Source organism: Urocitellus parryii, chromosome 15 (genome assembly GCF_045843805.1).
Source record: "Urocitellus parryii isolate mUroPar1 chromosome 15, mUroPar1.hap1, whole genome shotgun sequence".
NCBI lineage: Eukaryota > Metazoa > Chordata > Mammalia > Rodentia > Sciuridae > Urocitellus > Urocitellus parryii.
In genome coordinates, this window is record NC_135545.1 from 34,239,270 (window position 1) to 34,311,358 (window position 72,089).

General features: G+C 44.1%; 2 protein-coding genes across 2 annotated transcripts; one reads left to right on the forward strand and one right to left on the reverse strand.

The window, feature by feature from the left end:
- Positions 1 to 22,984: 22,984 nt before the first annotated feature.
- Cfap263 (cilia and flagella associated protein 263) lies at positions 22,985 to 45,116 on the forward strand. The gene is made up of 9 exons (XM_026395733.2): positions 22,985 to 23,085; positions 24,661 to 24,787; positions 25,520 to 25,678; positions 27,633 to 27,788; positions 28,786 to 28,866; positions 32,339 to 32,494; positions 37,238 to 37,345; positions 43,634 to 43,789; positions 45,030 to 45,116. The coding sequence occupies exons 1-9, from the start codon at positions 22,985 to 22,987 to the stop codon at positions 45,114 to 45,116; spliced, it is 1,131 nt and encodes a 376-aa protein (XP_026251518.1).
- A 433-nt stretch (positions 45,117 to 45,549) lies between these two features.
- Prss54 (serine protease 54) lies at positions 45,550 to 55,993 on the reverse strand. The gene is given in 6 exon segments (XM_026395731.2): positions 45,550 to 46,113; positions 47,611 to 47,742; positions 48,287 to 48,545; positions 52,027 to 52,198; positions 55,905 to 55,953; positions 55,955 to 55,993. Coding segments are annotated over 6 exon segments (1,212 nt in total). The 5' UTR covers positions 55,991 to 55,993.
- Between the last annotated feature and the right edge of the window lie 16,096 nt (positions 55,994 to 72,089).

The following is a 72,089-nucleotide window of genomic DNA, read 5'->3' on the forward strand; positions in this document are numbered from 1 at the left end:
AGATGGTGTCTGCGTCCCTTTTCCTTGAACTGAGGTAGGTTCAACTCAAATGATTCACTTGTAGCTAGAGAATGTGGTGGAAGGGATGCCCCATAATGTCCAAGGCTGTTCAACACCATGCTGTGAGGAAGTTCAAAAGAGCCTACACAAAGAAATCACATGAAGAAGCCGAGAGAGAGAGAGAGAGAGAGAGAGAGAGAGAGAGAGAGAGAGAGAGAGAGAGAGAGATTGATTCCTGCTAGTTACTGTCCAGTTGCAAGAGTCCTTCTTCAATTCTTCCACAACAGAAGTCATGAGAGAAACTTGGTTTTTGTTGTTTTTTGAAAAGGAGGGGAGGAAAAAAAGGTTTATTGCTGTGTTAGTAAAAAATCCTGTCCCAAAAGATGTGATTCTGCCCATCAGGAGGAACAGGGGGCTTTTCCAAAGGTGATTCAAGGCCACCTTCTGTGTGTTCTCTGTTGGAGTTGCGATTCACTTGTTAATGTGGGGGATGGTCATTTCTGAGATCCTCTGGTACCATCCCCAAAGTCTGGATTACTTTGTTCCTATAAACCTACCTAAAATGGGGAAGAAAGGTAATCCTATTTCCCCTGAGATTAGGAAGGGGGAGAGATTAGGGAGGAACCGAGAGAGGAAGAGAAAGAAACGTGTCCATTTAAAAAAATGAGTTGTAGTTGTAGAGCAGCAAGGGCTATATTCAAAGCATAAAGTAGACCACGCTATATTTCCCCACTCTCAATTTCTATGTTCCATTTCTATGGAAAATGGGCAACAACATCTCCAAGCTGCTTCCTGCTTAAAAAGGGACAAATTTGGAAAAGTAACCAAAGTCCTTGTTCTCTTTCTGGTGGGATGTGGACAGCTCAGGGCGTTCAGTATCAGAGCAGTCCAGAGGTCCACAGGGGCAGAAGGCAGGTGACTGGACAAGGCCTACATAGGGCAGGGATCATGCTAAGACACCAATAAACAAGACATCGAAGCATTACTTTTTTTTTGTAAACAATTAGCTCAAAAGCAATTAGTATTTCAGCCAGTCTCTGAAAATGATGAAGACAGTAACTCATAATCATACCAGTGAAAAACAGATCAAATATACTGATAGAGAAAATTAGGGAGATTTGTACGTCAATGAGGTCGGGCTCAAATTAACTCAGGACAAACCAGTAATTATAGAGTCCTTTGTGATCATTATTATTAGGCACTCCCACACAAGAACTCTTCCTTGATCACCTCCAGATTTACTTACTTTTGGTAGGGTTGGCCAAAGTGTATTTTAAGTTACATCAAAAAAAAAAAAATCATTGCTTTTCCTTTTAAGAGTCCATGTAGAACTGTGTTTAGGCTATACTCTCCTGCGGGTGCTTAAGACCAAGTTGGTCACAACTGATTTGTTCCTATCTACTCTTTTTTTTTTTTTTTTAAAAAGATACACATTTTTATACCTTTATTTTATCTATTTGTTGTTGTTTTTTTTTTTAATGTGGTGCTGAGGATCAAACCCAGGGCCTCAAATGTGCTAGGTGAGTGCTCTACTGCTGAGCCCTACCCCAGTCCCCTATCTACTCTTAAGAGTCAGCTGAGATGCCTCAGAGATCACTCTTGGGGACATGTGTGAAGCCTCTTGGATCCTTTAACTTTCCTCTATCAGTGGTGCATCTGTCAAGATGGGTCATAGTGGCTTCTCTTGGAAGGATCAAGGACATTTCCGTCTCCAGTGATCCTCCTCTTTGCAGAATGTGCCCATTCCCTAGGGTCTTCTTTATCTCCCTAATTGGTAGATTGGGTGACTCATCAGAGTTGCGGGGGTCCCTTAGAGGGCAAAGGCCAAAATGTTGGCTGCTTTTTCCTTGGCTCTTTTACTTGTTTGACTTTGGTCTCCAAGTTTTTGGTTTTAAACACCCAGCAGGCCAGTTTCACCAGTCTTAAAGTGGGTGTAACAGGTTATAACTTCGATAGCTCTAATTTTAAATATCTCAATGTTACTGATATCTGAATGTTACTTAAATATTTCTAATTTTTACAGTTACCCGTTTCATTTAATTGGGGTTAGTATTAGTACTGGAAGTCAGCATTATATACTGTCTCTCCTACAGGTGACGGCTTATTTTGTCAAATTAACTCAAGTTGTTTTATTAGAAGCAGTATCTCTGCAAAACACTAACAGGCAACAGTTATAAACTTTACAGAGAAAATATAAAATGAAATTAACAGAGTTAAAAAAAATCAATTTGTATAATAGCTATGAACCAAGAAAAATGATTTTTATAATCTTAAACATTTACTTAGTTAAATATTATATCCCTTATTTTTTGAGATCACAGTAATCTTTACAACAAAAATCAATCTTTTGAACACAACTTTAAATGAGCTCAGGTCTAGCCTATTTTGGAGCCATTCTAACATGGAGTAAGGTGAGAGGCAGGGCCTTATCTCAGGTAAGTGAGGGCTCTTGACAAATAACACAATACAACATTACACCCAAAACATGCATCAAACAAAGGTAAGAGAGCTTTTAACTTTATTTTTGTGGAAAAAGTGGCAAAATGCAAAGCCACCTTTAAATAGATCAGGCTCTCCTTATTACCTTCTAAAAAAGCATTTAAATTTCTATCCCAGTGTGAAGAGTAATACAAAATTGTATATGTAACTTATTGACACAGGTTACTTTATCCAGATCTAAAACCTCAAATGACATGAATAAATACCAATCAACTTTGTTACTTCTATACAAATTACCTATTGCTACCTGTCATTTGAGTTTGGAGAACACCAACTTGGTAAAGGGCTCACCTAAGCTTTACATTTAACTAAGTTTAACTCTCAAAGTACAATTTAGACTCCAGAGTGTATAATAACAATAATCATAGGTCTACATGGGTTAACAAAAAATCAAAGAATAGCCTTAAATCTCTTATACTTTTAGGAAACAGTGATCAGAAATTGACTTAGTCAAAGCAAACAGACATAAGACAGGGCTTCAAATGACAGTGTGGCTCTTCTATGTAAGACACAATGTATAAAGGCACTTATTGGTTACCTTGCCAGTAATCCTATCAACTTTCATTTTATAAACTTCTACATAACAATTAGACAAGACTCAGATAGATATAGTTCTCAGATGTATACTTATATCTAGTCACATATATTTAGAGTATCAACTCTTGTTATAACCTAAAGTAATAGTTGTTTGTCTAAGAAGGCAATCATTTAAAAGAGTTTAAAACAGATACAAACCCTAATTCCCTTAAGATGTTGTTTTGCTAAGTAATAAAACCTAACAGATAAAAGAAAATTATCTAGACAGATAAAAGCAGATCAATGTTTAAGAATACTTCATATCAGTACATTAAAGTCCAAATAACTTTGTGCTAATTATAGCCAATTTAATCACAAACACAACTTTTTGAGATTTATCTTCTGCAAATCTTCTGTGACTTACTTAGACATTCACAACTTGTTTACATCCTTAATTTTGTCCTCTTTTATCTTGGACTTTAGCACAAGAATATTATTTGATAATATTACTTTCTCATCCAATATTACTTTGATAATATACTTTCTCGTCCAAAAAATGTTTTTTGCCTTCTAATTTTCTATACTAATATATATTTCCATACCTATAACTTTCTTTTATCTTTTTTAGTTTGGAACCCTTTCTTAAGTTCATATTTTTGAAACACTCCTTATCGATATTATCTGTGCATTTAATTTACACAACAAATTTCATCCCAGGAGAGGGGTAGACAATTTAGCCTATAAAAAAAACTGTGGCTCAATCTTTCTTTTCCCAAGTTGCATTCAAGGGGTTGGAGCACAGGATATTTTTGAGCCTGATCTGTCTCCCTTATCATTATCACAATGCCATCAACTTTACGTGGGTTCTCCGCTGTCAATTGTACCCAGAGACTCCTTTTGGACCTTTTTCTTGTACGATGCACATTGATGCACAATGGGGAGGCCCTTACATCCTTTTCTTTAGGCTTCCTTGAAGATCCCTTTGCAGAGGCTGCCTACAAAGCAAAGGTTGGCTCCAGTTTCTGTCTTTTTTCCGGGGTGCAGTTGTTTATTCTGCCAGTCTCCCCATGCATTTAGTTTGATGGGATTCTGTCATAGCAAGAATTGCTTTGCCCCAGTGGTGGGTATCCCCTGGCCAAGTGGGGTGTTCTGTCAGATCTTAAAATGGAGGACTATTCCTGTCCCCAGGTCATACACTAACAGTGCTGGAACCTACTGTCACATCCTTGTGGTCAGTAACACACACACACACACACACACACACACACACATACACACACACACACACCTCGTGGGCAAAAGGGGCTGGGAGGCAGGAGAGGGAAGAGGTGCTCTGTGGCCATTTTTCTAAAGCCCAGGCAGCTTTGGGGGATTTCCCCTGCCATTTGGAGCTAATGTCCTGCTATCCTTATGCACCCAAGGCAGTGCCTTTTGGCACCTTCAACTTAGTTCCTAACTGTTCAGGTCCCTTATGATGCAACTGTGGAAATGCCTGTACATTCAGAAATCTCTTTCATATACTTTACTCCCGACAGACCAACATCAACATCAAGATTGTATAATAATCCAGAAAAACCACTCCAAGTCTAGATTCTGTAACAGTAAACTGTCTTTCTCTTAGACAGGCTTATACCAATAGGTGGCCCATTCAGCCAAGCTATCTCTGCTCTAGAGACTACCAGGAAGATCAGGGCAGCATGGCCTATGTTTTAAAGGGTCAGTAACATACAAAAAAAAACACAGACAGAGAGGATCACCAAAACCAGGGCGAACAGATGGGAACTTTACAACATACCTGTGTGTACAAATTTCTCCCATTTACTTTACCTTTGCTAGACCAACTACAACTGTAAGATTGTACAATAATCCAGAGAGCTATTCTAAAGACAGATCATTACAGTAAAACAGTATCTTCGACAGGCTTACACCTGTAGGTGGCTCTTACTTCAACTTACTTTACCATTGACAGACTAACTCCAACTGCAAGATTGTACAAACAAGAAACAGAGAGAGACATAACCAGAGAGGAGCCCCAAAACCATGACCAACAGATCGGCCAGCCAAGATCTTTCTCAAGAGACTACCTATAGGATCAATGCAGTATTGGCTATGTCTTAAAATGGGCAGTAACAGAAACCATCAAAACAAACACACAGACAACCGGAGGGAATTCCCAAACCCAACAAGCAGACGACAACCTAGAACGGACCAGAAGAGAGTAAATATCCCTAGGTTCTCCAGTCTCGCTTAATCATGACTCCTACACCAGTGGCACCAAAGATGTCCCCACAAAGAGGGACCAGATGTTCCCACAAAGAGAAACTGAATGTGTAGATTCAAGGGTCTCTGCGTGCACTCTGGGGACTTAACAGATGACCAAGGGTGTTGCGACTTTCCTGAGTTCAGTTTCCTTTTTCTCAAAGTGGACCATGACAGAGTAACCTGTGTGGTCCAGGGAGGAAAAGTGGGAGCTCCCCAGAGCAAAAGGAGCTTTGGCAGCAGTTGGATGGTCCCTCCATCCCCTCCCTTTACTCACAGGAAGAGCTCCTCTGGTTAGACCCAAGTCGAACTCACCTAACTGCTAATTCTCCTGCAGTTGGCTCGCAGCAACTTCACCAGCACCTTGAATCTTCAGCATGGACATAGGGTTTCTTGGAGAGCTAGGCCTGCCCAAGAAAGCTGGAGTGGGGTCCCACCTGGGGTACCAAAAATTTTTTTGTGTGGGGGCAGGTACTGGGGATTGAACTCAGGAGTGCTCAACCACTGAGCCCCATCCCCAGCCCTATTTTGTATTTTTTTTAGAGACAGGGTCTCACTGAGCTGTTAGTCCCTCGCTTTTGCTGAGGCTGGCTTTGAACTCGTGGTCCTCCTGCCTCAGCTTCCCAAACCACTGGGATTACAGCCATGTGCCACCACGCCTGGCTGGGGTACCAACTTTTTACTGAAAGTTCGTCTTTGTTCCCAATGCCAATCCAATACTGAGGACAAGGTTTTGAGAAAAAGGTAAAAGAAGGCTTATTGCTTTACTAGCAAAGGAGAAACAGAGGGGACTCTTGACACAGAAGCCATGATTCTCTAGTGTTGCTCTTTTCATTAATTCAGGGTGTTTTTTGTTTTTTTTTTTTTTGTATAGCAATTATAACTGAAGTAACCACCTGGGGCCCCTATCAAATTGCAGGCCACTAACTACTGCTTCTGGACTGCAGCAAAGGTTTGTTCTATAGAAAAATGGAACCAAGGAGAGTCCAGATCTAAAGACACCAGATATGGCAAAGGGCAGGGAGAAATGCTATACTAAAAGCAAGAGATAACATGCAATAGTCCATATAAACCCTGACACCCTCCTGACACTTGGTTCCAAAGATTCTGCTAGTCAGGCACATATCTAGTCACAGTTGCAGAATCCTTACTGGGAAAAAAAAAAACCCAGAAAACTAACCTGTAGTTATTATGGGCCACACTAAGTCTCCATGTAGCTGCAAGAATGAGCTTTAAAAAAACCCTGTTAGCCCTGGGGGAATAGCTCAGTGGTAGAGTGCTTGCCTAGCCTGCGCAGGACCCTGGGAAACTGCAATCAATCAATCAATCAATAAACAAATGTATAAATATTAGATTTCACTTTAATCAATATCTTGGAAAAAGAGATGCTGCATCCATAAGACAAGAATAAGTTTCTATTTTTGAAAGGTGAAGGAAGGTATCTTGGTTTGGGTTTCCTCAGAAGTGAAATCTGAGATGACGATTCCACCACTAGTAATTTTTGGCACATAGTCCAGGAAAACACTGGTTGAGGCTTGGGGATGTGAGATAAGGAAGGGAAGGAAACCAATAAAAGGTGTATTATTGAGCCATTTATCACTGTGAACAACTGGAGCTTGATCTTGCTGGAGGACTCTGGGAGATGGTGGGAAGAACATGCCTTGGAGGTATCAATGGTGGGCAAGGATCCACTAACTGCTTCCAAGGGAATTGGCCATTGTTTCTTGCAACTTATCCTGCACTCAGGCCAAGGATGCCTCCTGGAGGAAAACAGTCCTTGGGCATAGTCATAGATATTTACAGCAAACAGCCTTGGGCAGCACACAGGGTGAAGGCCAAGGTGTGTAGATAGGATGCCAACAGTATCTGCTACAAGAAGCAATTAGGAAACAAGAAGGAGCTCTTGTCAATGAAAAGTGAGAGCAGAAATAAAACATTCAATTGGAAGTAGAAGGGGAAAATTTTAAAGAAATCCTTTGAGTGGGGCTCGGTGGTACAGACCTATAATTTCAGTGGATTGGGAGGCTAGGGCAGGAGGATTGCAAGTTCAAACCCAGCCTGAGCAAAAATGAGGCACTAAGCAACTCAGTGAGACCCTGTCTCTAAATAAAATAAAAAACAGGGCTGGGGATGTGGCTCAATGGGTGAGTGCCCCTGAATTCAATCCCTGATGCCCCCTCCCCCAAAAAGAAAGAAATTCTTTGAAAAATTAGAATGAAAGTCAAGAGAGTTGGAGAGAGAAAAACAGGGAAGAAGAAAAATCTTAGAGGTCCAACATACAACTAGTAGGAATTTAAGAAAAAGAAAATGGAGTACATGAATCTGTTCGAAGAATAATTTACATAAAAATAAAAAAAATTAGAACATGACTTTTCAGATTCAAAGGGGCCATTAAATGCAAAATGAGCCAGGAATGGTGGCACATGCCTATAATCCCAGTGGCTTGGGAGGCTGAGACAGGAAGTTCTGAAGCCAGCCTCAGCAACTTAGTGAGGCCCTAAGCAAATTAATGAGAACCTGTCTCAAAATAAAAAATAAAAAGGGCTAAGGATGTGGCTCAGTTGTAATACCATGTTGTACTCCGGGGTTCAATCCTCTGTACAAAAAACAAACAAACAAACAAACAAACAAAAAAAAAAACAAAAAGATTTGTGACACCAGAGCACATTGTCACAAAATTTCAAGCCACAGGAGTCTAAAAGTCTAAAAACTACATAAAAACAAGATGGAACTTACACAAAAGACCAGGAATAAGAATGGCATTGGACTTCTCCAGTCATACTAGGAACCAGAACATAATGGCTTCAAAAATGCTGTGGAAAAGTCTAGAATTCTAAATTCCATCAAGCTTGAAGGTAGGATAAATACATTTTGGGGCATCTGAGGTCTCAGAATATATACTCCTATCTTCCCTGAGGATGTGCATCACTAGAACAAAGGGAAGACTTGGAGGGAGAGACAGGGGTCCAGGAAACAGGGAACACAGCTCCAAAGATGCCTAAGAGCTGCGTGGTGGGCTACGCAGGGAGAGCAAACTTTCTGTAGTGGAGTGGGGTGCTGGGGCACTCAGGGAGGTCCTGGCTGGGGACAGAACCTATACCTGTTGTGGTTGGCAATGCAGACATTCAGAGGGGTTTTACATTTCTATTGGGAAGAATTCGTGACAGAGAAAGCAGATGGGGGAAAAAAGACTAAAAATTTCCAAGGGAGAAACACTAAACAAGGAAAATAATGTACTCATACTTGGCTTAGCAACAGTGGCTCTTACTTGTGGCTAAACACTGGAATCAGTTGAGAAGTGTCAAAAAAGTCCTGTTGTCTGGGTCCCACACCCAGATAGCCTGACTTAAGGAATGTGGGATGCTGCCAAGGCTCGGGGATTATTAAAAGCTCTCTGTGCAAAGTTGAGAATCACTGGTTGGCAGGAAGAAAGACGTCTGTGGTCCCAATAATGGAAACAGGGAATATTGAGTTAGCCAGAAAATTGTTGTGTGACTCTATGGGAAGGGCAGAAAGAGGTGAGGCAGAGGGTGGGATGGTGAGTGGGAAGCATTAGATTACTTCTGTCACAATAGAAAAGCTGTCAATCATGTCTGGGGTTGATCAATCAATTGGAGTTGATACATCAAGAAATTGCACATTATTCAGAAATATACTAGAAAATACTAGAAGAAACAGCTGAAAGAGTAGCAAATCATTTTCTTAGAGGAACAGTCTGTAGTAATGGAAAGTATGTGTGTATGGATGGGGGTCCTGGGGGACATCACTGATTTTGTCTATAAACCTTGTAATATTACTTGACTTACTACTGTGAACATGCATGGATTGGATCAGAGTTGAAAAAGTATTTAACAAAAGACAAAAGAAAAAATTGGAAACAACCTAGATTTCCATTAATAGGAGAAGGATAAGTAAGTTGTGACATGTTCATTTAATAGAATACCATGTTGGGCCTACAGAGAGATCTTTGGGTTATCCAACATGGGGGGATTGTCAAGATTCAGGATGACTAGGACTAGCAAAAATGGATGCAATGTCAGTGTTTGTTGGTGGTGCATGCCTTAATCCCAGTGTCTTGGGAAGCTGAGGCAGGAAGATTGTGAGTTCAAGTCCAGCCATAGCAACTTAGCAAGATCCTGTCTCAAAAAATAAAAAGAACTGGGGTTATAGCTTAGGGGTAAAGTGTCCCTGAATTCAATCCCTAGTGCCAAAACCAAACCTAACAAATTAAAAACACCCAACCAACCAACCACCAACCAACCAAACAACAACAACAAAAAAGCACACAAAAATAGAGCTGTGTATTTCCTGTGGATATAGATGTAAATACAAACAAAAATAGAGAAAGGTGGGAAGAGATACAGTCACAGCCAACAGGCCATGATGAGAGTGGATTCTGATGGAGGTAAAGTTCAAGGCAGGTTTTACTCTGTTTCAGGTTTTTTTTTTTTTTCCTTTTCTCAAAGAAGATAAATTTCTCTATATTTTTTGAGGTATTGCTGGGGATCAAACTCAGGGCTTCATTCATGCTAGGCAAGTGCTCTACACTGAGCTACACCCAACCCCTCTCTATTACTTGTAAAATTAAATTTTAACTTTAGGGGCTGGGATTGTGGCTCAGCGGTAGAGTGCTCGCCTAGCACAGGCGGGACCCGGGTTCGATCCTCAGCACCACATAAAAATAAAGGCGGGCTGGGGATGTGGCTCAAGTGGTAGCGCGCTTGCCTGGCATGCGTGCGGCCAAGGTTCGATCCTCAGCACCACATACCAACAAAGATGTTGTGTCCACCGAAAACTAAAATAAATATTAAAAAAAAAAATAAAGGCATTGTGTTGTGTCCATTTACACCTAAAAAATAAATATTAAAAAAATTTTAATTTTAAAAAATACCAAACATACATTAGACCAAATCTGGAATCTTCCACACCAACCTCTTAGGGGTGGTTTCCTCTGGGTTTGGGATGGGAGACAGGGTGGAAAAGTGTTCTCTTTCTCCTCTAGTTATCCAGTGATGGTTGCAGTTGTTTCAGTGTCTCTGACAGACCTTTGACTAGAGCCTGGTTTGGGAGCCCTGGTTCTGTGGCCTGGTGTTCGACTCCTGTTTTTGACTTGGGAAGAGGGTGGAGGGCCAGAGTTCTGGCTTGGCAAGGACAAGGGCAGGCCCCAGCTCCAGGGGGATCTGGTAGAACCAGCTGTGACATCAGAAGGGCATGTTGACAGAGTGACTCACGGTGCAGGCGGGGTGGAGTTGGCTCCCTCCTCTGCTACCCCATCAGCCACCCACCACGGAGCCCTGGATGATAGACAGCCTTGTTCTGACAACCCTAAGGAAGAAATCCTTTCCAAATCCATCTCAACCCAGGGCCTTGCACAGAGTTCCCGTGGAGCCAACTGGGGAAGTAGCACAAAGTTCATTGATTGAAGCCAAGCATGAGAGAAAGAGGGAAAGGGAGCTGGGACAGAGTCTTGAGATTGGACACCCCAGGGCCTTTGTATGTGAAAGGTTTTAGTCATCCCTTGAGTTTCTTTAGCCCCTTTAATTTTCCAAGAGCTCCCCATTCCAGCAATTTTCCATTTGACCCTGAGGACTTTTTGTGAAGTAGATAGAATTGGAGTAAATATCTTCAGCTTTCAGATGAAGAGACAGAAACTCACAGAGTCATTCTTGTGCATTTATCTGAGAGGTATGTTAGTCGTCTTCCCAGATCAATTTCTCTTTGGTTTTCTACCAGCCCTGGGACAATTCCTTGAGAGAGAAATATATGCCCAGGGATAAGTTAGCATGTGTTCTTGGTCAGGCAGTGAGCAGAGTTTTTCCATGCCGGATCCCTTTTCAGTCTCCCAAGAAGCCCCTAGTCTAGATGATCTTATTATTCCTATGGCTAGGCCGGCCACCCAGGAAATTTCTTTCTTTTTGTTTCTCAACAACAATGACATGGGCCTTTCTTGATTCCCATCTGGCGCTGCTCATTCAGCATCATCCCCTAAGCACCTGGTCTGTGCTCCTCTCCGGAGCACAGGGATGCAGCCGAGGACAAGGCAGATGGCATCTCTGCCCCCAGGGAGCTCGCAGTCTCCTGAGGGTTGGGCTGGGACAGAGAGGTCAGAAACGTAGGTCATTATTCTTGATCTGCATAACATGCTGGCAGTGGGGAGGGGGTACAAGTGATTCACTCTATGTCTGCAGAAAGAGGCTGCCAGAGAATGAGGATCTTCCATAGCCAAAGGGAAACAAATGTAACCACAGCAAGAAGGAAAGATCACCTGAGGCTGTCCCCCAGTCCTGAGATTATATATAACACAGTGAATAGAGAACTGGGGGTCACCGCCATCCTCTCATCCTGTTAGTGATGCTGGGGGAGGCAGGCAATAAGAGAGACTCAGAGAAGCCCAGTGACTTGTTCATGTCACACAGCTAGCAGGTGATAGAAGAGAAGGAGATTTGGTTGGCTTTGGACTCCAGATCCAGTTCCCTTCCTTTCTCCATCACTCAGAGCACCGCAGAGGAAGGAGGAGGAGCCAGGAGAGTTGGTGCACGCCTGTAATCCCAGCAGCTCAGGAGGCTGAGGCAGGAGGATCACGAGTTCAAAGCCAGCCTCAGCAAAAATGAGGCACTGTCTCTAAATAAAATACAAAATAGCTCAGTGGTCGAGTGCCCTTGAGTTCAATCCCTGGTACAGGAAAAAAAAAAAAAAAAAAAAAAAAAGAGGAAGGAGGAGGAAATCAACACCACTACCAGGGCCTCTGGCAACGCAGTCTGACAACATGGTCTGGTGCTTCGACATTCACAGATGACTTTGACATTCACAGCCTTGTTGCATGCTTTGTTCCTCCTTTTGTGATCAGTTGGAGTGAACCTTACCTGTGGCCCAGAAGTAAGCATGTGGGTTAGCACGTGGCACATTCAACTGGGTCACCAAGGCTAGTGTTATAAAGGGTCTCCTTACAAAGGGTTTAGGGAGACCAACCCAAATTGGCTCAGTATCCTGGGCCTGTAAGAGCAGGCAGCCATCATCCCCCAGCCTGGAGGGAAATGGAGGGCAAGTATTGACTGGGCCCCAGGAAGAATGGTGTCGAAGGAGAAGGCACCTCGCAGGAGCTGTGAACTCCGGAGGCCATGCAGCGCCTCTGCAGAGGCTTGAGAGGGAAGAAGCTGGAAAACACACACCTTGACTTCACGTCTCCTTACTCTCTAGTCACCTGCCTGCGTGCCTCCGATTATGAACCCAACCTAAACCCAGAAGGCAAGGGAGCCTACTTTTGTCACCTAGCTGGGTCTGCCTCTCAGGGCACAATGCAGGATGGAAAAGGAGAGCAGCTGCGGAGCCGCAAAGGGAAGAGACCCAGCATAGCACGTGGCCTGGGCTTGGCTCAGAAAGTGCACGTGATCCAAGCAGACCAATAGGCGTCAACCTCAGGACCTTGGTGGAACTATGGAGAAAGACCCTCAGCCTCTCTTTGCTCTGGTTGCTTAGATCAGGGGATAGGAGCCTATGGCTACTGACCATTTTGGTGCCACATAAGAAAAGCCTGCCTCAGGGCAGGACCAAGGTAGAGGAAAGCTGAGTCCAGATGAGATGCAGGGAGTTAGAATCCCGGTGGCATCATTAACTGTGTCCCTGGATTCATCCGTGCTTTTGAAGGTGGAGAAAGCACCATGGAACCAGTGGATCCTCATTCTCTTTAACCTGGTAGGACTCTGTCACTTGCACCAGAAAGGGCCTTGACTGATTATTCAGGTGCCTGAAGCACAGTTATAAGCAGGTGTTCAGAACTGAAGTCAGGCCAGAGTGGAGGACTTCTAGTTCTGGGAGCACCAATCCTTGCAGGTTAGGCATCCAAGGGCGAGCTTAAGTGATGATCTAAGAACGGGAAGATTCTTCAAAGGAAGTGGCCTCCAGGTGAAGTCATGATAACTACCTACATCATACATAAAACTCTTGTTTGCCAGGGACTGCTCCTTGTGCCCGACCTACATCATAATGCCACCCTCTCCAAAACATGATGGGGACATCACATCCCCATTTGACAGTTACCTATCGGAGCTAGGATTTGAACTCAGGTAGTCTGAGCTCTTCTGAGTCACCTTCCCCACCACACTCACCTGAAACTTCCCCAAATAAAGCTGAGTGAGGTCTCAGTCTAAAACAGATTTTTAAAAGCTGCTCTGGAATCAAGAATCAAGGCCAGGGATCAGAGAACCCCAGAGCTCAGCTCCCCGAGCTGTATTATGACCCTGGACTTGCCTCTACCTCCCCATCTGAGCATGGCCACAGATTAAGTATTCTTTATCTGAAATGCTTGGGACCAGATGTATTTTGGACTTGGAATTTTTTCCCAGATTTTAGAATATTTGTGTATATATATATATATATATATATATATATATCAAGATAACTTGGAGATATGGCCCAAATCTGCATACAAAATTCATGTATGTTCCATTATACACCAACCTAATCACATAGCCTGAAAGTAATTCATACAATGTTTTAGATACACCTGTGTTTATCTTTTTTTATCTTTTTTATCTTGTTTGTGACCTGTTATGGGAAGTCAGGTGTGGAATTTTCCACTTGTGGCATTATGTCAGCATTCAAAAAGTTTTGTATTTTAAAGCATGTTTGGATTTCATATTCTCAGAATGGGTATGTTCAACTTATGGCATAGGGTCCATTGTGGAGTGTAGAGGTCATTCAGACCCACATTCTAGAAGAAGTTCAAATGTAGATTTACAGGAAAGACAGTATTTGAATGGCGTAGACACAATTGGCTCATTAAATGTAAACATTTAGAACATATTGCAGTATTTGCATTTTTAAAAATTTCTCCTGCTCCCCTCTCCCCTTCCTGTTCCTCTATTTTTAAAGTTGAGATGTAAATTCTCCACTGAAAAGAATTAGGACTGTTTGGAGAAATTGCTGACTCTAGATGTGGATAAGGAAAACATAGTGAACATCTAGTTCTCCAGAAAGAAAGCAAGTACACAAAAAATGATGGGGACATGTCAAAAGGACACAGGTTCCAGTTCCAAGGGGGCATGCATTGGCCAAAACTGGGATAATTGGAGCATCAGATAAAATAACAATAGCAAGGGATCACACAGCTCATTGTCCATGTGGATATTAACAACCAAAGCAGAATCCTGAGAGATGTCAAGGGAATGATGGAATCAGGAGAATCATCATTTGGCAGCTGTCATAGTAACAATTTATTTGGGCAAGAATTACCAATGAAGGCTAAAACTGCTGGGTGGAAGCAGGCAAGATATTTACATAGACTCAAAGTATCTTCCCACAAGATACTTAGAAATTATAGAGAAAAGAAGTAACTTTACTGCAGAACAACCTGGCAGGAATCATTTTAACCAAGGGATCAGAGTTAAAATCACCACAGATATGCCACAATGCTATATTGAGAATGACACTTCCCTTGCCCGAAATGTCTGCTCAAATGCAAAACCTGAATGGAATCATGCAGAAACAACGGACAAGCCCCAATTGAGGAGCACTGTCAAATAATCAGCCTTTGCTTTTTAAAAATGTTAATGTGAGACAGGTGCAGTGGCACACACCTATAATCCCAGTGGTTTATGCCTGTAATCCCAGTGGCTTGGGAGGCTTAGGCAGGAGGATTGCAAGTTCAAAGCCAGACTCCGAAATTTAGCGAGGCCATAAGAAACTTAGTGAGATCCTGTATAAAAAATGAGGGGGGGTGCCTGTGGATTGGCTCAGTGGTTAAGCACCCCTGGGTTCAATTCCTGATACCAAAACAAACAAACAAACAAAAAGGATGCCTCAAATATTGAAATTATTAATGTGATCCCCAAAAGAGCAACTTAATGACCTGAAGAAAGTTATCTAGAATAACAGACAAATTTATAATATGTATCATTTTATCAGATAAAACAAGGTAATTGTTTGTTCATTAAATCTGAAGGTTGTGGGCAGGGGTTGTGGCTCGGTGGTAGAGTGCTTGTCTAGCATGTGTGAGGCACTGGGCTCTATTCTCAGCACCACATATAAAAATAAATAAATGAAATAAAGAGTCCAACAATGACTTAAAAAAAAATCTGAAGGTTGTGACTTATTTTCAGTCTATTAATTGTCATAAATAAATAAGTACATAATTTAAAAATCAAAGTATAACATACTTGAGATAAAGTATAATTTTATATTATATATAGATACAACTTGTATATATGAATATAAAACAGTAAAATTGTGTTTCATTGCATGTATCTACACAAACACACACACACGGGCTCTGGCACTTCACTAATGCTCGTTTGTTATCTAATTTCCTCCAGAAGTTGCTCAGGTGAGCATCATCATTTTCACTTCATAATAAAGAAAACTGAGGGAAGTCACATGTTTACTAGAGGCAGAATCCCCCAATCCCAACTCATATCACTATCTTTTTTTTTTTTTTTTATACTGGGGATTGAACTCAGGGGCACTCGACCACTGAGCCCCACCCCCAGCCCTGTTTTGTATTTTATTTAGAGACAGGGTCTCCCTGCTTTGCTTGGTGTCTCGCCGTTGCTGAGGCTGGCTTTGAACCTGTGATGCTCCTGTCTCACACACCATTGTCTTTTGAGTTCCAGAGCCAGTGTTTTAAGCACTCTGCTACACTCTGGATGCTACAGTCATCAACAAACATTGTTTGGGGACCAGTTACTCTACCTCCCTGTGCTTTAGTTCCCTCTTTGGTGGAATGGGATCATAATGACACATTCGGAGTGAATTAAAATTCATCAAGTGGACTAGGGATACAGCTCAGCTGGTAGAGTGCTTGCCTCACATGTGCAAAGCTCTGGGTTCAATCCCCAGCACCAGAAAAACAAAACAAAGCAAAAAAAAACCTCATTGAGTGCTCAGGACAGTGTCTGCACGTAGTAAATGCTCATGTCTGAGTTATTACTGCTTATTGGGCATGAGGCCCAGGGAGTACCATGAGGTCTAAGATGCCACTGTCAACTCCTGGGACTGCTCCCAGGCCAGGGAGACATATCTCATTCACACAAAGGTATATAGCCACTGCAGGCACAGCAGGCTGAGGACTGGCCTGTGGCTCTCTGACATAGAACCAGAGGGATGCCTTGGAGAGAGCAGCCTTGGACAGTAGGACATTGAGGTGGGCACATCAATGGTGCACAGATGGAGGAACTTCTGTCCCTATTTCATAGCAGTCCTCCTGGTGGCCCCTCAGGAAACCCAAAGAATACAACCCCTCCTGCAGCAAGTCTCCTCTGCCACCATCAGTGTGATGATCTTGATGAACGAGATTTGTCCTTTGGCCTGGACATCTCCCCACTGGCCCTGGAGGTCCCAGCCAGGATCAGCAAAGGGCCAAGTCCAATGGCAAAAGAGAGCCCATTTGAAAGCATCTGAAGATGGCGTGTGGTGGGGAATTGGGTGCACCCATGACGGAAGAGTGGGGAAGACGCAGCCCCCCTGGCGGGAGGAGCAGGGGAGCAGTGATGGCCCTGGAACCTAGGAAGGAAATCTGCCCCAGCAAGAGGCGCTAGAGGCAGAGAGGGGGAGTTCCCAAGTTTCTTCCCTCTGCTTGTTGGACTCAGCTTCTAGTTGACCCAGGGGCCTGGGAAATACAGTCTAAAGAGCTCAATGCCATCCCACCCATCCCTGCTCCACTCTCCTCGCCCCCTCCACACACACACAGGTCAGGAACAGCTCAGATCTCATGGCCTCTCCACATTGACATCCCAATGGCTCGTCTGTACCTGGCACAGGTATGGGCTTCATAAGTGTGTGTGAACAAATGATTGGTTGTTTAGGGAGGAAGGTACAGTGTCCCATGCCACTGGTAATTTTAAAAAGTGAACATTGGTATAACCACTTGAGAAACTATTGGTCAGATCTACTCAAGTTGAACGTGCTATGACCTAGCCTAAGGCATTGAACTCTCTGCCTCAGATTCTAATTTTTAAAATGGGAACTCCCTTGCCAGGGAACAAGCCTCAGCTCAAAGGCTCTGTGGGGACTTTATGACTCTTGTTTCCTCTTGGCTGGCACAAAGAAACTCCTGAACACCAAAGATGCCGGATGCCCTCATCTGCTTTTGAATGAGGCGGGTCTACTTCTAAGTGTAGACCTAATAAAAATGTGCACATACGTTTACCAAAACATACACCAGAATATTCATAGCAGTGCTTATTACAATAGCTCCAAACTGGGAACTCCCCAGACGCTCATCAGCAGTGGGATGACGATCACAATGGAATACTGTATGGGAACAAGAATGGCTGGCCCGTAATTACCCATGGCAGGGTGGATGACTTTTATCCGTATGACACTGAGTGAAAGAAGCCATACACATAGGGCCATAGTCTGAATGGTTCCATCTGTGATCCATAGAAAACAGGCAATACCAATGTCAGGCATCTAAAGTCGGGGAAGAGGTTACCATGGTGTGGTGATGACAGGTAAGGCCTTCTTTGCAGATTCTAGGAGCTGCTTATGTTCTGTCTTCAACCATGTGTTGGTTACACAAATGTGATAATTTGTGATGATGTGTCAAGGTGTACACTTGTCATCTGTGCACATTTTCTTGTATATAATTCTTTAATAAAAAGTAAATACCCTCATGGAAGGACTCTTTTCTTTTCCCTCTTTCCATTTCCCCCATTTCAGTCCAAGGAGCTTCCCCAGAAATTGGATGAAGGAGGAGGCTGGGCTTGGATTCATGCATGACAAAGAAATGTGGTCCAAAGGACTGGGCCCTTTTGGGGGCCCAAGTCCTGTGCTGAGCTCTTACAGGAACGATCTGGTGACCCCTCCAATGCACCCATGGACACACACCCCTGGAGGGCAGCACTGTGACGACAAGCAGTGAGCCTCAGAGTGGTGATGTGTCACACAACTAGTCAATGGCGGGGACAGAATTTGAACCCAGATCACATTTGTTTTCGAGCGCAGGCTGGTAAGCCCTTTATTCCTCTCTGATCCAGAGGGAATAGGAAGCACAGGTAATGCTGGCCATGGCTCCCAGCCCTTTATTATGTGCCTCTGATTCAAATTTTTTAAATGGGAGCTCCTTTGTCAGGGAACAAGCCTCCACTCTAAACTCTGTGGGGACTTTATGCCTCTGCTTCACTCTTGACTGGGACAAAGCAACTTCTGCACACCAAAGATGCCTGGCCACTCCGGATGCTGCCATCTGCATCCGAATGAGGTCAAAAGGCTTGGTCCTGAAGGTCCATCCTAGACACCCCCTCCTGGAACTCTGAGGAGAAGGCAAGCAAGTTCAACATGGCATCCCACAGCTTCCGCTAGACAAGGAGGCCATCAGGAGCCACCCGAGCACAGGAGGAAACCAGAAAGCAGATGTTAGTCATGACGTTCTCTGCTTTGCTCTCTTCTAAAGAGGTGGAGCCTAGACTGACCTTCCCTCAGTTCTCTTTGTTCTCTGGAACTTTCCACAGGTCCTTCCCTTCCCCGATGCCACTCTTGCCTTTGCTTGAGGACTCAGCTTATGGTTGAGTTTGGACCAAGAATGCAGTCTTGCTCCAGGAGACCACTTTCCTGATGCTTTGAAATCTGGGGTACCTGATACTTTCACTCTGGGTACCACCACCCAGGACCATGGTTGTTGACACTAGATTGGAAGCTCCAAGTGAGCAGGGACACCCTTGGCCCTGCTGCTCACTACTGCAGGCCCAGGGCCAAGCACACAGTAGGCGCTCAATAAACATTTGTTGAAAGAATGAAGGAAAAGGCTCTGGTAGCCATCGATGAACATCTACCTCACATGGCTGGCATTGTTTCTATAATTTGCAAACAGTCACTTGTTTATGAGCCTGAGTTCCTTTATTTGATTTTCAAGCATCTTACCTTCCCCTTTGGGGAGGAAGAAGAGGATAAGCACTTCTGAATTATGGCTGACATTTAATACTTGGGTGGATCTGACCCTATCGTTCAAAACAAAATCCTGCAAAGGAGCAGGCAGGGGGCAGAAGCCACATGGAGATACTGGAGGCTAAATCAGTGGAAGTGGTGGGGGAGGTCAACAGGAGGGGATGGCCTCTGGATTTGAAGCCACTCACTCTGAGACCCTTGCTGTTTGTGGCAATCTTGATGAGCAGAGACACCTCCTTGCTTCTCAGGGAAGAGGTGTATCTCCAGAGCAGAGTTCCTTGATGTATTGGTATTTGGAGGCAGGTAAGTCTTTGTTGTGGAGACTACATTTCAGGGTGTTCACCAGTGTAGTGGGTTCAAAAGTCCCCGTGCCAAATTCATGTCTACCTGAAACCCCCAAATGTGATCTTATTTGGAATAAGGGTCTTTGCCATTGTAATTAGTTCCATATATTGAGATGAAATCATTCTGGATTTAGAATTGACTCTAACTCTAATGATCTATAATTAATTATCTTTCAGTTGAAAATAAAATTAAAAGAAGAAAAACAAATCTGATGACGTAGAAATAGAGCCGAGAACACACAAAGACACAGGGAAGGAGGCCATGTGAAGAGAGATCAGGAGAAGCCAGGTAGGCACAAGCCACAGGATGCCAGGAATTGCCAGGAGTCTCAGGGAGCTAGGAGGAGTCCGGGAAGAGTTCCTCCCCAGAGCCTCCAGCAGGAGAGTGGCCTGATTCCAGTGGCCTCCAGCACTGGGAGAGAACAAATTGCTTTGGCTTTTGCTGTCCTTTGTTATGGCAACTGTGGAAACTAAGGCAAGCTGCAACTCACTGGCTCCCTGAAGCACCCTCCTCAGTTAGGACAAACAAAAACATCTCAGAGTTGCCCAGAGTCCTCTGGGGGGCGCATGGTGGGAGTCTTTACTTATCTTCTGGGGACCCCTGCTCCACCAGGATGGATAGGGTGGGAACACTGAGCAGAGCTAGGTGAACCTGGATTTCAGCCCCACCCAGAAGAGCTACGTGACCTTGGGCAAGTTGTATAACTTTTCTGAACCTCTGTCTCTCATCATGTGTAAAATAGGGTCATGAAGGTCTCTGTATCTCAGAGAATCTTCATGATGAAGAAACAAGATAATCATAGAACGTGCTCCACGCCGCGTGGAACAGAGAGCCAGCACGCAATAAATAGTAACTGAAACAGTAATTGGTATGTGTTTTATTAAGCAATTAGAACATTGCCTAATGGGTAATAAATATATAAGAAATAGCAATGACAATTATCACTATTATTATTTAAAGCCTGAAAGCTGAGTCAGTTTGTCACATAATAATCTACTAGGAACTGCTGCCAATCTGGGACAATGGCTCCTCCCTGGTGGAGGAGGTGCTGGGTGCCCATCTTGGCTTCATACATTTAAACTACTACCTTTTCTTGCTCCACACCACTTAAGCCTGATAGTAACCTTGTAAGATGCATAGGGTAATCACTTATAAAGTATTGTCCCCGTTCTCCAGAGATGGAAGTTGAGGGACCAAAAGCATTGGGAGGCACACGTTTTAAGCAGCCAGTGGCCAAGCCAAGGCTGGAATCCTGGGTCATGAAACAATCTGCTTCTGACTCCCCCACCTCCAAGCCATTCCCTTCCCCACTTCTTCTAGACACTGGCCACCACCTTCAAGAGCCAAACTCCAAGAACAGAAGTCAATGACTTACGGTTTAGAGTGACTTGTATGTGCCAGTCCCCTCTTCTGGGGTATCTGTAGAGTAAATCTCTCTGTCCAGTGGGCAAACAGTTTTTGGAGCTGAGGTGCAATCCTCAGGCAGTGGAGCCTAGATGTATTTATTAGTCAGGATCCTTTAGGAAATAGAATTCCACACAGTGCCACCTAAGAGACCTTAGCAAAGGGGTTGTTGGTACTCACCCAGGCAGAGCTGGAACCATCAAGCAAGGCAAGGCACCTGGGGACCTGCAGCATGGCCAGTTTGGTGTGCTTGTACAGGTGCTGTGCCCGACCTGAACTGTAGAGCCTTTACCACATGGATCTTTGGGGACATTGCAGTTGCATACTATTGCACAGTGTCTAGGGTGGCAGGAAGGGCAGGGGGAAGGGGTCCAGGGAGGGGGGGACTATCAATAACACAATCATGGGTAGGGCGACAACTTGAAGGGGCAAAGTGAGGGCTGGCAGCCCTGTCCCCAGGAGTGGTGGGGGATAGATAGGCTGTGTTGGGGTGAACTCTTCTGCCCTGACAGGAAGCCTGAAAACACAGACTCCGCCCCTTGGATTCCGGGTGCTTGTTTCAGAATCAACCTACTTTGCTGGCTAAGTTTCCAGGGCTGAGAAGCAGGCAGAATGGAGGGGACGTCCTTGAAAGAGAATCAGATCTGAAGGAAGTGAAGGGAGCAGTCGTGTGGTTCATCTGAGGGGAGGGTGTCCAGGCAGAGGGAATTGCCAGGGAAAGGCCCAGAGGCAGGGGCATGTCTGGCATGCTTGAGCAACAGCCAGGAGACCAGTGGGACTGGAAAGGAGGAGGAGAAGGGGTTGGGGCAGGAACTGAGGTCTGAGAGGAAACTGGCAGGTGCGCGGTGGAGAGGGTATACCGCCATAAGGGATTTAGGATCTTACTCTAAGTGACATGGGAAGTCATGGAGGGTTCTGTGCCAAGGAGGCATGGTCTAATTTTTATATGGGAGTTGGTAGAATTTCCTTCCTTCTTTCCTTCCTTCCTTCCTGGCTCTCCCCTCCTCCTCTTTTCTTCTTACCCTCACTCTGTAAGAGTCCCACCCCCACCCTCGTTCCAGTTTTATTGGTGTGTAACAATACACAGTGGAGAGGTAACTGTGGGAATTCAGGCAAGAGATGATGGTGACTTGGACCAGGATGGTCATAGCTATGAGAAGAGGTCAAGTTCAGGATTTATTTATTTATTTAGGGTATGAGGGATTGAACATCCTGAAGTTCACATTTGGTTTCACTGCTTTACTTTTTGTTTTAATTGTGGTTTAAAATAACAAAATATGAAATTACCATTTAACCACTTCTAAGCGGACAATTGTGTTAAGTATGTTGCTACTGGGATCAACCAAGTCAAACAGGCTGCATTGGCTTGTTTAGGGGCCATTTTCCTCAATTAACTAGAAACCCTTCGAGGGCCAGAATGTCTTTTCCGCATATTCCCCCTGGGTACTCAGGACTCAGCAGAGATTAGTGTCTATTTAGTCATGTTTCTTGAATTTATACGAAAGTGTTGATATCTGAGAGAAACTGCAGTTAGCATGCATGAAACAGCAGGTGGTGAGCAGGGTATGGGCCTCGTGGGGAAAGACAGACAAAACGTTTTAACTGTCTGGACCTCAGGAACCTGTTTTGAAGAATAGGCAGAATAATATTATTACAGGGTTGATGCAAGCATTTTCATAAACTGTGCTTTCACACAGTGCCAAAGACATAGGAAGTGCTGAGCAAACGGTAGCTGCTAGTATGACTGTCAATTTAAAAGCTATTGTTAAAAAAGAAAAATAAAAAGAAAGAAAGAAAGAAAGAAAGAAAGAAAGAAAGAAAGAAAGAAAGAAAGAAAGAAAGAAAGAAAGAAAGAAAGCTAAATGCGCTTAGGTGGTGGCTGAGAAGGCCCAGAACTTGGCTCAGGTCAGCGCGGTGACAGGCCGAGGAGCACTGGGCGGGGCCTTCCGCAGCCCCGCCCCTCTGCCGGCGTCCGGTCGCCCAGGCAACGCTCCACTGAGTAGCAGCCTGAGTGACGCGTGGCGGCTAGCGTCCGGCGCTCCTGGGCACACTCGGCCTTGGCAAGGGCCGCTTGGGTACAGCGATGACTGACGAGGACTCTGAGAGCGTCCACACCGATTCCCAGACGGGAGAGGACAGCGAGCTTCCTGTTATCCAGCTGTGCGGGCTGGTGGAGGAGCTCAGGTACCCCCCCCCCCCCCGTCGGCTGTTGCTGGCCGCTTCTCGGTACGGTGGATCCCCTGCCGAGTGGCCTCGGACCTTGGCTCCAGCCTGGAGACCATCCAAGTCCACACTGAACGCTGGGAAGTCCAAGACCCCCCAAGTGGGTGTCCTGAGTCTCCGTTGCCACTGAGCTGACAAGCTGTTGCTAGGACCTGGCGAAGGCGCGAAAGGGCGGGGCAGGGGGGGGTGCCAGAGGGTCATTGGTGACTTTGGAGTTTCGCCTGGTGTCTGCGTAGTGCCAGATTGTGTGCCTAACTGTTCCCCTGTTCTGCACCAGAAAAGGCTTTCCAATGCTAAGATTCTATGGTACAATTAATATGGAAGCAGGATAGAAGGAAGCTGTCGAAATGATTTTGCTGTGAGGCAACCTGGGCTTGAGCCAGAGAGTAAGTATGGAGGTAGACTAAAAAGAACCACAGGCCCAGTAGGTTTTTAGCAGTCTGTTTTATATCTGAGTAAGTAAATAGGATATCATGATTCTATGACGTAGTTAAGGTACATGGCACAACTTAACTGATTTTGCACAGAATATCCTGACTCTGGAAGTTGAACAGATGTTATTTCTAGGCATCTATAAATAGTTTAGGCCAGAATTGAATTGAGGCCTTATTACCAAGAGCAACACTTTTTGAGTGTTATTATGTGCCATGTATTTTGCATATATGATCATATATAATGATACAGCAATCCTAGGAGGCACACAAAGGTTAAGGCACTTTCCTAAGTTCACACAGCTTGAGAGTACTCATGCTGGGATTCAGATTCAGGGACAATTCCACAGGCTATACTGGGAATGTGATATATGCTGAGAAAGCTAGACATTTTGGTATTTTGTGTTTTCTAGTCAACCTTCTCCACTACTCTTAAAATTCAGTCCAACAGGAATTATCTCAGTAACATATGAAAACATCAAAGCCATTCTCACTCATGTATATGTAAAATATATATGCATTATGCACATAGATGTAAAACATGTAAGTTATATATACGAGAAGTTAAGAAGCTAAACTAAATTTGTCATCTCTAGTTGTTTAAAAAGATATTGTTCAAAGTTTTTCACAATTTATGATAAACTTCCAGCAGATTCTTTCATCTATTGGGTGCTAGAAATAAAAGAGTGGAGAAATATAAACCAAAGGAAACACCTGGAGTTGGTGGATATGTGTAGTTTCAAAAAAAATAGAGATTCTGAAGGAATTTCACAAATGAGTTAGATGACACTTGAAGATAAAATCAGTACAACAATTTTCAATATAATACCAGTGTTGCAACTTTGGGGGCTCATTAAACATAATAATAAAGATATCTGAGCCTTAAACAGCACTTGAATGTGGCCAGCAACTGTCTTAAAATCTTTGCATTCCTTGTTGCGACACTAACAGGGAGATGCAATTCTTATTTCCTTTTTATAGGTGAGAGAAATAAGATACCAAGAGGCTGCATGTCTTGCACACGTGGCCAATAAATGTTAAGGACTGGTTATTTGGGGTTTAAACTCCTATTAGAACTTAACTTCAGTAACCCACTGTCTTGCAGCTATGGAAACTCTGCTCTCAAAACGGAGACAGAGATGTTTGAGAAATACTGCTGTAAACTGGAGTCTAGGGAATACCGACCTCTGCGAATTTCAGATGTTAAAATAACAGCAGCAGAATTTGCACAGGTACCTAATAGAGATCTGAACTGTACTTTATCCTATCTGTCCCCTTATATGCAGGTGGTATTTGTGTTTCTACCTGTGGTGTGCTAGAGTTTCTATTTCAAATCAGTGTGAAGGGAGTCAGGTTCAATTCGTGGTGAATTAACTCTCCCAGAATATCTTATTTAATTTGAAAGAAATCTCTTAAATTGGAGGATTCAGCCGTAGAAGACCTGCTGGTAGGTAGCCCTTGTCTCAGAGGGCCTATCTGTGTAGGTTTAATCCTTTGAAGATCAAATAAAGTTACTTTGAGGCCCAAGATTATCTGGATCACTTACTTGTGACCTTTGCCTTAAATGTCTAGGAAATCCAAGACTTTAATTTATTTGTCTGTTTTGCTGAACACTGTGCCCCTGGATGCAGTTTCTCTTTGTGTTCAGTTTAGGAAGTGCTGAGTTCCAGCCTTCTCCTGATCTTGATTTAAATTCTAGTCTACAGTGATTCACAGTCTTTCCACCTGCAAGAAGTTTTCAGTTACTAATTTTTAGTTCATTGTCAAACATGGGTCTTCAAGGGAACTAGCATAGGATCTTAGGCTGACTTGTGAAATAAATGCCACCTTGGGCCAAATATCCAGAATCCTTTTACCATGAGTTTGTTTCCCCTGGCTCTCCTTTGGGATAAGTTCTAGCAGTTCTGAAGAATCATGTTGATGCCCACCTCTTTGACAGTGGCTTTGATTTTGTTGGGTTGCAGTTACGGAGCAGGCGTAAATCCAAACCCCGGGCAGGTGACCGTATGATAAGCCTCAGTGTCGAACAAAAACTCGAGCTTGTGCAAAAGGAGCTGGAAGACATGAAGGACGAGTTGAGGCACATGAGGGCAAATGCTGAGCGGGACCTGCAGTACCACGAGGTGACCCTTCTCTCAGTCTCATTAACCTATTTGGACTCCCATTTCCACCTGGTCAAGAAGTTCCTGTGGTGTGTCTGTGTTGTTATTGATGCTTTGGAAGAAACAGAAGTAGGATAAGACAGATTGAGAGCAGGTCTTTAAAGAACTTACCACTTGCTTGAGGCAACAACAAAATCTAAACCATTTTAAATGGAAAATTTCAAATATACTCAAATGTAGAGAATTAACACCACGAATCCCTATGGACTCAACACTCAGATGCAGCAAATGCCAACATATGGCCACTCTTGGGTCATCGATGTCCCAACCTGTTTCCCCCTCACCCCACTGGGCTGTTATGCAGAGAATCCTAGACATACCATTTATCTCTAAGTATTTTAGATATGTCACTAAGATATGGATTTTTTAAAAATGTAACCACAGTAACCATACATGCCCTTAAAAATTTGCAATAGTGCCATGGGGAGAGTCCTGAACTGGAATGATTTGCAGTGAGACCATAGATACCTTCTCATTTTATGCTTTAAAATTATATGTGTGGAGGCCCAGGGTTGTAGCCAGTGGTGGTAGAGTGTATGGGGCACTGGGTTCGATTCTCAGCACCACGTATAAATAAATAAAATAAAGGTCTATCAACAACTAAAAATAATAATTTTAAAAATTATGTGTGTTTATTCGAAGGCAATCCATATTTGTTATACAGCATTTTTTAAATTGAAAACATTCACAATGGTACCTCCAACCAGAAGCCATTATGGTTGACCACTGAATTTATCTACTTTTAGAGTTTAGATCATTTCCTATGCATATATGAATTTCTTTTTTAAAAGGTATCATTGTTTTGTGAATTGTATCTTTTTTTTAAACAATATCTTTCCACGTCAATAAACCATAGTTCCCCTTTATCTTTAGAGGATGTGTTCCAAGACATCCAGTGAATTTCTGCAGCCTTGGATAGTATCAAGCCCTATATGTACCATGTTTTTTCCTCTGTATACATCTTATGATATAGTTTAATTTATAAATTAGGCACAGTAAGAGATTAACAGTTACTAATAATAAAATAGAACAATTATAACAATACACAGTAATAAAATTGTCCCAGCATCATTACTCTTGCACTTCGGGGCCCTAATTAAGTAAAATAAGGATCACTTGAATGCAAGCCCTGCAGTGCACCACAGCTGATCTGAGGTGGCTCCTGAGTGACTGATGGCCAAGTAGCATATTATAGAAAGGTACATTGGACAAAGGGATGATGAATGTCCCAGTCAGGACAGAGAGGGGCAGCATGAGATTTCATCATGCTATTCAGAATGGTGCACAATTTGCAACTTGTGAATTACTTATTTCAGAAATTTTCCATTTAATGCTTTCAGATGGTTAAGTTGTAGAAAATGAAAATGTAGATAAGGGGGGCTCTCTATATGCTTATCTATATATAGATATAGATTCATTGATAACATCTTTTAAAACTTTTTTATTCTTTTTAGGTACACATGATAGTAGAGCATATTCTGACATATTATATGTATATGGTATATTACTTCTCATCACTGGTAACATCTTTTTTTTCAAGTTACATAAGTGTATAATAGGAATGTTTTATTATTTCACTACTTCATTTGTTTAGATTTAACTGGGTTCCAGTTTTGCTGTGTATCCTCCCAGGTATTTTCCACATGACATAATTTTTAATGGGTGCATAATATTTCAGATATGGAAATACATACTTATATCTGAGACCTCATTTTTGATTGCTCACTTTTTATGGATACTATCACTTTTCTGAAGCATGCTTTTTAATATTAATATTTATATAGTCAGGTTTATACCTTAAGGAGAGCTCTAAAACTAAGAGGCATGTGGCCTGGGAACAAAGACTTGGGTATCCTCAGCGGATTTATCCTTGAGAAGCTTTGGAAACTCTCCTCTCTTGTGCTGCCTTGCCCAGGCTATCATTGAGGAAGCTGATATTCGGTGGACTGAAGTCCAGAGAGCAGTGCATGACTTTGAAAAAGATATTCTAAGAACCATAACCAAGAAGAAAGGGAGTATTTTGGCCACTGAGAAAGTGCTGAAGTACATCGAGGACATGAACCACCGGCGGGTGAGTGGCTGGGGGTTAGAGCTTCCAAAGGGAGAATGGATTCATAGAATGATACAAATTATGCGTGTGGGGCTGCCTAACTTTGTATATGTTGCCCACATATGCATGGTTTTCACATCCCCTGAAGAGTGTGTGTGTGTGTGTGTGTGTGGTGTGTGGTGTTTTAGAATGCATTTTTATCTAGGCTAAAACCAGTCAAGCAGGATGAATATTGACAGAATATCAGACTGACTTTTGTTTTCCTTTTTTATACCAGACATTGAACCCACTGAGCCACATCCCCAGCCCTTTTTATGTTTTATTTTGAGACAGAGTCTTGCTAAGTTGCTGAGGCTGGCCTCAAATTTGTGATTCTCCAGCTTTGGCCTCTCAAACCCCTGAGATTACAGGTGTGCATCACCATACCCAGCCAGCTTCCTCTTTTCTGGTGTTCCTATTTGTTTCAAGATCTAATGTGTTTTCTTGAAGAGGTGTGGGGCTGGGCTAGTCAGGTGACTACATGGAATGGGACAGGTCAATCTCAAGCTCTTTGGATGTCCTTACTATTAGGAAATGGACCCCAGGCTGGCATGGGAACCGAAAGAGAATGTGGGGGCATATAATGAGTTCATTTCTGGAGATTTTGTAGCATGGCAAGATTTGGACCCTGGGGACAGTTAGATTGGCTTGGTAACTCTAACATGCTATGAGTAATAGCTATCAGAAGAATATACGACCAACATGAATCATGAGATCATTTTGTCAGGAAAGTCCCCTATACCACATCCAAATAATCTTGAATTTAAAAGCATTGTAAAATTCACATGGAGCGGACCCAGTTTTCTCTGCATCTTGATGGTAAGTGAAATGCCATCACATGGCTTTCTTAGGCAGAAATAGAGGGATCTGAAAATAAACGACTAAACGTTAGGGTTCAGGTTTGGTTTGCACCCCTAAGTCTACTTGTCAAAACAACAGAAAAGAAATTCATTAACTTCTGCTTTTGTTTGTTTGTTAGGATAATTTGAGGGATAAATTACGTTTGAAAAATATTTCTCTCAAAGTTCAGAGGAAAAAACTTCTTTTACAATTGAGGCAGGTATGTAGCTTGTTCTTCCTTTATTTATTAATCTACTTACCTATTTATTTGTTTATTTCGTTGACTGAATGATACCGCCCACACCAAGATGTCCCTGTCTTCACCCCTGGAATCTAATAATGCGTTGCCTTCCATGGTATGAGTAATTTAAGGATCTTGACATGGGAGAGGATCCTGGATTACTGATTGGGCCCTAATATAATCTCCCTCCTTATCAGAGGGAGGCAAGAGGATGAGAGATGATGGTGAAGGCAGCAGAGATCAGAGTGACTCGATTCATGAGAGGGGAAGGGGCCCTGAGCCAGGGAATGTGGACCGCCTCCAGAAGCTAGAAATGCCAAGAAAAGGTTCTCTCCCGGAGCCTCCAGGAGGAAAGCAGCCCTGCTAACATCCTGATTTAAGTCCCAAACCCATTTCAGACTTCCGACCTCCAGAACTGCAAAATGATAACTTCGCCTAATTTTAAGCCACTGGTTTGTGGCAAGTCATTTTAGCAGCCTTAGGAAACCAGCAGTTACTACACAGGCACATGGGGGTAGATGGACTTGGACTGGATTTAAAAGACCCTGGTGACATATTCATTGGCCCCTTTGGGGGACATGGCTGGGGCAGCACAACGGTACTGTGCTTTGGTGAATCTTGGTGCAGCTGACCCTAAGGGTTCCTGCTTAAAGGCCGTAAGACAGACATGGCTCAGGGCCTCGGGGCATGACGTGTGGCACCCTCCTCCTTGACTTTTATCACTAAGTCAAATATGAGTATTGATGTGCCACATGTGGGCACGTGCATCAGAGGTGGCCACGGACGGTGACACAAAACTGAGCGGGAGAACTAACTTACTTGATTGTCTCAGGATCCAGTGCTGCAGCATGCGACTAAATCAGTCAGAGTCACTCCAGGTGAATTGGGCTGAATAATTGCACAGACACAGAAAGTACCTTTTTCTTGGGGTTCAGTGATGGCTCCTCGGCCCCAGCTCCCACAGAGAAGGCAAGGGAGGCTGGCAAAAGAGAGACAGCATGCCGAAACCCTATTAAAATTTTTATCCTGATTTGTTATATATGACAGCGGAATGCACTACAATTCATATTACACATATAGAGCACAACTTTTCATATCTCTGGTTGTATACAAAGTATATTCACACCATTCGTGTCTTCATAATGTACTTAGGTAATGATGTCCATCTCATTCCACCATTTTTTTTTACTCCCTTTCCCCTTTCTTCCCCTCCCTCCCTCTGCCCTATCTAGAGTTCGTCTGTTCCTCCCATGCTCCCCCTCCCAATCCCACTATGAATCAGCATCCTTATATCACAGAAAACATTTGGCATTTGGTTTTGGGGGATTGGCTAACTTCACTTAGCATTATCTTCTCCAACTCCCTCCATTTACCTGCAGATTTCATTCTCTTTTAATGCTGAGAATTGTGTATATTTACCACATTGTGTATATTTACCACATTTTCTTTACCCATTCATCTACTGAAGGGCATCAAGGTTGGTTCCACAGTTTAGTTATTGTGAATTGTGCTGCAGTAAACACTGATGTGGCTGTGTATGCTGTTTTTAAATCTCTAGCAATTAGAGATATGTAAATCAAAACTACTCTAAGACTTTATCTCACTCCAGTCAGAGTGGCAGCTATTAAGAATACAAACAACAACAAGTGTTGGCGAGGATGTGGGGAAAAGGCACACTCATACAGTGCTGGTGGGACTGCAAAATGGTGCAGCCAATATGGAAAGCAACATGGAGATTCCTTGAAAAACTGGGAATGGAACCACCTTTTGACCTTAGCTGATCCTACTCCTTGGTCTGAAACCCTATTTATTGAGGGGAAGACACCCAAATGAGGCAAGGGATTGGGTTTCGGGGGTGGGGGTAGCCCAGTCCCATTGGGTGACGCCCACTCCCAGAGCTGTAATTCCTTGCTGAGTGAAGGTGAGGCCCACTTGCTTTCGCACTGCGAGCAGAAGCCAGTCTCGCACCTTCATCGCTCAAGGCTAAGGGTACGTGCTCAGCTCCTCCATGCTCAGCTCCTGTTCCTGGTGGCCCCCCACAATCCTGGAAGATCTCGACAAGCTGGAATAGCTGTAATGACATGACTAAGGACAAATGTGAGTTCTTGCACTTTGATCCCCTGAAATACCTGTACCAGTACCTGCTGGCTACGCCCTAGGGACCTCGCTTGGCTGGAATGCTGTGGCCCAGCTGCCCCCAGAGGAACATGGCGCCCGGACCAGGAAAGGGCTGGCCTTGCTCTGCGCTGTTCTGAGTAGCCCTGACCTGGAGTTTTACATCTGGCATGAGCTCCACCCTGGGAAGAATAGCAGACTAGAGTTCTTGTAGAGTGAAGATGTTGGCGAGGGGAGTAGAAAACACGTGGGAAGATCTGGGACAATGCGCCCAGGATGGCCATGACCACTGTCTCCGAGGACTTATGGAGGGTGAACATACCAACTGACAGGGCCCTGAGGCCCGAGCTGGGCCTGGGCTGGAGGTGTCAGGGAAAGAGCTTCGAGTCAGTGTAAGAAGGATCGTTGCCCCAGGGGAGCTGCCTGCAGAGCGTGAGTTCTTGTTCTTGGAGTCCATGCAGATTTAGCCATTTTGAAACAGGGACTTTAAGGTTGACTTGGGGAGGAGAAGGATGACCTCCACCCACACACCATTTCTGCACAGAAATGACACAGATTGGGCCCTGCACTGTTGAGCTCAGACTAATGTGTCGTTGAGAGAAGGGGAGGAGGCCCAGTGCTGCACAGAGGCCACCACAGTAGCAAAGACCCAGAGCTAAAGCTTCTCGAGGCTCAGGAGAGAGGCTGACTCCCAGGTACAAAGAACAGGTTGGAGCGATGGAGAAGGAGGATGGGTCATATTTGGGCATAAGGACTTCATGGGGAAGAAGCAGCCCTGGAACTCACACAGCCAGAGCAGAGCACTGTGGGGAACAGCAGCCCCTGAGTTGGGCTATTGCCACCACAAACATAAGATGGCAGAAGCCTGGTGCGGCCAATCAGAGAGGCCATGTAGACACACCTGCTCTACAGTAATGCCCTAGGATCAAAGGAGGGGAATTTAGAGGCTGCTTTTTCTGGGGTTTCCAGATTTTAAAATGACTTTTAAATGGCCTGATTCCTAATTTTCCCTCACATGCTTGTTTGGGTACTGTCTCTTCTGGGAAGCCTGCCCTGGCCTGGCTGCACTCTGCCCCTGTCCACCTCCTGCCCCCCACCCACACCACTCTTGAGTTAGCACCTACAGCCGTAGACCCTCATATGTATTCCTCAAGGCTAAGAAGCATTACATTTACTCTAATCTATCTCCAGCACCTAGCACCATGCCTGGTACCGAGCAGATGTCCAAGACATGTTCATTGAATGACTAAGTGATGACCGACCTCCAAAGTTTCACCAAGTTGCAGGTGTGAAGTCACACCTGAACATAACATATTTTCTTCTTTCTGAGCCGTAGAAGGAAGAGGTGGGCGAGGCACTCCATGATGTTGATTTTCAGCAGTTGAAGATTGAGAATGCTCAGTTTTTAGAGACAATTGAAGCACGGAATCAAGAACTGATCCAGCTGAAACTGTCATCCGGAAATACCCTGCAAATCCTCAACGCATACAAAGTAAGGCCCACCCCAGTGCTGAGCACCCCCACCAGGCCTACTGCTTCCAGATTTCCAGCCCCTGGATGAGGACTAGGTTTCAAACCCAACACTTCAGCATCCAAATGGTTCCACAACCCTGGTTACACACAAGAACCATGTGGGGAGGGTTTTCTTTTGTTTCTTTTGGGTACCAGGAATGGAAACCAGGGTTGCTTAACCACTGAACCACATCCCCAGGCCTTTTATATATATATATAATTTTGGACAGGGTCTCACTAAGTTGCTCAGGGTCTCTGAGTTGCTAAGGCTGGCTTTGAACTTGCAATCCTCTTGCCTCAGCCTCCCGAGCCTCTGAGATTATAGGCGTACAATACTATATCCAGTGAGATTTTCTTTTTAAAAAAAATAAACCAATGCTCTAGTCCTACCCTAAGTGAAATAGGGATAAATTTTACACACACAGTTTTACACACCACCGCATTTAGGGCCCTGTTTAATGTAGGCACATAGTAAGTACTTCCCTGCTTCTAACCCTGTAAAGGAAAACAGTCTTAGCTATAAAATCAGAAAACTACTAAATTATTTATCATCCAAATGCAATGCTTTTGGGAGAGAAAAGGCACTATTAATAATTAAGCAGGGATTCTGGGCATGAATAGGGCCTGTCCCCAGCAGACCAGGCCATCTGGTTACCTTCTAGCAACCACCTAACATAGTGGTCAGCAAACTGGGCCAATGTATTTCCATCCGGTGTCCTGTGAGCTAAGAGTGGCTTTTATAGAACATCTGCAATTGACTGGATGATAGAGAATACTAACTATGAAACCCGGTTAGGCAAAATTACTTCTTCCCTTGAAATTCCATTCTATTCCCTAGTAGACCCATATTCCAATATATCATACTCAATTATCATTTTATCAATAAAACATATGATCATCAATAAAACATTTGTAGGATTGGGGTTTTTTTCTCTTATTAATGTAAGTGAATATGTAATAGTTATGGTTGTTTTGCCTCTGGGCCAATGAAGTCTAAAACATTCACTATTTGTTCCTTTATAGAAAAAGTTTGCTGACTCCTGGCCTAGTGCCCAGGTAGCAGTGGTGGCTGTGAGCCTAGATAGGTAGCTTACAGGTGGCCTTCATTTGGCCCACACAGTGCCATTTAAAAATGTAAATTTGAATATGTTTAGATCAGGCTGATGCTTGTCCAACATTTTTCTTTCACAAATGGAAAACACGGAGGCTCAGAGATGCAGAGAGTATTAGCCAGATTCAAGCCACAAGTTAGTGGCAGAGCCAGGATGCCCATCTCAGTGTGTGTCCCCCTCAGCTGCCTTCCCTGGGTTACAGTATGTAGAAAACATCGTGCTGGCATTCTGAAGTTCATGTGTCACGAACGTCCAACTTTTAGGTTATCTCATCACACTTGGTATCTGATCACTGTTCTTTCAAGATGAGGCCAGTCCCTGGGCATCCCGGGCCTTTGCTGCGGACCACCTTGGCTAACAGGTGCCTAGGCCACATTGGACCTGGATCTTATCCTGTGGAATCACTTAACCAGCACAGGACCTGTCTGGTCTTGGGATTTGGGAAGGAGAGCTACTGCTTTATAAAACGAATCTGCCCAGGGTGCAGGCCCTGAGCTCTGTAAAGTCGAATCTAAGCTCACAGTGCAGACAGTGGCAACACCAGAGGAGCAGCAGCCGCACAGGCCAACGGGGGCCCAACAGGAGCCATTCTGGTTCTGTGCCCATAGATCTCTTGTATGTGATGGCAAGCAGATGGCGGAACTTGGGGGAGCTGCCCCACGGGAGTCCACAGGTAGACACGAGCAGGTCAAGGGTCAAGCCGACCCACTTCCTCCGTGACCCACTTCAGCTCTCCTGGGGAAATGGAGGCAGAACAGCTGTGAATGTGGGTCAGACCTCACCTGGGATTGCAGGTGGCCGTGCAGGGGGAGATGCTTCATTGGGGCAAGACGCCTCACCTGTCAGATGTGAGTTTTTTGTGCCCTACCACCCAGGATGTGTCCCCCAGCAGAGAAAGGGCTCAGCCAATATTATCAAATGAACTGCTGGAGATGAGAGAGCAGCAGGGTCACAGTCAAAGTGGAGGCCTAGCAGGGCCGTGCAGGGGTGTTTCTCCAGGGGGTCAAAGCTGGCAAAGCAGAGCCAGAGCCCCCTGCCTTGGGGGACTTTAAGCTCTGGAAGTCATTCTCCTCCCCACTCCTCCTCTCTTCAGGCTGCACTCATTTCCTGCTGCACATCCTGCACGTGAGTAGGAGACCAGATTCAGGGGGCAGCGTGGGGTGGGGAAGGGAGTTCACTTGACAGTATTGGCTGTGTGTGTGTGTCGGGGGAAGACAGGCAACAGGAGGGGCCACTTTGAAATAAATATCAAAGACCCCAAAGTGGACCTTGTTAAAAACACACAGAATAACTTCCCTCTATTAGCAAAAGTACCAAGGCCTACCTTCTGCCAAACACATCCAGTGCCGAGGGTCTCGTGCCTAGACAGCACAAGACGGATGAGGTCTCTTCTGTGACGTTCCTGAGTGATCCTGAATCAGATCATGATCACTCTCCTGTGACTTTATGCCCTCGAACCTGCCTGGTGTGTCTGATAGAGCACAAGCCTGTGGCTTTTCGGCTGCAGTAAGTCCCTCTTGACTGACAGAACTAGTGACTGGGTGCCCTAGAGAAGGTAGACCGCTAAGACGTCCCCCAGACCCTGCCCCCGGGTGCATTCACTCTTCTCATTCCAGCCAAGGCTGTGAACGTGACAGCTTCGGTCCTGAGGTTCTGCCTGTTGCATTGGTTATGTCAGATGGCACCTTTGACCTGAAGGTGGGGAGCTTATCCAGTCGGGGCTGACCAATCACGTGATCCTGTTGAAAGCAGAGTTCCTCTGCCAAGGAGTCAGATACGTGAAGCACAAGGGGAATTTCCTAGGCCAGACTCTCTCCATTATTGCTTGAAGACGGAGAGGCCGTGTGGAAGGGCACTTAGCAAGGCCTCTAGGAGCTTAGAGTGACCTCCTGCTGGCAGCCAGAAAGAAAATGGGACCTCAATGCTCCAACTTCAAGGAAGTGCATTATTCCAACAATGAGTAAACTTGGAAGAGAACCCCGAGCCCCAGACAAGAATCACAGTCCTGGCCACTCCTTGATTTCAGTCTGGCGGGGATCATGGGCAGAGAATGCAGCCACCCTGTGCCCAGACTTCTGACCCATAGAAACTGAGAGATAACAGATAGCTGTTGCTTTAAACCTCCGAGTCTATGGTAATTGGCCACACCACAATAGAAAGCTCTGGAAGCCTTTCCAGCGGCAGCCTCCTCAAGTGACCGGCATCTGAACAGAGCCTTGGACGCCAGCTCTTGCCACACTTTGTGAAGACCCTGCCCCACCTGAGCCAGCCCTGGCCTTGCTGTGGCCCTTGCAGGTCCACTCTGTCCTGATCCTCTAAGTCGCTGGTACATGTCTTCCCTCTGCTCTCTATACATCCCCCTGAGTGGCTGGCTTGCAGCGGAGTCTTGTCCTGCCTCCCCCAGCCCAAGCTGACCCCCTGAGTCTGGTCTCCTATTCAGGTGCAGGAGGCAGAGCAGGAAATGAGCCTTAAAGGAGGGCAGGCTGGGGAGATGAGGAGTGGGGAGGAGAATGACTCCCAGAGCCTAAGGTGGCTCTGGCTCCGCTTTGCCTAAGTTTTGACCCCTGGAGCAGCACCCCTGCACAGCCCGCTCTGCCTCCACTGTGGGACTCCACTGCTCCCTCCTCTCCTCTCCCAGTTCTTTTTGCACCTCTTCCCCAGGCTCTTTCCTCGACTTGGATTGTTACTCTCTTCCCTCTTCCTGCAGCTGTCCCCAGTTCAGCTGTCTCTCCAGCATTCCTTCCCCAGACAACCTTCCCTGACCCGGTCCTGTCTGCTGTTTCTTGTTGCATTTATTTGACTGCCTCCAGCTCTCTGAGCCAGCCTCCCAGAGGCAGGACCTGGCTGGCTACCCTAAACAGTGAATGGGACAGGGTGGGTGGGTGGATTATGTGGGTTTGTTGAGAAGCACCTGGAAAGTCCTGGCTCCTTTCCTTGACCCACTCCTCAGCCAGGCAAAGCATATCTCACCTATTCTGGTTGACTCCCCCCTGGGGGACAGTACCCACAGTGGGACTAGTCTGAGAAGCAGGGACCTCGGGGAGCTGGTGAAGGGCAAGTGATGAAATGGGAACCTTTGAGGGAGCTTTGCAGGATCCCCCCATCCCCCAGCATCATGGTAGATGGAGCCCATGGGATCACACTGCTTGGATTCAAATCCTGCCTTCCCCATCTCTGTGATCTTGGGCAAATTGCTTCAGTGACTTAACTGGAGATAATGGTAGCACCCACTTCCTGTGGAGTACCCCTCCCTCTCCATCCTCACCAGGTAGTCATGACAACCATTTGTCCAATGTCCTCCGTATGCCAGGCACTGTGTGCCAGGCTCTCTACCAGGATATCTCCTGTAACCTTGCCAAAATATAAGGTGACTGGTCCAAGTTCAGAGAAGTCTGGGACTTGTACAAAGCGTCCCTTAGTAAACAGTGGATTCTGGTGTCTCCAACCACTGTCCATCTCTCCTCCCCTGCCAGTTCTCAGACTCTGAAAACCTGGGCACCCGTGAGAAGGGCAAGACCGAGTTCCTGGACGGTCCTGTTTTTCTGCTGTCTACCCTCCCGCCGTTTTGAGAGGCCTCTCAGCTCAAGACCCGCTGTGTTGTTGTGTTTCAGAGCAAGCTTCAGCGAGCGGTGGAAATGTTCATCAGTCTGGGCAAGGAGATCTTGCTGAGAAAAGAGCTTCTTGAAAAAATTGATAAAGAAACCATACAAGTAGAGGAGGTAGGAGAGGGCGAGACGTTTCTGACGTTTGTCTCTTGTCTGCGAGGATTTGTGTGAATGTCCACCCAAATCCAAGGTGCTTGGTTATGTATCTCTGGAAGCCTAGACCAGAAACATCAAAATAGCTCAGAGCCATCAAAGCAGAAGGTGGACTTACAGCCCAGGAGTGTTACATTTACTGTGGAGTGAGGGTCCAGAGTGAATTAAAAATCTCATAGAGTCCACATAACACATACATCTGTAAAATAAGATTCAGTTTTGTCCTGCAATCGCATAGAAAATGTATATAACATGGTCATATAACTGATATGACAAAAGTACACCTTACAACATATAATGTTTTGAATAAAGGAGAGAGAGAGAGAGAGAGAGAGAGAGAGAGAGAGAGAGACAGACAGAGAGAGAGACAGAGAGAGAGAGAGATGCTCTTTTAAAAATAACTATTTCTTGGTACATTGACCTTGGTTCCTCGGTGCACTGCCTATCTGTGAAGGATGGCAGACCTATGACCTCGGCCCCAGGCTCACTCCAGAACCTGTGGTCACTGTGTGGAAAGGTGAGAGGGATCAGCTGACCTCCCTACATATATGGCCTGCAAGTTGTCTCTTGCATTATTTTCTAAGCACATGGAGCTGAATTTTTGAAACTTTAATGCACACAGGATGTGACTCAGCTACACATAGGATGTGAGCTTTTGGGAAGGATGGGAGAAAAAGAGCACTGGACACCACAGTTAAATGGCCTGGCCTTGGGTTTCATGCTGCCAACTTCTGGTCTTGAATAAACCTTTACTTAATTATTTTTTTTTTTTAAATTTCTGGTACTGCTGGGGATCTAACCCAGGGCCTCATATATGCTAGGCAAGCACTCTAACACTGAACTGTATATATCTCTCTCCCATCTGGATAAGACTTCAAATGAGATAGGCCAGTTTCCAAAATGTAACATAGAGGTCACAGCTCTTGTTGTGACAATCAGGTGAGACCACACATAATGATGCTTTGTCAACCTCAAAAGCCATTAGTATAATTAGTGTTGCTGTCTTGAGTAGGTCTGAAGTGTGCCCATCAGTGTGGCCCCAAACCTGTCCCTAATGGCCCACAGGGTTACTTGTGACTCAGTTTTGCCATGCCATCCACATCATATTTACATCAGTCAGGTTGTCATTGTGACCAAAATACTGACAAGAACAACTTAGAGAAGGAAAGCTTTCTTTTGGCTCATGGTTATAGTGGATTCCATCCATGGTGAGCTGGCTCCAAGGCAGAAACATCATGGTGGAAGGGCTGGTGGAGTAGAGCTGTCATCTCTTGGCAGCCAGGAAGGAGAGAGAGAGAGGGAGGAGGGGGGAGGAAGGGGTTAGGAATGAGATAGACCCTTCCAGGGCACACCCCCTGTGTCCCACTTCACCTCGGTCCTACCTCCCAGTGGTCCACCCACGTACCAATGGATTAATGCCTTTGATTAACCCACTGATGAGGTCAGAGCCCTTGTGATCCAATCATTGCCAATATCCCCACCTCTGAACCTTACTGCATCAGGGACCTTTTCAACACACAAACTTGTGAGGGACATTCTAGATCCAAACCATAACAGTAGCCTCAATGGAGAATCAACCCTCTCTGCAAAAGTCCCAGCCTCAATACAGTGTGACAGGTGACAAAGCTGAAGCAGAGGCCAGTGTTCTCACTCCATGAAGGATTTTTGTGCCACTTACTTGTTTTCTCCAGGGGTTGATAGTGATTAGATAACAAGTAAAACTTAAAATTGACTTTTAAAAGCCTACCATTCACTACTCAGTGTATTTAAATGCCCGGGATTCTGTTTGTTAACTTTTTGAAACAGGTTTTATTGAGATATAACCACCATTCACCCATTTCACCCATTTAAGTATATATAGTTCAAAGGTTGATGGTGTATTCAGAATTATGTTAACTATCAGCACAATAACTTTTTGCAACATTTTCATCACCCCAAGAAGAAGCTCTGAATCTATTATAAGTCCTCTCCTCCCTACATTACCTCATTTCCACTCTCGAGCCAGAAAACTACTAATCTACTTCCTATCCTCCAGATTTTCCTGTTCTGGACATTTCATATAAAAGGGGTCATAAAATATGTGGTCTTTCATGTCTGGCTTGTTTAATATGGTATAATATTTTCAAAGTTCACCTTGTAGCATGCACTAATACTTTGTTTCTTTTTATGGATGAATAATATTCTGTGATGTGGATAGATCATATTTTATTTTTCCATTCATCAGTTGATGGATATTTGGGTTTCTACTTTTTGGCAAAGATGAAGAATGCTGGATCTTGAACAGGTTTTTATGTGACTATGTGTCTTCTTTTCTCTTGGACATATACCTCAAAGGAGACCATGAGTTATATGTAGTAACTCTATGTTTAACATTTAGGGAAACTGCCAAATTGTTTTGCAAAGTGGTTACACCATTTTATAGTCCTACCAGCAATGTGTAAGTCTTCCAATTTCTGTACATTTTCATCAACACTTGTAATTTTGAAAAAAAAAAATTTTTAATGGTCATTGCTGTTGGTGTGTAGTAGTATCTCAATGTAATTTTATTTGAATTTCTCTAATGAGGAGCATCTTTGGTCACATGTCTATCCCTTTTTTGGAGAAATGTATACTCATGTTCTTTACTTAGTTTTTAATTGGGTTATTTACTTTTTTTTAGCCTTGAGTTATAAGACTTATCTATTCTGGACTCAGTCTCTTATCAGATATATGATTTGCAAATATTTTCTCCCATTCTGTGGATTTTGTTTCACTTTTTTAATGGTATTGTTTACAACACACAAAAGTTTAATTTTTGTGAAGTCCTTTTTTTTTTCCTTTTACACTTGTTCTTTGGTGTCATATCTAAGAATCCTTTGCCTAATCCAAGGTCATAGAGATTTGCCTCTAGGCTTTCTTTAAGAGTTTTATAGTTTTAGTTCTTACACTTAGGTTTATGATCCATTTGGAGTTAATTTTTTAAATGGTGTAAGGAAAGGGTTCAAAACTGAAAAAAAAGAAGATGAAGTTTGTTCACAGATTTTGTTATAATAGCTTTTTTTTTTTTTTTTTGGTCCTCTTGTGTTTTTCTCCATTTCTTCCTGTGGATCTGAATTACCATCTGCTGTTACTTTCTTATTCAATTACAGTTTTGTTTCAACCTGCCTTCTTTATGCTGTTACCAACAAATATGTTACATTTTTATGTTATAGACCCTCTTTAATATACATGTATTATTATATGCACTTGCTATTCAAATCAGTTAAGAGAAGAAATATTCAATAATATTATATTTTGTAATTACCTACATTTTAAAAATCATTTTTTTAAAAAAGACATGTGAATTCTGAATTACTACCATCTAGTGTTACTTATTTTCAGCCTGAAGAATTTCCTTTACCATTTCTCATAAGGCAGGTCTGCTATTAATGAATTCTCTGGGTTTTTGCTTATTTGGGAATGTTTTAATTACTTCTTCATTTAAAAAACATATGAAGAGATATGAAGTGCCATCTCCCTTTCAAGAATGGCATCAGAAATCAAGATCTTTGTGTGCTCAATTGTTTGCTTTTATTATCGAAAAACCATTTTTGCTGGATATAAAACTTGTGGTAAGAGTAATTTTTTTCTTTCTCCTTTCAGCACGTTTCATCCTATTGCCATCTAGTCTCCATTATCTCACATGAAAGTCTGCTGTTAATCTCCTTAGGCTTTCTTTCATCTTATACAGGGTGAATTGTTTTCTCTTACTGTTTTGAACAATATCTTTGCCTTGTGTGGATTTCTTTGTGTTTACCATACTTGGAGGTGTTCTTTGGGTATATAATTTTAATATCAAATCTGGGAAGATTTCAGCCATCAAGTGAATATATATATTTTTTTCTGATCCTTTCTCCTTCTGTTGTTCTGTCACTGTCATTGCATGTACATCCACATTTTTTGACATTCAGTTAATTTGTTCTTTTTTATCCCTGGTTTTCATATTGCATAATCTCTATCAATCTACTTTCAAGATTACTGATTTTTTTAAATTTTTTTTTTTAGTTGTAGATGGACACAATACCTTTATTTTATTTTTTTTTTTATGTGGTACTAGAAATCGAACCCAGTGCCTCATGCATGCAAGGCAAGCACTCTACCACTGAGCCACAACCTCAACCCCAAATTCTTTTTTTCTGATGGTTTAAATTTACTGTTGATTCCCTTGTGGTGAAATTCTACTTTCAGTTATATTAAAAAACATTAAAATTTCAGTTATATTAAAAACCAATTTTTCATTTGGTTCTCTTTAAATAATCTTTTAATTGATATTCTCTACTTGATGAGGCATTATCATCATGTGTTCCTTTAAGTCCTCAAACATGATTTACTTTGGTTCTTTGAATAGCTGCTTTGAAGATCATCAGCTAAGTCCACCATCTGGACTTCCCCAAAACAGTTTATGTTGCCTGCTTCTTTCCCTGTGTGGGTTGCACTTTCCTATTTCTTTGTCTATCTCATAATTTTTGTTAAAAGCATACATTTTAGATGATATGGTGACTTTGGGTAATCCCTGTCCTCCTTTCTTGGCTTGTCATCATTTACTGAGTTGGTTAGACTAGGTCAGGAGTTTGCTACTTCTCTTGCTGTTAGTGTCCTCTGACGTTGTTCTCAGAGGGTGCAGCCTTGGTCTCGATACAGTCTCCCTGACAACAGAGTTGATTTCTGTTTCAGCTGAGTTCCCTTCGGTTTTTCATCTTTCTGCCAAACTTCTGGCTGCCTCAGTTGGCATCAAACCTAGCTATTAATCTCTATTAATTGCTACCCAATTTCTCTATTGCTTTCAACAACACCCCAAGACATCAATTGATCACATCCTGATCCAATTAAAGTCAGGGCCCTTTGCAGGGGCAAGGTGTTGCTAGTCTTTGAAGTTTGCCCAAACCTCAAGAGGATTTTTCTTTTTGTTTACATGTGTGTGTGACACTGTGGTGCTGAGGATTGAACCCAGGGCCTTGCACATGCTAGGCAAGCACTCAACCACTGAGCTACATCCCAGCCCTTCTTAAATTTTTATTTTGAGGTAGGTTTTCACTGATTTGCCCAAGTTGGCTTCAAACTTGTGGATCCTCCTGCCTCAGCCTCCAAGTAGCTGGAAGTATAGTTCTGGCAAGAGGGCTCTTCTTAGTGATTTCTTTCTCTAACTCTGTTGGGCAGGGTGGTACACATCTGTATTCCTAGAGATTTGGGAGACTGAATTAGGATTTTCACAAGTTTGAGGCCGCCAACCTCAGCAACTAGCAAGATCCTTGACAACTTAGCAAGACCCTGCCTTGAAATAAAAAAACTAAAAGGACTGGAGAAGTAGCTCATTAGTAAAGCACCCCTAGAGTCAATTCCCAGTACAAAAAAAAATCAGCCTTAAAACAGAAGGACATGCTGGGTGTAGTGGCACGTGCCTATAATCCCAGTTGCTCAGGAGGCTGAAGCAGGAGGATCATGAGTTAAAAGCCAGCCCCAGCAATGGTGAGGTGCTAAGAACTGGGTATGTGGCTCAGTGGTCAAGTGCCCTGAGTTCAATCCCTAGTACCAAAAAAAAAAAAAAAAAGAAGAAGAAGAACGTTCTGATACATGCTATACCATGGATGAATCTTGAAGATATTATGTTAAATGAAATGAGCCAGTCACAAAAGCACAAATATTGTATGATTCCATTTAGAGGGAGGACCTACAGTAGTCTAAATCATGGAGACAGGAAGATTGGTGGTAATCAAGGGGTGAAGATAGGAGGAAATGGTGAATTAGTGTTTAGTGAGCATAGTCTCAGTTTGACAAGATGGAAAAGTTTTGGAGATGGATAGTGGAGAACTCCTACAACAGTGAGTGTATGTAATGCAATTGAATGGCAAATTTTATATGTATTTTACAATAAAAGAAGACAGGAAAGTGAATTGAGACTGATCAAAGTGTACTTCAATACACAATTTTCACATACACACAAATTAAGAATGCCTTAATAAAAGAGAGAAAGAAAGAAAAGAAAAAAGGGGAAATGAAGGGAAAGAAGATTAGTATTTCTGAACTGGATTAAGACATCACAATCTGTTAAAAACAAAACAAAACCCAAAACAAAAAAAACTCAGCAGAACTTCATGATTTCCCCGCCCACTGAATATGGAACCGTTATCATTTGAACTACATGGAGCCTGTGGGGAGAGATGGCAGGGCCAGCAAGTCCTCAGAGGAGAAGCCACCAGGATTCCCTGGGGTAATTGGTCCTTTCCAACCCAGGACCGGGCCAAAGCCGAGGCTGCCAACAAGAAGTTGCGGAAGCAGCTGGCTGAGTTCCGGGCGCCACAGGTGATGATGTACCTCCGGGAGAAGATCCTCAATATGGAGATGGAGAAGACCATCAAGATGTGGGAAAGGAAAGTGGAAATCGCAGAGGTGAGCCCCTGAGAGCCCCGTGGGCTGGGACTCCACATTTCCGTGGGGTTGTCAGTCTTTCATGCCTGTGACATTTTGTTTAGGATTTTGTTTTGGGGGCTAAGACTATGGATGTTTGGATTGAACCCAGTGGTGCTCAACCACTGAGCCACATCCTCAGCCCTTTTTTATATTTTATTTTAGAGACAGGGTCTCATTGAGTTGCCAAGTGCCTTGCTAGGTTGCTGAGGCTGGCTTTGATCCTCCTGCCTCAGCCTCCCAAACTGCTGGGATTACAGGCGTGCGCCATCACATCCCGCAATCAAGTGTTTTTATTTGCTTGTTTTCCTTTTCTTTTCTTCCCTCCATCTCTCCCTCCCTCCCTCCCTCCCTTCCTTCCTTCCTTCCTAGCTACATCCCCAGATCTTTTTATTTTTTGTATTGAGACAGGGTCTTGCTAAGTTACTGAGGCTGGCCCCTAACTTGCAATCCTCTTGCCTCAGTTCCCTGAGTTACTGGGATTACAGGCATGCACCACCTACTCCCAGGGAGTTGTTTTCTTAGTGAATTCTAGAAGCTTCTGAATCCCCCTACACCATAGGTAATTTGGTGGTTGCTACCTTATACATGGAGAAGCCAGTTTTTAAAAAACGAGATAACAATGGATTTTTAATATCACTCAGAACCCAGTTCCATACATTGACAGAGTTACCGTGGGCCTTTGTCTTAAACTAATCCCACAGCCTTTGAATATGGTCCTGTGTGCCCAGGAAGTGCCCTGGCTCCTTGTGAGCTGTGGAAGAGAAATGGGCAACATAAAGACACTGCACTGGTGTCAAGACTGCCACAGCCAGGATGCAAACCAAGGCCACTTGGAAGACATCATTTAAATAGCTTCCGGGTCAGGCTGCTAGGAAAACTGGGAGCTTGGTGTCTTCGCATTTAGGACCTCACTCCACTTCCATGTTCCTTTCTCCTGCCTTTTCCCTGGTCACTTAGTGGCAAGGAGAAAATTAGGATTCAAACTTGGGCCCACCAGACTCCAGCCAGAATCTGCAACTCCTCACTTCACGGAGATGAAACAGGCTCCCTAGAAGGATCTCCTGATGGCCACTTCCCCTTGGTGGCATGCTGCAGGGCAGAGTGCTGCCCCCTACTGGTGGCCCACACTTGCAGCAAGGCTGGCTAAGTGCCCCATTAGGTATAGGCACTCAGATTTCCCCAACTGACCTTCTTCCCCTCCCCTTTTTCCATTTTGCAGATGTCCCTGAAAGGCTACCGCAAGGCTTGGGATAAAATAAAGGCAAGCAACGAGGAATTGCAAGCAATTGGCTCCCCTGGGAAATAGCCAGGGGCAGGAGCACGGATGGCTGACCAAGAAATGATCCATTAAAGCACTCCCCTCTCTTCTAGTCACAGGGTCCTCTCACTGGTGTCCCCGACTCCCCAGCCAGGCTGGCCATCACCTCCCAGGCTAATCTGCCCACGGGGAGTCTTCACCACCTGGCCCCTGGAACCATTGTCACTGAAAGAACCACAGGGCACGCTAACGGTTTGACACTTGTTAGCCCACGTTTAGTTCACAAGCACAAATGAAAGTGACCTTTCCGCATGTGGGAGTGGGACAGAGGAGGGAGAGCCAGCCCAGTGTGTGCTGTGGGGCCGTCCGTGGCAGCCCAGGTGTGCAACTATCAAAAACAGACACCCCAGCATCATGGCGAATGCCTGGCACGTGGCATCCTGAGCTTCCTCTTCAGTTTGGTGGATTAGCTCCCCTTAGACTAGACACCGCTGCCAAAGAAAACAAGCACGAAGAAAACCAAGATGATTTCTTGGGGCTGATGTAACCTGTTCTGACCTGCAAAAGACCCCCCCTCCCCAGCCTCCCCACCGTAATAGTCATAGTACATGGGTTGAAGGGCCGCCTCCGAAGATCTGCCCGATTCCCGGAGACCCTTTTCCCTAAAGTCTAGCTCATCTCTAGTGCTGTTCCTCAGCTGTGAAGTCATAGTGGAACTACTTTGTTCTTGGAAGGAGGTTTGGGACCGTCTGGTGTGGCTCACTTCAGAATGTGTGCTCCTGTGGCTCACTTCAGCATGTGTGCTCCGCGTCACGGCAGCGTGCTCTTCAAAAGAGGGACGAGGTATAAAATGGTCCCAGTGTTGGAGTGAGAACAGGGGATGGTCATCCCTGGTAGTCATGGACATGATCCAGTCGCTGTAATCTTCCACCCTGGTGTATATAAAGATGCCTGGGCATGTATCTCCACCTTGGGTCAGGATTCCTCTCAGGATCCACAGATCCAACTGCTGTAGCTGGCACATCATGGGGCTTCCTGCTTCCCCCTGCGACAAAGGACAGAAGGCTTCAGGTCTTAGAAAAACAGGTTTTCTTTTTTTAATAGATTCCTGTGCTGTTTGTTCTAGAAATGTTTTACACGGGTTCTCCCTGGAAATAGGGCAGATTGTAGGGTACTATTTCAAATCTAGCCAGCCACCACCACGGATTCCAACATGATTTTCCTTTTATAATGCAAATTATTTGGGGGGACTCCTACGATTGCCTGAAGTTTCCTGGTTCATACTGCATTTTCTTGTCCCTTTCATGTCCCCAGTACTTTGACTATTTCTTCCCTCCTTGGGCTTCTCATTCCTCAAATATTGGTATTACTTACTCTCCTTTCTGGCTTGAATGCATGCTGTTCCCCTTCTCCTCGCTAGCTTGCTCCCATCTTTCACCTAAGCTGCTCCTTTCCACCTGCAGTCCCAAAGGGAATGTCTAGAGAGTGGGAGCAGAGCCCCCAGGGAATGCCCACTGGGCTAGCCTCCCAGATTTCCCCACCCTAACCAAGTAACGAGGTTCTCTCTCTGAGTCCAAGTGGGGACACAGTAAATGCCTCTAACCCATGCAAAGCACCTAGCATGGTACCGCACACAGGATGCACTCTCTATCATCTTGATGTCTATAAAAGGCCACCAGTTCTCCACAAAAAAGTTGAGAAAAATGGGAAAAGCAACAAGACCTTTCCTGGGTATGATTTACCTTCCTTGTCCCACCCACTCCCCACTCCAGGCCTCCTCTTAAAGGAATGTGCCACACCCACCTCTAGCCCATGGTCCATCTCAGGTCTGTGAAGAGGGCTGTCCTCCAATGGCTACTCAGCCACATTGGACCAGTGAGGCCTGCCTGGCTGGAAGAGCAGGCAGTGAAATGTGGCTCTCACTGTGTGAACGCAGGCAGACCCCGAGTGTCTGACAAAAGGAGCAGGTTCATCCAGGAGAAGCAGAGAGGCAAAAGAGCGGCCACTGCGGCCCCTTCCCAGGGTGAGGCCAGGGTGTTTGGTCTGTTTGGGGGTATCCTCCTTCAATAAGCCTCCCTGTTCCTGAGGAAGTCACTCCAGAAGAGAGGTGAGAGTGAAGAGAAGAAAGAGCAACTCTGCAGGAAGGGCGTATCTGTACAGCCCTCGCATGCGGGGAGGGAAGGGCTTTTTTCACAGAAGAAAACCCCAATATCTGACATTCACCAGCACTAGAGGAGAGTAGATTCCACACAGGCTGGTTTTAGTGACTCCTCTCCTACAGACCTGCTCAGAAAGATCTGCATGTGGAGTTTGGCACCGATTTTCAGCCCATTTAAAAATCTGTGACTTAGACCTGCTTAATCATGCCGCGTTGAACATGGTAACTGGTTTGTTCATTCAGCAGATGTGTGTTGAGCCATCTGCCCGAATCCCAAGGCATGCCCCCGCGGAGGTTCCCAGGCAGGGAGGAGGAGCCTCCAGGCCCACCTGGACGTCCCCAAGGCTCAGTCTCAGGATTCAGGTTCTACTTTATCATTCTTACCAAGCAGACGGCTTCGGTTTCCCGTTGTGTGTGACTGCCGCACCCTGTTTTCTGGAGTAGGTGTAAGGGACACAGGTCAATGTCTTTCACGGAGATTCTCCTCAGGATACTCATTGTCATGTGATTTCCTGTCTGGACCATGCAACAGAGAGCCCAAGAATTATTAAGAAGAAGGCAGTCCCCTGTGTCCGTGCAGCTGCCACTCACATATCCAAAGGACAACAGGTAGATGTGCCCATAAATCCCTTTGCTTTCTAGAAACCAGAACCTATGTCTAAGTTTTTGTCATTGTTCTGGACTCGAATGTGTAAACAGGCAGAGAACAATGCACCCTTCCTCCACATCTAGAGAATGTCTATTCCCTTGTTTCTTTTCCAGGGATGGCTGGGCAATCAGCTCTAGTCTAGGGAATCATATCCCCACCCTCACTCCCTACCCCCCATAACCTTGTGCACATCTCAGGCTGTCCACTACCTCTGCACTTCCAGTTTGGGTATAGGCCTAGAGGAAAAAGGACCCATGTAATATAGAGATTCCATGATTGGGTGAGGGTTCCAGCCCAACTCCAGAACTTCAAATAGCCTGAATTATTAAAAATAAGCCCTAGAACAGTTCATCTGAGTCACCCCACTGCCAGCACACACACAGCCTCCTCTAGGAGAAGGATTGCATTAACTGCAGACGTGGGATTCCATCCTGACACCCAGCAGTTCTGCAAGGCTGGTGGCTTATGCAGCTTTCTGTCCAGGAAGCAGATGGACTGGACCAGGTCGTCAAAATGCATGGCCGAGTCTGTCCTCAGGAGGGCTATGTTATTGCTCATGGAGTGGTTATCAAAGTCCTCGTGGATGATGATGGTATCGACTGGATACTCTGTGTGAGCAATATTTCTGTGATCCATGTTAGCTATACCAACAATAACTATGGCAGACTTCCTGGAGAGAGAGGAAGAAAGAGAACATTGAGAAGCTAAGGCAACCAGGAGCTTCACATTTCCTGTTTCCTTACTTCCCAGCCTGGAATGGGTATCCAACTCATCTTCCCTGGGCTGGCTTATTTATTTATTTATTTATTTACTGGGGGTACTGGGAATCAAACTCAGGGGTACTTGACCACTGAGTCATATCCCTGGCCCTATTTTGTATTTTCTTTAGAAGCAGGGTCTCACTGAATTGCTTGGCAAGCCTCACTTTTGCTGAGGCTGGCTTTGAACTCAAGATCCTCCTTGTCTCAGCCTCCTGAGCCTCTGGGATTACAGGTGTGCGCCACCATGCCCGGCCCCTGGGCTTATTTTTACTCACTCCTTTAGATCAGTCTCCAGGAAATATTTTCCTAATCCCTAGGCTTGTGTCTTCCCTTGGGAGCCTGAAGGATCTTTTATTTCATGCCCTTTGTTCCAACACCTTGTTACAAATGTTAAACTTTCTATGAATGTTTTTAAAAAGCCTCCTGCTTTTAGCACTTGACACTTTAAAACAAGCTTCTTTCCAATCTGATACTTTGTAAATACACTTTGGAGAAGTTCTGGTTTTCCTAAGGATGGAGTTAAGTTTAAGTTAAGGTGACAAGAAGTCCCTGGCTATCCAGATGAAGAAAAGTGAAGTCATTCTAAATTGGGTCATATCACTTATTGTCTAACTCAGAGAGGCTGTGATAAGAGAGGAGGGGCTAACATCAGGACTCTGAGATAGTAAGTCTCAACCAGACTCCTCCCAGGTGGACAAGACCGAGTGGTCACTCTACCCAGAGGGAGAAAATAGGGCGACCTCAGACTTCTCTATAGCTAAATTCAGTTCTAGAAACCAGAGGGGGTGGGTGGGGCGAAGCCTTTAAAATCTTCAAAAAGAAAGAAGTCATGAGCCATGAAATCTGTCCTTCGGTGATCATCCAAGTTTAAGGACAGCACAATGCTTTTGAATATGCAAAGACCAAGGAAATGTGGTTCTTGGGAGCCTTTTACAAACTACACAAAGACACATTTTAGCCAGACCTAGTGTCCAATGGAGGAAATCCAGACAAAGGACTGTTGGGGTATGTGAAATTCATTTTAAAATTGGACTAAAATTAAAACAAAAAACTTTCAAAAGTTTTTAGATTATAACAAAAATGTAAGCCCTTGCAAAATTCAAATAGCATAACAAGTTAGAAAGCAAGTCAGAGATGGGTATGTGAACCAATATTTTCATCTTTTTTAGGAGTCTAAACATATTATTCTTGTACAGCTAATATAAGAAATAATTCAATATGCAAAAACATCAATGAAATGAAGGGAACACCAACACACATATGTAATCCATTAAATCTGGACGATAAAAGAGGAGAAAAGAAATGAAAAGATAGAAATCCTGGCATTGGCCACTACAGAGTCTAGAAAGAACTGTCCAGAAAGAAGCAGAGGATTGGGGGTCTTGCATGAAATTATAGATCTAAGCTAAAGAAGATTTTCATTCTGAGAAGCAGAATGAAGAAACAAGTTTTTCAGCAGAGACATCTAAAGCAAAAGAAAGGTCATATAGTGAAAAGAAAAACAAGAAATAAAAACAGAAAATGCAACCTGAAACAAGAACGAGAAGCAGCAGTCGCAACCCAAACATTGACTCTGAGAAAAGCATTAAGTAAGGTGACAAAAGGCTCTTAGTGACGACAAAGAATTCAGTCTATGGCAAAGTGACACAGTGCCCAAGTTAAAAAAAAAAATCACAGGAAATAAGAGGAGAAATAGACTTGTTCTCAGTAGGAGATTTCAACTCACTTCTATCAGTCTAGTACACTGATCAGGTAGATCTCCTCTTCCCATTTTTTTTTAAAGTAATGAATTATACATCAAAGACAGAGAATGAACTTTTGGGAAATATATTAGCATATTCCACATATAACAGACTATAAGACAACCTCAGCAAGTGGCTAAATAACTCGCCATGCAGCATAACTCAAATAATGTTAGGAAAAAACTAACAAAGGACCCTAGCATCTGGATATTTTAAAACTCTGTCTTTAATAAAACACTTGAGTCAAAGTGAAACTCAAAACCAGAACTCAAAACTCAAAACCAGGACTAAGTGATAGAGAATAGCAACAATGAAAACTCTAACGGAAAAGCAGAACTTCTTCGGTGCAGGGCTCGTTGGCAAGAGCAATGGAGATTATATAAAGGCATGTCTTTTTTAATTCTGTCTTTCCACACCTAGGTTATTCATACTACACTATATTTGCATGTGTGTGAAATAATGTTTGTACAAGTCTACTGGAGCATTTTTGGTACTAATCAATGTTGGAACAATTCCAATTCCCTTTTTTGGGGGGGAAGGGGTTACCACAGATTGAACTCAGGGACACTTGACCACTGAGCCACATCCCCAGCCCTATTTTGAATTTTATTTAGAGACAGGGTCTCACTGAGTTGCTGAGCACCTCACTTTTATTGAGGCTGGCTTTGAACTCGAGATCCTCCTGCCTCAGCCTCCTGAGCCCCTGGGATTCCAGACAGGCACCACCACACCTGGCTTAAATTTCCATTCTTAATGGACTGTGTAATTATGCTATATCCACAATGGGCTATTGTACAGCTGGCAAAAAGGTCACAAAATATGCAAATATGATTCTTATCTATAAGATAAATTCTCCAAAATTATCGAGTGAAAAAAGTTAAGAGAGGAATAAGGTAGATGGTGTGCTCATAGCTGTATTGGGGGATGTTGTGGAATGAACTGTGTTCCCCTGCCCCCCCCCACAAAAAAAAATTCATAAGTTGAAACCCTGACCACCAATGGGACTGTATTTAGAGATACAGCCACTGAGAGGGTCATTGACGTTAAAGAGGCAGGTCTCTAATTCAATAGGACTCTAGAGATAGACACTAAGGATGTCCACATAGAGAGAAAAGGCCACGCAAGGGCACAGCTGGAAAGCGGTCATCAACAAGCCAAGGAGAGGGGACTCAGGAGAAACCAAACCTGCCAACACCCGAACTATGACAAATTTCTTTTGTTACCTCTAGCAAATTGATACAAATTTTAGCCCTGGAGTGCCACTGTAAGAAAGTGGCTTTGAACTGGGTTCTACAATCGCCAGTCACCAGGGTGCCTCTGCGCTGGGGACTTGTGAGCGGCGACTGAGGAGCAAAGTGGCTTCTGCTCCGTTCTCTACAGGCAGGACATGCCTTCTGATTTTACTATAGTCACAGAGGCACCGACTTTTTTTTTTTTTTTTTTGGCTGGAGATACCAGCGATTGAACTCAGGGGCGCTGGACCACTGAGCCACATCCCCAGATGTGGCAGAGCAGGTGGTGAGCTGGGAGCCAGCCCCCCTAGTGGTGGGAATCTACCCTGCCCTGCAAGGTGTCTCTGGACTGAGTAGGGAACAGCCACCCCGCGACCCCTATCTGGCCTTGCGCGCCCCAAGGCAGAGGTACTGGCCTGTTTTGAAAGGCGGATGCGATGGTGAGGATCCAGAACTCGCTGAGGATGCAGCCGAACGCCAGGTGGGTGTACTGCAAGTCCTGTATCGACACCACCCAGGGGAACTGTGTGCTGGTGACCAGGTCCTCCTCGGAAAGGTCCCTAAGTGGGGACTTCTGGAGGCCGCAACCTGCAGAGGGAGTGTGGACCTTACTGTGGGGCAAGGGGTTGGTGGCTGCCTACAGGGCCACCAGCCCTGGGACCCTTCTCAAGCTGGCCCTCTGTCTTGCTCATCATGATTCTACCACCCTGTTTCTTTTCTTTCCTTCTCCTAGGTGGTCTTCCACATTAAAGATGCTTGGTGGCATCTTTGGACCGACACGTCACATCCGACATTGATGCTAATGCTCATTTATCAAGCACACAGCCCTACACGCCAGGCGATACCTGAGCTCTTCTGAATACGTCACCCGTTCCCAAAGTGCCCTCTGGGACCTGGGGAGTCAAGATGCTTTTCTTCCAGGTTAAAACTATGATTTGCTTTTCTTCCTCTCCTTCTGTGACTACGGTAGGTGGAATTTTCCAGAGGCTTCATGATGTCATCCCTCGGATGGCCTATAGTGTGTGTAAATTCGTGTGTCCTTGTGTTTTAAGTTTTTCCTGTTTAAATTTTTAATGCGGTAGATATAGCTCCATAAAACAAAAAGTCTTTGGACATTGCCGATGATTTTTCAGAGTGTTAAAGGGTCCCGAGAAAAATTTGGTAATTGCCTGTATTCCCTACTTCACAGGATCCCCCCAACAACCCTGAAGGTTGGGCGTCGCCACTCTCAGCTCCTGGGTGAGCAAATCGAGGGTGAGGGTGACTAAGCACTGTCGGTTTACACAGCTGGTAGCGGATGGGGCCATTCCAGACGAATCCAGACTCCAACATCTCAACCTCAAGGTTTATGTTCCAGCCACAGTTTGTATCCTTGAATCCACCCTTGCTCTCTCCCAGCGAGCTGTGCGTCTCTCCCTGCTGCTGGGTCTGTTCTACTTGGAATGTATCCCTAGGGTCTAACATGGTGCCTGGCACTCAGCAGTTGCTCAGGAAGTTACCTAGTTCATGAACAAAAGGGCTCTGCCCGCTAAGGCTCCCTGACCTCTTGTCTTTGGGGGGCTAAAAGGTTCTGGCCACTGGGGTTGTCTGTGTCCCCCACCAGTCCTGTTCAGCATCTGCCTTCCAATTATTGAACTGGACAATCTCTTGGATAGCCTGGACTTTGTTTCCAGTGAGATTTAAATGTTGATTAATGGTTTAGAAATAATTTTTTAATATTTTTTTTTTAGTTTTTGGCGGACACAACATCTTTGTTTTTGTATGTGGTGCTGAGGATTGAACCCGGGCCGCACGCTTGCCAGGCGAGCGCACTACCACTTGAGCCACATCCCCAGCCCCTGATTAATGCTTTGAATAGTATACTCCCCTACTAGTACTGGATTGGTCCAGTGTGGTCCTGTCTTGCCCTGAATTTAAAAAAAAAAAAAAAAAAAAAAGTTCTCTACACATGGAGTCATGGAGCTTTAGGATGTCAGAAAAGGAAGACTCTTAAGATTGATCCAGGGGCTGGGGCAGTGGCTCAGTGGTAGATCACTTGCCCAACATGTGTGAGGCACTGGGTTCGATTCTCTGCACCACCTTTAAATAAATAAAATAAAGGTCCATTGACAACTAAAAAATATTTTTAAAAAATTGATCCAGTTGGGAAGGAGTACCTCACAAATCCGCACAATTTTTATGTGACAGTTAAAGAAAATTAAAAATAAAACATATTTGAGACAGGAAGGAGGGAGGGAGAAAAAGAGGGAGGGGGAAAAAGAAAGGGAAGGGAATGGACTTCCTCAAAGCCCCAGGTGGGGTCAGCTGAGCCCCCCGACTTTGTTGCACCCTGGGTTCCAAGACGGCAGTTCCAGGGGCTGTTTTGCTCTCCGCTGCCCTGTGTCTTCCTTCCCCAGTCACATGTCTTGTCTGAGGAGCCCCTCCCCCACAGGACTTGGTCCCTGTCTACTTTTTGGACCCAGAATGCCCCTAAGCAGAGGTGGGTGCAGAGAGTGTCTGTCCTGGCCGTACATCACGTTTGCCAGAATCCTGAGCACTGCATTGACTCTGGGTCGTTTCTCAGGAGAGATTCTAACGTGTGTTTAGGAAGGACCTGAACGCAGAGTCCAAAGTCAGGTCGGCCTCTGAGGCAGCTGTGAGAACGTGGGGGAGCCACTTCACTTCTCTGAGTCTCCATTTCCTCTTTTGAAACACGGGGCAGGGTCCAGGACCCGCACACCTCTTAGAGGTGCAGTGAAGATCACACAAAGTGCTTTGCAGACGTATCCCTAAGACAGATAATGCTCAACCTCAGGGCAGAATGGACAACTGTATTTTTAAAAATCCACACGATTGCTTTGGTTGCTCTTTGTAAATCCAGATCTGCAAGCACCAACACTTACTTCTAAATCGGTGGCCTTGGGTCACAGGTGTCACATGATGAACACCCCCAGACTGTATGAATTAGACTATTGGTGACTGCACTTATAGCCATGCATCCCCCGGCACAGAGCCCTGCCAGGTGTGGGCACAGGCCGATGAGTGATGGCCATGTGGAGATCTGTGACTCGAGGGAGTGGCCTGGAGTATACAGAAGAGGAGCCGTGAATTCTGCCGTAAAGTCTGGGTGGTGACCTTTCCTGTCAGTGCCAGAGACAGAGTTTCCAAATCATGATACCATGGGTTACTTGTCACCTACAATATAGTATCATTAAAAGACCCCAGAGGACCTCTCTATTATGGGACATCATGTGATCAAATATCTCATTAAGGGACCCTTAAGAGATTTTACTGGAACAATAACTAGGCTCACTGTTAGCAAGATGGTACAGTAAAGCCACAAAGTGCTTCAGGAGCCACCAAAGGTAGGATTCCTTATCTACAGTCTGATTTTTTGTTGGGACTTTGGCAATCTTTAGAGTCCAGGCATTGATCAATCCCTCCTAACCCAGGTGCCTTGTGCATGTGATGGCTTGTGCCTTTCCAAAGCTCTAGTTGGCCTGCTCAGTTGACCTCACTGACCCTTGGGAAGCCAAGTTGTCATGAGATCGGATGCAGAGATAAAATGTCTATCTGGGTCACTCAGCTGTGTTTCCCAGGCATCTCCTTGTCTCCTTGGGGCTGCAAGGAGGCGGTGGAGGTGGAGGAGACTGAGGCAGGCGGAGGGCCCCGGCATGTGCGTGAGGGTGGGCGCTGTCCTGTCTCCCATCTTTCCCAGGAAGGCAGGGCCCAGCCAGCTGTGGTGGCCGCAGGGTGGGGCCAGTCCTGATGTAGTGGGCTTAGTGGTCAGTCGGCCCCTGTCTGCCTGCCCTTTTGCAGGTTGGAACTCTTAGTCCTAAAGATCCTGGAGATCAGGCGAAGAGGGGATTGCAGCTGCCACAGTTGCCACCTGAGGCTCTGGCAGGCTGCAGGCCACCTACAGCAGAAGGAGCAGCCCCACACTGAGTGGTTACAGTTGGCAGAGGGCAGGGTCGGGGACAGGCCTCCCGCTGACTCTCTGCCTGGCATCTCTCTCTGCAGCCTAAGGCTTATTTTCCTACCCTGAGGAGTAGCCCTGGGATTGGGCTTCTGAAGCCACTTTCCTGCATCCACATCCCAAGGTTCATGGGGATGCCTGGTTCCTGCTGTCAGAGCAAAGTGCTGTGTCAGCTCCCTGAGTCCCTCCCTGGACACTGAGGACCACTTCACTTCCTGGCCCAGGTGGGGTCAGCTGAGCCCCCCGACTTTGTTGCACCCTGGGTTACAAGACAGCAGTCCCAGGGGCTAATTTGCTCTCCGCTGCCCTCCTTCCCCAGTCACTCACCGGGCCACTCACCGGCAGAGGATTGGAACAGGCAGAGCAGCACCAGTAGCACCCCTCTCATCTCTGCCATCCCCAGAGAGGACCACAGCGGACACCATGGGCAGCTGGGGAGACAGGAGATTCAGTGACTGCACATCCTGGCATACACACCCGGGGTCTTCCTCACCCCCCACAAAGGGGTGAGTGTCAGGGACCCTCGAAACCAACCTGTCACATCCCTAGTGCTTGGTTCTGTGCAGTAAAGGGGCACGATGTCCAGCTAGCAGCTCGTAAGATGGCTCAAGGAGAGAAGGCAGCCCACTTTTTTACAGTTTTCTTCTCAATGCAGCCTGGACCCCTGGACGTCCTAGAGAGTTAGGTCTCTGAAAAGGGTTTGTTTTGCCTCATGGAATTCAACCCTTGCGATAACTCTGTATCCATAAAATGCTGCTGAGAGAAAAAGCAGGCTTTGGGTGGAAGCCCACCCCAGGCTCAGATCTCTCCTGTGATTTGGCCCCTCTATTCACCTCTGCAGGATTAAGTCATGCTGGGATTTCTTTTCACTAGCAACAGCCAGTACCTTTCCAAAGTTGCAGCCCCAGCATCTAGCTCATTCATTCACACAACCACCCAGGGAGATAGACCCTCTCATGATCCTCATTTTACAGATTCACACAGTGACACTCAGAGACATTGAGAAGCCAGCCCAAGGTCACACATCTCCCAAGCTGTGGACCTGAAATTTGATCTCAGGACCACCTGAATCCAGGCTCCTGGGTTCTTCGTGTCATTCCACATCTCCAGGCCAGCACCCTTGCTTCAAACAATGCATGATGCCCTAAGAAACCCGGGTACACCATTCTAAGTCACCTTGTTCTCCTCATGACACCGGATGTTCCTGGTCCTCAGGATGGTCTTCAGAGTTCTTCCATGAACTGCTCTCACTAAAGAAGAAATGAATTCACTCTGGCGGCCTTACACAGCAGAGCTCAACAGAGGAGTCTGTTCTACTACCTCGGGAAGAATGTTCCATTGTGGCATCGTGGTTACCATGGTGCCTCCAAGCAAACGTCTGGATGTGGGAACTCAGGAAGACCTAGGAAGAAAAGCTTCTTGACATCTAACCTCGTCAGGCGCTGCCCAGGTCTGGCTGGGGAGACATCTCTTTCGAGATCACAGAGTTCTCACTGGTGGTAGCCTGGGTCTGTCTTTGCCCCCAGTACCCACCCTGTAGCTACCCAAGTCTGTCAGACTGCTGGACTGAGGAAGCCCACAAATGGGGTAGGTTGGAGGTTTCCATTCCTTCAGCATCCTATATCCAGTCAGCCCAGTTTCCTTTAGCTCAGTGGGCTCAAGCCAAGCAGTAGACCTGCTGGGCTAAGACATGGGGCCAGATGGAATCTGTGCTTCAGCCATTTATGAGCAACTTTGGTTTCAGCACAAATGCCAGGACTCAAGGAAAGTGTCGACAGCATGGGGATAAGATTTAACCTGGTGAGCCACAGAGGCTCACAAGCACCTGGCACCAGCACTCAGAAGAAGATGTACTGTACGGGTAATGATGCCTGGAGGGAGACAAAATGGCGGGATGGGAAGGGAAGCCCCAGTCAGAAAGGGGCTGCTGTCTCCTGGCCCTGGTGGTCCTCTGGATGCCCTGTACACCTGCACCTATCACCGTTAACCCCAGGCGGGAATGACTTCTGCTAGGAGAACAGAATGGGAAACATGGGCAGTGGGAAAAGTGGAAGTTGGCTTACTCCATTTACTTACCTTCCATTTACTCCCCATTGAAGGTCTCAAAGGACTTTCATGAACGTTTTCTCATTCACAATCCAAGACACCAGGGAAGGATGAAGGTTAAGCTTTACAGATAGAACATGGTGACCCAGAGTGTGGAAGTCACTTCCCTAGAGTCACAAACGTCGAGACAGACAAGAACAGAACCAAACAAGGTCCTTATAACTCCAGGGTGGTGAGCCATCTCCGAGTCTGGGTTTGTCAGTCTGGGCCACATGATGTCTTTATAAGGGACAGAAGCAGAAATGGTAAGTGGATCAAATCCATGGGCTGCTTTTAAGTCACTGCACCCTGAAAGTCAAATTATAATCAACAGTCATAGGGACTGACTGATAATGAACACTTATACCATGTTTGCTGTGTCTATTAATGTAAATTTTAGTGCAGTGGAAAGTTTAATGTAAATTGAACTCCAATGAAAACTTTAGATTGTAAGTTACTCAATTTAAAAGGAATATTTGTAAATTTTCTTTATGTCACTAAACTTTCCATTCTTTTTTTTTTGGGGGGGGGTACAGGGGATTGTTGAACCCAAGGTACTTTATCACCAGCCTTTTTTTTTTTTAATTTTAATTTTGAGACAGGGTCTCACTAAGTTGCTTAGGGCTTTGCTAAATTGCTAAGGCTGGCCTTGAACTTGTGATCTTTCTGCCCTAGCCTCCTAAGTCACTGGGATTATAGATGTGCACCACCATGCCTGGCACCAATTTCTCACCATTAAATTCTATACACCACTAAACTTACAACAGAAATGCTAGAAAACGTTATTATCATCTTGTACTTACTGAAAGTTTCCTCTTCGCTCTTCCTCCTGCTCCTCAGAGAGAATGCATTTCTTATTCCATTTCTCCTTAATAGGTTTATCTACATGATGTAATGCCTAAACTCCGTATTAAGCACATGTGCAAGAGTTTCTCTGGGGTAAAGTCCCCCATATCAGTTAGGATCCTTGGCATCTTATTTAAGAAACCCTTTAGTAGCTGAACATTTGAGAGATCAGTTCCACTTTGTCTTCTCAAAACTTTATAGTTCTCCACAGTAAGTCCTCTGTCTGGATTTTTTTTTTTTTTGAGGTGCACAGTGTGGATCCATTTCTCACTGGATGCCCAGTTGAGCCAGCATTATATGTGTCTACAGGTCTCCAGTGAGACTTATATATATATCAAAGTTCCATTTATCCCTGGGTTTGTGTCCAAGATCACTCTCCTATTATATTGGTCATTTGTCTTTTGCCCTGTGCAAATTCCACACAATCTAAAATATTACAGCCTTTTATGTCTTAATATCCTACCTAATTATTTTTCTTTAGCAGTATCTTGAATATTCTTGGCACTTTGTACTTTTATATAATTTAGAAACAACTTGGCAACTTACACACATACACAAATGAAATCTTTCGAAGATTTGGATTAGAATTGCATTGCATTTATATATCAGTTTGTGGATAGATTAACATCTTTACAATATTGAATCCTTTTATCCATAAATACAAAATATCTATCACTTAACTAGGTCTCCTTTAAGATTTTTCAATAAAATTTTATGATTTTTCCACATAGACCTGGAACATCTTTTGATAGAATTGATGCCTAGATATCTTATACTTTTTGGTTTCAATCAAATGATGTCTTCTCTTACTATTATGCTTTAAAACCATTTTTACTATTTGAATTTTATACTAATCTATAGTAAATTTATCATAAAAGATCTTATTTAGATTATTTTGGGTTTTCCACATAAATAATCATATCACTTGCAAATAATGAAAATTTTGTTTCTTTCTTTTCAATTGTTATGCCTTTCATTTCTTGTCTTATTGCTTTGGCTAAGACCTTTAGTACAAAGCTGAATAGAATTAGCAATAGAGGGCATCCTTACCAAACTCATGGTCAAAGGAAAGGCTTCTAACTCTTCCCCATTTAAAATAACATATGATAGAAGTTGTTAAGTAGATTTACTTAACTAGGCTAAGGAATAACCCTTTTATTTCTAAATTTGACTTTGTTTTAATAAAAATCTGAGGCTGAATTTTTTCATGACTTTTTGGCATTTATTGAGATAATGATATGCTTTTTCTTCTTTAATTTTCTAATGTGATTAATGAAGTTCATGGACATTCTCAAATTAAACTACTCTTGAGTTTCAGAGATTAATATTTTCTCTTTTGAAACACTATTACTCATCAATGTTTCAAATAGGATTTTTGGTGAGCATCTTTATGAGTTATACTGGCAGCGAATTTTCCTTTCATGTACTCTTCTTCTTAGTTAAACTGGCTTCATGGAATTAGCTAGGGAGATAGAAATGACATGTTCACTGAAATTTTGCAGAATTAATTTTAAAACTCTGTAGGTCTGGTATTTTCTTTGTGTGGAGATTTCTAACTATGACTCATTTTTTTAATTCCTCCAGGATTACAGTGACTATTTATCTTTATTTGTTCTTTATCTCTGGCTCCTTTTAAGAACTTTTTGTACACTACGACTTCACTATAAGTTGAAGCATGAATCCCTTTTCATTTGTTCTGTTCAGGATACACATGTTTCCTAGATTTGTGTGTTCATATTTTCTTATAGATTCTGTTTGTTGTCTTTTCAAATAATGCCTCTTCTTTAGGCTCTCTATTCTTTATTTCTGGGGTTCCAAATAGGTATATGCTAGACTTTCTCATTTTATTCTTCAAATCTCTTGTCTTTTCATATTTTTATCTTTTTATCACTCTGTGTTGTGTTCTGGGTGATTCTTGTGATGTACTTTCCAGTGTATTAATTCTTTTTCATCCATCTTTAATCTTCCGTCCAACCACCTTCTGGAGGTGTTTTTTGTTTGTTTGTTTGTTTGGTGCATTTGTTTTGTTTTAATTCAACAAAGAAACTTTTTTCTTTTTGTTATTTCTAGAAGATCCATTTTTAAATTCTCTATTTATTTCTGATTATATTTCCTGGGGTCTTATGTTCCTTATTACATCCTTCATCAAACACTTCATATATACATACATCTGTTCTATATTTGGATTCTGACAGTTCCAAGGTCAGCTCTCTGAGAGGTGGAGGGATTCTAAAATAGTTTTTTTTGTTTTGTTTTGTCTCCTACCTGGCACACACAAGTGGCTCCTTGTACCTTCAAAATACTTGCTACTTTTTTCCTCTTGCTCTATATGGGTGCCCTAAGGGTCTAAATTGAACGCACTTTCTCCCAGAGAGAATTTGCTCCTGCTTCTGCTGGCCCCAGAGGGCACCACTAACCAGGGCCTGTGGCTTGGCTTCCTGCTGTCTCCACTGGTTTGTTTTCACAGCTGGGCTGCTGAGAACACCTGCCCTAAGGCAACCCTTCCTCTCCCAGCTGGTGCAGCTCTGACCTCAGCTCACTTTTCTTGGAATCTTCTCCTGGGGATTGTGAGATTAAAGATAACTCAAAGGGGTGTCCCCTGTGCTGTGTTGCATGAGAGGCCTTCTCAGGCCACCTGGTCTGCAGTGATGCTCCAAGTTAAAAGGGGCTGAGCTTTGCAATCCACCATGTGCTGGAAGATGGACTAATGGCTTCCCGGTGGAGTGAAATGTAACTTCAGGTGGTCTCATACTTCCTGTTTGCACCCCTGGGTTTGGTGTTGCTATTGTTTGGTTTTATGCATCCTGGCTTCTGGCTGCTTTTTTTTTTTTCCCTTTTTTTCTGACTCGAAGTCATCATACCCTTGGATTCACTTATTCCAGTACAAATGAATCACACTTGAGTTCGAGCCACTCTTATTTCTGAGTTACAGTATTTGTTTCCATTTCTCATCACTGTACACTTTGCCGAACTCTTTAGCCTTCCTTTCTCCTCTGCCCCCTCTTTCTCTCTCTCTCTTTGTGAATAGGGGCTATAATGACACACAGGATTGACATGCCCATGAGCCCCAGGGTGGACCTTCAGCCAGAGCCAGATCTGTCAGATCCCTTCATCCCTGAACTTGAGTCTTGAGCCAAGGGTTAGAGAGATTGAAGCAGATGGACCCACTCATTCAGGCCAACAGAAGGTTCTGGTTCTGCTGCCACCTCAAGGGCACGTCCCCATCCCACCCTCCACAGGTGTTTCTCCTGTGAAATCTCACCAGCACACTTCTGCATAGCAGTCAGAGAAAGTTTCCTTTGTTATCAACCAAAGAAAACCTGACTGACACTGGGTACAGTGGTACACGCCTGTAATCCCAGCAATTCCGGAGGCTGAGGCAGGAAGATTGCAAGTTCAAGGCCAGTCTCAGCAACTTAATGAGGCCTTGTTTCAAAATAAAAAATAATAATTAAAAAAATAAGGTACCTCAGTGGAAAAGTACCCGGAGTTTAAATCCTCAGTGCAAAAAAAAAAAAAAAAAGAAAGAGAGAGACAGAAAAAGGCAAATAAAGAAGAAAAAGATAACCTGATTGATCCACCAGTCTTGTGCTCACAATATCTTCTATGTCTCTTATTTTATTCCATGTCTGATAAATGACTAGTCCAATAAGATATCATCAACAATAAGAACAGCAGCAATCACTGGAAAACAGGGTCCCCATAGAGTGAACTTGAGTTTCATCTTGGTTGACATCCCAAGAATTTTTTTCTTTTATTAAAAATACATTATGAACTATGTCCTATGCATAGTAGGAGACACTTAAGTGTATATAGTAACAACATGTTGTGGTTGGGATATGGTCTGAGTGTGTCCCCCAAGGGGTGGTGTGTTTGGTGGTGATGTGGGGAGGTGGAGCTTAATGAAAGATTATTAGGTCTTTGGGGGTGCTGCCTCTCAGAAAGGATTAACATTGTTCTTGTGGGACCCCAGTTAATTCCTGAGAGAGCAGTTGTTGTAAACGAGCGAGTTGTTCTGGCTTCTTGTTTCACCATGTGACCTCTCCCTCCGGCACGTGCTCCTCTCATGATGCCATGCACCATGATGTGATGCAACCTGGCAGGGGCCCCCGAGCCCGAGCCCGAGCCATGATGTTTGGACTTTCAGCCTCCAAGACTGTGAGCCAAAGAAACCTTTTTGTAAGTTACCCAGCCTCAGGTATTTTGCTATCGCAGTGGAGGACAGGCTAATTCACAACATAAACACACAAAAACAGCATTCCTGGTAACCACAACCCAGCATATAAACTAGACGGGAGCATCACCATGGAGTCCATTTGAACTCCCCAGTCATATTCCTCCTCCTTCCCAGCAAGGGTGGCCCCACAGTTTTGTTTTGTTTTTTTTCTCTCAGCCAAATATGTAAAAATGCTCATTATTTAGTTTAAACAAAATTACATTATTTTAGTAAAAAAAAAATAAAATAAATTCCCTAGCATAAGCAGTCCTACACAAATGTTTTATTTGATCCAGGTTGATATAAGAAGGATGTAGGCCAGCCTCACTAACTAACTCCCAAGTCCCTAAGTTAGACCAGACCTTGGGTCACTGTCTGTTCCCCACACCCACAGGAAGAGGTCAGATACACACAGTGTTTCAAAGTGACAGAGGCACCTCTAGAACAAGCAGTCACATGATCACAGCATTACCTGTAGTTTTATAGGAAAAAATTGGAAACAACCCAAATGTCCACTAATAGGGTATTGATTCAGTAAGCAATAGTACTATGAATATCCAGATACCTGCTATGATGGTGATATAAATATACAGGCACCTAAAACGGGTGGGGCAAGACTGAATATGTCGGATTCTACATTTACAAAATGAACACTAATGACATGTTGCTAGAGAAAAATTGGATGAATTATTGACCCTGACTTGCTAGAGGTAGAATGAAAAATTAAAATTAGCCTGGTGCAGTGGTGCATGCCTATAATCCCAGCAATTTGGGAGGCTGAGGCAGGAGGATTCGCAAGTTCAAAGACAGCCTCGGCAATTTAGCGAGGCCCTAAGCAACCTAGCAAGGCCCTGTCTGAAATAGTCCAGAAATAAAGATAAGATTTTTGGCTAAAATTTACTTTTTTAAATTAGGGGAAAAAACATTTTTGGGGGGCTGGGGCTATAACTCAGTGGCAGAGAGCTTGCCTGTCATGTGTGAGGCTATGGGTTCAATCCTTAGCACTACATAAAAATAAATAAAATAAAGTCATTCCATCCATCTACAACTACAAATTTTTTTAAAGCATTTTTCCCTAGCTGAAGTTAAAAACTATTTGTGACAAAGATTCCTCTTAAAGATTTCCACCCCCTAATCCAAGCCCCTAAAAGCCACTTGTTCTTTATTGATCAAAATATCCCTGATGTCATCTATAGAATTTGAAGCATTCAGCTCTTGAAGATGCCTTTTCCAACTAAGGGCAATGAGTGGAGCTAAGGTATGTTTTTCACTTGCCAGTTATTTCATAAACAGCACAAAGAAAACTCAAATTATAGTATGCTACCTGATTTTGTCACTTTAGACATAAAATTATTATACTTTCAATGTTGGGAGCAATTTCCACTAAGTTATGAATGGCATTTTGGGATTTACTTATAAAAAACATAAACTTTTACCAAAAACAAAGAGTTGTCTTAAAAAAAAAAGCCCAAAATACGTTTTCAAAAAATTTTTATTAGTTATTGATGGACCTTTTTTCATTTATTTGTTTATATGTGGTACTGAGAATCAAACCCGGTGCCTCACACATGCTAGGCAAGAGCTCTACACAGCCCCATCCTCAAAATACTTTTGAGGGAGCTCAATTCATTGATTCTTCTCTGGGACTGTGTCTGAAGCAAAGCGATTTATTTCCAGTCTCATAGAGTGAGGTCTTTGGGAAACATTGAATGACTGTTTGGTATCTCTTCACTCTTGGTGACATTTGATAAAAAGGAAATAAAGTGATTGACCAGGATTGCAGATACTTGGTACCCACACTGCAGCTTCCCAACGCCATGCCCTGAGCTGACATCACATCCTACTAAACCTGCATCCTTCCCCTCTGAGCCTCAACTCCTCCCTCCTTGGAATCCTCAGAACAGGCCATCACTACCAATCAGTCAAAGTTGTTTCATAAGGAAAACTGTATTTGTCATCTCTGGGCCACAAGAATAAAATCAATAGAGTCACTTTCCCCTCCAGAGAAAAGTGCTGAGAGCCACAGCCGAGTCGAAATGGCCCCTGGCATTTTGCCAGAAGTAATGGTTGAGAGGAGAGCCATTAAGATGATGATAATTAAGTTAAGCTGTCTTGTAATTGCTGTGACTGGATGATGCTGGATTGAAACAGGCTGTGTATTCAATTGTACATAGACCCCTGCTGTCCGCCTTCTCTCTGGGATTCCTGGGGAGTTCATTGGTTGGTGAAGTTCCGGTGGAGGGAGTTCCGGTTGGTGTGGTGTCCCTGGGAGGGCCTGGTGGATGGCGTTCAGGGGAGTTCGGAAATAAAGTTTGTTCCTGCTTGAGTGGCTCCTGATTGTGCCCAGCCAGACTGCGGCAGAAAAGACATATTTAATCAGCACCCCCCATCCTTTAAAACAAGTTATCTCATGCCAATCGCCTAAATCAAATATTACTAAATCAAATATTAATTTCTAAGCTAAACATTTAAAATTACTGGAAAAAAAGGAAAACTTACAGTTATGATTTATGGCTTAATAAAAGTAGCATAACAAATAAATACTCGAACAAAAGGGTCCTTTGTTATCTTGTATTTACTATCCAGTAGACTGAAGTTTTTAGTAAAGGGGATTTTGTTTTTGTTTTCTGAGACAATATGCACATATTTTATTAGGTGAACTCAACACAGTCTGACAAATGCATACGTAGCAGAGAAAACAAAGCAATCCAGAATTTGATTTTAAGGTGGAGACGGTTCAAGAGTTGCATGTAAGAGGGGAGGAATATGACCCATCTCATGTGTCTGAGTTCTCCCCTGAGATTGTGGACCTCAGGAAGACGGATTTCCCATCACTCTGGACAACCTGGTGCAGAAATGAGAATGGATTGCAGTTAAGAGGTCAAAGCCTCCAGTTAAATGAGGAAGCACCATGTAGGGCTTTTGACATATTTCATCTGTAGCCATTGGCCTTGGAGTAAGTTTCCCAGTCAGGCTTCTGGGGAATGAAATGTGGCAAGGAAGAGAAGGAAACCCAGTGTTTTAGTCAGCTGTCCACTGCTGTGACTAAAGAATCTGTCCAGAACAACTGTAGAGGAGGAAAAGTTTATTTGAGGTCTCACAGTTTCAGAGGTCTCAATCCATGGACAGCTGGCTCCATGCCTCAGGGCTCAAGGTGAGGCAGAGCATCAAGGTGGAGGAGTGTGGCAGAGGGAAGCAGCTCACATGATCATCAGGGAGCAGAGAGAGACTCCACTCGACTCCACTCTGCAGATACAAATATATTCCCCAAAGACATGCCCCCAGTGAACCACAGCTCCAGCCACAGCTCCCCTGCCTCCAGTTAACCACTCAGTTAATCCCATCAGGGATTGGTTTTTTCTTCTGATTAGGTTAAGGATATAACACAATCATTTCTCCTCCAAACTTTCTTGCATTGTCTGACACGTGAGCTTTTGAGAGACACCATATCTAAACCATAACACCCAGGAAACAGAAGAAACAAAAGGCAGAGGGGAAAGGCAGAAAGGAGGGAAGATGGAAAGAGGGTAGGAAATAACTCAAGACTCAGAAAACCTTTTCTGTTAAGAGCCAGTGTCTTAGTCAGCTTCAACTATAGTAAAATACATGAGGCCATCAACTTACAAAGAAAAATGGTTTATTCAGCTTATGGTGCTGGAAATTCAAGTCCAAGATTGGGTGGTCCCATGGGTTTGGACACAGCACATGTAGGAATGAGTGCTCACATCTCTTGCCAGAAATGAGAGGGGCCAAGAGACTGGGCTTCCATAATCTGTGTCAAGGGCATGTCCCAGTGACCTAAGGGTCTCCCACTAGGTCCCACTTCTTAAAGGTTCACTGCACCTTCCAAGAGCGCCATCCTGGGGACTAAGCCTTTATAGCACACAGACCCGTGGGGGACACTATCCTTATTCAAACCATAGCAACCAGGTAGAAAGTATTTTAGGCTTTACAGGGTCCTAGAAGCAAAATTGAAGATATTATGTAGGTATTTATATAACAAAAAAAATTCCAAAAATTTTGATTGAAAAATGATCATCAAATAGGATTTTGTTGTTGTTAATACAGGTCTACTGAGAAGAATGAAATTCTTTTTAGGAGATCATATCTCACTGGGTGACAGGTCCAAGCCCTCAAGGCAGCCTCACCTTGGGGGAGAAGCAGAACCAACCAATCACGCAGCTTCCCCAGGGCAGGAGCCTCAGGGGGAAGAAGAAAGAGCTGTGGAAGGCAGGAGGACCCTGGGAGGGTGCCCTCGGGGTGAGGGTCAGGGGACTACCAGGCCAAAGAAGCCATGCTGGGTGACCCCCACCCACCCTTTCCTCCCGTCTGCTCGGTGAAAACCAACCCTACTGGACCTTGCAAGAACAGGCAGCAGCCAGCTGGGTTTGTCCCTCTGGTTGGATTTGCCAACTCCTGGTTTAAGACACTATGGAGATGAGTGGGGGAGGAAAGCGTTCCCCAGGGATGATGCAGTCCATGTAAGGACCAGGTTCTTGACCTGGCCACACCATGGCATTCCCATTGATCCCATTTATTTTATTGAAACCCTAGGAACCTGTAGAGATTGGGAAATGGATACCCTGTGACTGGCAAGTGAGGTCACAGCTGCTGACTGTAGCGACGTGGGATGAGAAGTCATCTTCCCCCCAAAAAATCATAGCAGCAGAGCAGAAAATACATATTTTGGTGTTACTTTTTCATATACAATTTATTTTTATTTCACTTTATTATCTTATAAATCAGTTTTTGGGGGGTGGGGTGGGGTACCAGGGATTGAACTCAGGGGCACTCAACCACTGAACCACATCCCCAGCCCAATTTTGTATTTTATTTAGAGACAGGGTCTTACTGAGTTGCTTAGTGCCTCACCATTGCTGAGGCTGACTTTAAACTCGAAATCCTCCTGCCTCAGCCTCCAGAGCCACTGGGATTACAGGCATGCACCACCACACCCAGCTTTGGTTTTTTTTTTTTTTTTGAGCTAAAATTCCCATTAACACCTAAGTACCAATTCTAAAACCATTTTAAAGTACACATGCACTTCTGAGGTCTTTAGGGTGTCCCGTGTTGTGCAATCATCAGCACTATCTACTTCCAGAACACTTGCCTCACCTCAGACAGAATCCCTGTGCCCCTTAAGTCGTCCCCCACCATTCCTCCTCCTCTCCAGCCCTCATAATCACTCATCTACTTGGTGCCTCAGTGAATTCTCCTATTAGGGACACTCATCTAAACTGAATCCTATGCTCTATGGTCTTTGATGTTTAGCTCCTTTGATTTATTTAGCATGATGGTTTCAACGTTCATCCATGTGATAGCATGTATCAATGCTTCCCACCCTGATATGGCTGAATAATACTACACTGTATGGGAATGTCATGTTTTTGTTTATTCATTCATGGACATTTGGGGTGGGGGGTTCTGCTTTTAGGTTACCATGAGTAACGCTGCTCTTTGTGTTTAATCCTACTTGGAGTTTGTTGTGCTTCTTGGATGTGTGGATAAATGGTTTTCAACCTATTGGGGGATTTTTCAACCATTACCAGAAAATATTCCTGCCCCTCTCTTTCTCCTTTTCTCTCATTGTACATATGTGATACGCTTAACGGTGTCCCATAAGGGCTCTGATCATTTATCTTTGTTTTTTTTAAGAATCTTGATATGGACCATGCTTTCAATTTGCTGATTTCTTTTTCTGCCTATTCAAATCCATTACTGAAATCCACTATTGAATTTTTGTTTCAGTTATGGTGCTTTTCAGAATTTCTCTTTGGTTTCTTTTTATACTTTCCACTCTTTGTTGATTCTCTGTTCTAGATTCCTGGGAAAGTGTCAGAGCTTTTCAAAGCTCTTATTCCCTAAAAAATTTAATTCCCCGGGTTTTTCTTCCAAAATTGTGCCCCATTTTTTTTCCCTCTCAACTATTATCCACAGCCTCAGGTAGCTGAACAACAAACAGATCAGCATGTAACTGGAGAACTGCCCAGAACTGCAAGGGTTCTGATAAAGGTAAGCCCTTTAAGCTGTTCCTCCAAGGAAACACCAGACAGGTCAAAACCGCCAGCCACAATTCTTCATGAATGAGGTCCATCTGTTCCCTCTGATGTAGCCCCTATATCCAGATAGGGGCTCTTCTCTCCAAGGGTCCTACTAAGCTGGTAAGTGGAACGCCTTCCCTAGTAAACATCAGCACCCTACTCCCCACTCTGCCAGCCCCTGGTAACCCCCACCGTATTTTCTGTTCCTAGGAATCTGACTACTCTCACTACCTCATATAAGTAGAATCTTACAATATTTGTCCTTTGGTGTCTGACTTATTTCATTTAGCATATTGTCTTTAATATCCATCCACGTTGTAGCCTGCGTTGGAATTTCATTCCTTTGTAAAACCGCACATAATATACCATTTTATACAAATACCTATCGTGTTGTCTACATTCATTCATGGATGTACATTTGGGCCATTTCTGCCTTTTGACTACTGCAGGTAATCTCATTAGGTAGTAATTAGTAATGAACAGGGAAATGGGAACCAATAAACAAGATCACGGGGTTTCTTTGAAATTGCCTTTAATGAACAATGAAGTCACCCAAAGAATAACAAAAGGTGTACCAACCCTGAGAATAAACGGGGAGAAACAAAGGGAGTTAATTAAGAAATAGGTCAAGAAAGAAAGATCCATGGGGCTAACTCCTGGCAGAGTCTACTGAGGTCACTGTAAAGCTGGGATTTATGGCCATAGGTTTCTCATTGTATTTCAGAAGAGAAGTTTCTTCAGTATGCAGGCCCACTAAGGGAAATGCTGTCCAGCCACGGACCCCAGTGCCCACCTTAACATAGGATGGGCTCGTAGATGAATCCTCTCTGAATTGGATGGCCATCACCTGTCGTGGTGATGAAGGTCTGAAGAAGACCAGCTAGGGTCAAAAACTCCCCCACGGGGACGTGAGGAAGAAGATAAACATCTGATTGATAAAGAAGGCAGGAGGTAGAACCCAATTCTCCTGGCAAACATCAAAGAGCAATGAATTTAAAAGCAACATTGTATCCTTTGTTGTTCTCTTTTCTCTCTCTTTCTCTCTCTCTGTTTTTTTCTTTTTCTTTTTCTTTTTTTTTTTGGTTGAGCCTTACTTACTCATACTAAAGTTCTCTTACTTGACTTTTTGTGTCTGAATTTTCTTTGGTGGGGAGACCAGAACCGAGGTTTGGAGCTTCAGTCCCCACTCTCCTGTGACAATGCTGCTATGAACATTGATATACAAATATCTATCTAAATTTCTTGTTTCAATTATTTCAAGTATGAACCCAGCAACACTGTATTTTCAAGTGCTTCACCCTAGGATTAAGTTGGAATCTTATGGTCAGTGTTGGCAAAAATCTCAGATACCCAACCCCATTTCTTTAAAAGACCCTCTCTACATCTTTGCTACCTGAACCTGTAGCAAAGGAGACCCACCCATGGAGCTCAAGCAGCCATGGGGGTCCACAGCCGTCCATTCTTGGGGTCCACCAGGAAGAACTTCAGTCAAGTCACACAGTATAGACAGGGAGATAGTAGAAAAGTGAGAAATGAGGATACCATACAGTATAACTGCCTCTGGAGAGGAGAGAGCGGTATCGATTTTAGAGTCTGGGGTCTTTAAGGGCTTGGGATTCCTTTGTTCTTAGTTTTATTCCCTCTTTAAATGGTTGGTTTCTCTTTCTATAGCCTTCAGCAGATTTCCTTTGTGAGGGTCCCGATGACTGTCACAAAGAGTGTGTCCTGATGACCTGGCCACAGGGATGGGGCATGACATGAACTTGAAACAGTAGTTCCCTTAAGGGTTATAATTAACTAAGGCTGGGAGCTTTTTGACATACCTGTTCCAGATGTTTCTTTTGATAAGTTCCCTGTGACTCCCAGTCCTGTGACCTAAGGACCCTCTTTGATGTCTATGTCTGATGTCTTCGCTACCAATTTCCACCTTTCCTTGTTCTTCCCCCACCTACATGTTCATGGCTGACCACCTACCAAACATCCCAGGGAAGAGCCTTTTCTCTTAACTATGCTGCTGTCCTCGTTGGCCCACATTTTACCATTTCCAGATGGGAAAGCTTCCTTCAAGCTGTTTCCTTGCAACCTCTGTGGACCAAATTCACTCAACCTTCGAGTTCATGTCCAATGTCACATTCTGCATGAAACTTTCTCCCGACTCCATCAGCTGGAGGTCATCCTCCTCTCTGATCTTTTCGCCCTGAGGTTGTACTGAGTTCACCTTTATTCTTTCTCTAAGTCAGAGCAGTTTATGAAGTTCCTGCTTCCAAAAAGGCTTCTAGAAGGCACTCATTGCACATTGTACCAGATTCACACAGGGCTTTACCCAGAATTAAGTCTAATTCTAGAAAACCCTAATTTCATGCTATTTTGTGTTTATACTTTTCTCCACTTCTAATGTCAAAAGTCGAATTTAGCAAACAGCTTTTGTCCCCAAATGACCCGATTGTCATAGTCATAATAGTTCAATGGCCTCCCTATAGCCTCGGTTGGCTTGCCCTCCATTTGTGTATCTCTGTTTCTGCTTGTGCTAGAAGCTGATGAATTTTTCATCACTCAGTTCCAATCCCTTAAGGAATATCCCTTCGGGACAGCATTTTATTCCAGTTTTCTCCAAGCCACCTTTGCTTTAATAACTAGCAAGGAAGTCAACTAAAATTTGACAAAGCACGGAGAGCACACAATGGGGAGAGAAACAGCTCTTCAGGAAGGGGTGCTGGGAAAACAGAACACCACCCACAAGCCCAGGCGTGAAATTGGACCCCCATCTCACACGGTGTACCAAATCCAACTCAAAATGAATCCAAGATGTGAACACGCACTCTGAAGCTGGAAAACCACTAGGCAAAAGCCGAGAAAAAGCTGCTTCTTAACATCAGCCTGGACAATGATTTTTTTTTTTTTTTTTTTTGGACATGACCCCAAAGCAACAAAAGCAAAAATAGACAGTGGATTTTACATCAAACTAAAAAAGCTTCTGCACAGCAAATGAAATAACCAAGAGTGAAGAGATGATCTATGGGAAGGGAATAAAATATTTGGAAGCTATGCATCTGATAAGGGGTTAATATCCAAACTATATAAGGAACTCAATAGCTGAGAGACAAGTAAATAGATGATTGTTGTTATTGTTGTTGTTGTTACTATTAGGGTGCCAGGGATTGAACTCAGGGGCACTTGACCACTAGCCACATCCCCAGCCCTATTTTGTGTATTATTTAGAGACAGGGTCTCGTTGAGTTGCTTAGCACCTCACTGTTGCTGAGGTTGGCTTTGAATTCGAAATCCTCCTGTCTCAGCCTCCTGATCGGCTGGGATTACAGTCATGAGCCACAGCAC

Coding starts and splice junctions, on each gene's coding strand:
- Cfap263 (XM_026395733.2), top strand. CDS start 22,985: ATGACTGACGAGGACTCTGAGAGCGTCCACACCGATTCCCAGACGGGA. Junction 27,789..28,785: donor AGGACATGAACCACCGGCGG/GTGAGTGGCTGG, acceptor TTTGTTTGTTAG/GATAATTTGAGGGATAAATT. Junction 32,495..37,237: donor AAATCCTCAACGCATACAAA/GTAAGGCCCACC, acceptor GTTGTGTTTCAG/AGCAAGCTTCAGCGAGCGGT.